The sequence below is a fragment of the Wolffia australiana genome, chromosome 1 (genome assembly GCF_029677425.1).
Source record: "Wolffia australiana isolate 7733 chromosome 1, ASM2967742v1".
Classification (NCBI taxonomy): Eukaryota; Viridiplantae; Streptophyta; class Magnoliopsida; order Alismatales; family Araceae; genus Wolffia; species Wolffia australiana.
The window spans coordinates 6,077,310-6,149,398 of record NC_135835.1 but is presented as its reverse complement, the minus strand read 5'-3'; the positions used below and the strand labels follow the sequence as shown (position 1 = coordinate 6,149,398).

Sequence of the window (72,089 nt, the reverse complement as noted above, 5' to 3'; positions counted from 1 at the left end):
AATTTCCATTATTGGTTTCAGGTTCCATGGCACGTGCAAAACTCTACATTTCTGAGTTATAAAAAGTTATATTCACAAGGAAGGCATAGATCTTGGATCATATCTGGTGGTAACACCCTATTTAGAGGTGTTATTACAAAAGTGAACCTTGAGAATTTATATCTGAGCTCTCATATGAATAAATATGAAAGAAAATGGAATGAATGGTATGAATTTAGATTCATGCAACCAAGTAATATGTGATTCCAGTTTATGCTGGAGTCCATTAGGATGCCTAGATGTCGGCACATGATTGCTATGTTTTGGCGCACAAGTCAATAATTCAACTACTCATATATAAATAAAATTTAAGATCAACATAAATTAATTTCATTCGTATTAATTAAAACATGAAACTAAAAATTTTAGAAGAATAATAACAAAAATTGAAATTTAAAAATCATTCATTGTTAAATTCCTGATTAATGGGAAATTGACTAATAACAAAAATTCCTTTACCTATTATTAACACATAGATTTATCTGAAATAAGTGTCACATATGAATATGTTCACTTAGTTGCTGAAAGCCACACCCTAATTTTTTCCAGAACAATATTTGATAACACAGATGACGGCAACGTCCAAAGCTATGGATACTCAAATCCATCATAAGTGGAACTTTGACTTAGGTTGTCGATTATGTTCTAAATCCAGACATCATAAAAGCCAAATGTACAAAGTAAATATCCATCTTCTTCTTCAATTGGATTGTTTGCCTTGATGTGAAAACCCAAAACTGTAGTCATAATGCATAGGCTGACCATGCATGGACCACAGTGGACTGGTCATCTGTTGACCATTTTTAAGTTGACTTCTACAGAACAATGAAATCCGAAATAAGCATTCACCAGAACAATATCAATGTCACAATGTCAGTGCCATAGATCTATATATATATTTTGGTCCTTCATTGAATTTTACAACATTTTTGCTATATATTTATCAGATGATAATCACTTGTGATCCTGAAGGACGTCGACATTGATCTGAATTGGGTTATTGTGGGTCAATTGATACAGGACGTATATTTCTTTGAGGAACGTCCTGATAAACGCAAGCTATACGTAGCGTCATGGAGGAGCAAAGTCAAGATGCTATGCTCCAACTACGATATCGTCGCATTCAATAAATTCAAGGCCAATAGTTTTGACATTTGACATCACGCCACAATACCGCTAAAAACGCGACTCATCCCAGCGTAAAAAGTATGGCGTTAAGTTCAAAATGAACCATGTTACAGCTAGATAGCCAGTGTTTAATCTATTCCCTTTCACACCGTGCGTGATGAGAAACCAGGCGCCAACCCACTGGGATTAGCCTTTTGCGGAATATTGGAAAAGCCCGTTACTCTCCCCATACGCCAAACAGCAAAACCGATCGTATTCGGACAATTATCCCCACTATTTCACTATTTTGGGCATTGACTTTCACAATTATCTTGCAAAACACACAGTAGTCGTGATGTAACTCGCAAACTTGGTACACTGCTGCGTCGATTTTTATGGATTGGTTGGCCGATCGTCGCTGATATCGGTAAAGGAAATCCAGATTTGGATTTTAATGCGTTGACAATAAAAAATTCCATGTTTCGTTGACACGATAAAATAGGAGGGGCCCGTTCTTAATTCTGGTTCGTTGGTATGTGCGTGGAGTTCAGTAGAAGTTTATTCAGATTGCAGACACTCCCTCCCATGAATGGAATGTCATCGGCTCTGAAATGTAGTCGGGTTGAAATTTATATTATTTAAGAATTCAGAAAGCTTCCACATGCAGCAAGCTAATGCATGGAAATCAAGTCCATGACACATCATGCAAACATGACGGCATTTGAGAAGAATATCATACGTTAAAGGAGGAGGAAAAGTAATTTCCCATTCATCGCTGGACTTCGTAATAGAAGGAGACCGAATATTTTCTTGTATTGGAATTCATGGATGGCTTTCTTCTCCAGATTGATAAATCACGTAAGATACATCGAATTTTTTCATTACGTAAGACTCGAACTTTTATGTTTCGAACGTTGACATGCATCGTGTTTTATATTGCACTAAATTCGTGATAACTGTTGGAAGGAATAATGCTCTCTGCTTCGTGATTCCCAAAGTGCACTAGAAGAGGAATAGCGTAAACCTCGTCACCTTCACTTTTCACACCCATAACTGGCAGTTAAGTTCCAAGAATCAAGATTAAACCCAACAGTGACTTTTACTCGGTCTTTGATCGTAAAATTAGAGTAAATATTTCTTAGAGAACTTCTAATGTAAGCCGATGCAGCCTTCTCATAGTTGAACATTGCACATAATTATAGTTTCCACATTTTGGAAGCTCATTAGCCCTCTCTAATAGTGCAACTTTTCTAAAAGTGAGGCCTGGATTAGTAGACGGCTAGCATCTGAAATTCCTCTTCAGCACGCGTTCATCTAAAAATTAGCTTCCATCCTGTTACTTATATCTTCGCGGATGTGTTCGAATGCAATAATTACTTCAATAAAACTATATCGGACTATGGGGGGACTGAACGGCGAAACTTGTCGCATGTAAAGAGGAGTCGAAGACTCGCAAGAACGACGACGCCGAAATAGGAACTTAAGCAAGATTAGAGTAGTAATAAATGGGTTTTATATTATACTCGTTAGACTTTAGATTGATAGGATGAAATATAAGTTTAAACATAGATAGGATTAAATATCGATAGAGTTAAACATAGATAGGAATGAACGGTCAGGATTAGTTCGATCGTAGTCGTTATAACAATAATAATGGCTACGATTATAACAACATAACTAACTCACATGGAAGGATGAGATTTAATCTAGAAGTAGCCGTTATAACAATAATAACGGCTACGATTATAGTAACAACTATATCTACCTAGCTTATAGTATAAATTCACCTACCATGTTAAAGTTTTACTCAATGAGAAAGACAACGATCTAAGCGTATCTCTCTGTCTCTTCACGTTCTCTCTTCTTCCTTCTTCTATTCTTTCTTCCTTCTTTTTCTCTCGAAGCCAGAACAAGTCTCTACATGGTATCAGAGCGTATTACTTCTAAAATTTGACTAGATGTATGAAAAGTAGGATTAAAAGGCAGTTTATGCGATTTGACTAGATTGCAAGAATCACATATATGATTTGTGTTCAATTGAGAAGCAGGTAAACCAATCTTATTTATTGTAGAAACTAGAATTCGAAAATGGGGATGCCCAAGTCTGGCATGCCAGATATCGGTTGACGCCTCTTCCCGAAGAAACACAGCTTTTGAAGTGTTGGGAGAGTCTAGATAGTAAAGACCATCTTTAACTCTCCCTTTGAGCAGTTCTTGATGTGTGTCTTTATCCTTCACAAGACAATATAAATCATGAAATTCAATACAAACATTGTTATCTCGAGTAAATTTATGTACTGAAAGTAAATTCTTAGAAATTTCTGGAACATGTAGAATATCCTTTAAGTAAAGTATTCAATTTGAGGTAGTTATTTTAGAAGAACCAATAGATAAGATTTTCAAACCTGTTCCATTACCTATGTGTAGTTGATCCTGCTGTTGATAGGGAAGTAGCTGAACCAATTTGTTCTCATTTGCAGTGACGTGGTGTGTTATCCCACTGTCGGGGTACCACCCTTGATGCTCAGAGGTGAAGGCAATATAGGCTTGTCTTTTAGGATTTTGAGTTATGAAAGTGGAACTGGAACTGTGAAACTCTGGACATTCTCTGGCTCGATGTCCGAAATGTCCACAGATCTGACATCGGGGAAGAAACTTCTGGTTCCTTCCCTTACCTCTTCCTCTGCCTTGAAAGTAGTTCTTAGTTTGATTGCAGTTGCTTGAAGAGTTGCATCCTCACTGATTGCTTTGTGCCAGCAGATTGTTGGTCATTGGAGGAAAAGCGTTATTTTCCTCTTCTTGTTCAAAACTTAAGAATCCGTCACGAGCCTTCAGATTAGTAACAATTTCATCGAATTTCAGATGTCCAAGATTCGCATGAACACTAACAACGAATTGAGTGTAGGCTGATCCTAGACCTCTTAAGAAAGTGTAAGTAGCAGATGACTCTGGGATTGGATGTCTCTGTTATCCTTATTTGCGGCCTTATACTAACAATAAAGTTGAAGATAGATCAGAGACTTGTGTTTTTGTTGGATATAGCTCAATGCACCTGGGATATAGATGTTTTTCTCTCCAAAAAGGTAAAATTTATATCTCACGCCATGTGGTATTTTACGAGAACTCGTTTCCTTTTAAAACAAAAAATCCTACAACAGGGACTTTGGGACCATCTCCACATTTCAACATCATCTCGGATGTTCCTACATCTTTTATTTAAGGATCTACACAGGATAGAGACACGGTTGTTCCCACTTCACAAGTCGCAGCTGATCATACTGATGATCTCGACTTGTCTGAATCAAACAACCAATTCTTATCTTCGGATAAGAATGATTCTGAATGTTATTCAGAAGTTATTACCAAATATCCTGAAATGATTTCAACATTTGATCACACTCCTGATTCAAATGTTAGATTGAAAATCAAGCCTCTTCAAGACATTTATCAACAAGAAAATAATTCTATTCCTATAAATGAATGACTAACTTGTTCTGTTAGATATCCAATCCCTCAATGTCTAAATGTTTCTAAAAAAATTATTACAGAGCCAAATTCATTTTCCATTGCCTCAAAAAATGAAAATTGGATACAGGCAATGGCATCTGAATATGATGCTCTCATTCAAAACAATTCATGGGATCTTGTTCCAAGAGATCCAAACTTTCATGTAATTGGTTGCAAGTGGGTTTATAAATTGAAATATAAATCCACTGGCGCCATAGATAAATATAAAGCTAGATTGGTTGCAAAAGGATATAACCAACAAGAGGGTTTCGATTTTAATGAAACTTTGTCTTGTTATTAAACATACAATTATTCGTTTAATGCTTTCTTTAGCAGTTAGTAATAAATGGGTTATTCATCAACTCGACGTGTCAAATACATTTCTTCGTGGGGACCTACATGAAAAAATATTCATGGAGCAACCACCTCGGTTCAAAAATAAAAATTTTCCTAATCATGTATGTCATCTAAAAAAATGTTTGTATGGTTTAAAACAATCGCCACGTGCTTGGTTTACAAACTATCATCTAAATTACAAAGTCTTGGTTTCTCAGGGTCCAACACGGACACCTCGTTGTTTTTTATTCTAAAACCAGAACCTATTTTTATTTTGATTTACGTTGATGATATTCTTATCATGGGACCAAATGAAAATAATATTTTAATATTGTTCAATTTTTACATTCGTATTTTGCTATTAGAGATCTTGGACCTGCTTATTATTTCTTAGGAATTGAGTTTATCAAGCATCATGATGGTTATTTTTCAACGCAATCAAACTATATTGTTTCCCTTCTGAATAAAACTAATATGGAGAATTGTAAACCTGCATCCACTCCTTATTTGTATTCTGAAACTACAGACTCAAGTGAGCCATTAGTTGATGGCACTGTGTATAGACAAGTTGTAGGAGCACTTCAATATTTAACATTAACCCAGCCTGGTATTGCGTTTGCAGTTAATCGTGCGTGTCAAAAAATGCATGATCCAAATTCTAATGATTGGAAGTTTCTTAAGCATCTATTAAGATATTTAAAGGGTACAATCATGCATGGTCTGTTCATATATAGTGATCCATGTTTTACTCTAAATGGGTTTAGTGATGCAGACTAGGCCGGCGACAAAATTGATCGCCGGTCCAAAAGTGCATTTCTTGCTTACATAGGTAAAAACCTTATTTCCTGGAGTTCTAAAAAGCAACCAACTGTTGCTAGATCAAGTACTGAGGCCGAGTATAAGGCTCTCACCAATTGTGCTTCAGAACTTCTGTAGATTCAATCTCTTCTTAGAGAGATTAATATTGCCCAGAATCATGTCCCGATCCTTTGGTGTGATAATATCGGGGCAACGTATCTTGCAGCAAACCCAATTTTTCATGCTCGTACTAAACATATAGAAATAGATTTTCATTTTGTTCGTGAGCAGGTCTCTTCCAAGAATATCTTTGTAACATTTATCAACGGAGAAGCACAGCTTGCGGACGCCCTGACAAAACCCCTTCCAAGAGGATGATTTCAACCTTTGCGGCCCAAGCTCAACGTCCGGGATCGGCCGATGCGCTTGACGGGGGGGGGGGGGGGAAAGAGGAGTCGGAGACTCGCAAGAATGACGACGCCAAAATAGGAACTTAAACAAGATTAGAGTAGTAATAAATGGGTTTTATATTATACTCATCAGACTTTAGATTGATAGGATGAAATATAAGTTTAAACATAGATAGGATTAAATATAGATAGAGTTAAACATAGATAGGAATGAACGGTCAGGATTAGTTCGATCGTAGTCGTTATAACAATAATAATGTCTACGATTATAACAACATAACTAAATCACATGGACGGATGAGATTTAATCAAGAAGTAGCCGTTATAACAATGATAACGGGTACGATTATAACAACAACTATATCTAACTACCTTATAGTATAAATTCACCTACCATGTTAAAGTTTTATTCAATGAGAAAGACAACGATCTAAGTGTATCTCTCTGTCTCTTCACGTTCTCTCTTCTTCCTTCTTCTATTCTTTCTTCCTTCTTTTTGTCTCGAAGCCAGAACGAGTCTCTACAGCATGGACGCAGAGGCAGTCGGGATACGTAATGAAGAAAATCATAGCGTCTGATTAGAGATATGTCTGGCATTTTGACGCATTTTATGGATGTTAACTTTAAAAGTATTTTGAAGTTATAAGCAAACTATGTAAATCCTAGCATTGGAATTTAAGTCCATACTTGGAGAAGTTGGCAAACTTCACATTTCCCGTAAAGGAAGATTTTTTAATGTCAAAGGATGTTATAAATATCTGAGTATTCCAGAAATAAATTAAAATTACATTAATTTAGTTTACATCCATTTGAATGATATTATGAGGAGAACATTTTAAAATGGAGAATTTGGTTTCAAAAAGAAATTTTTGGAAATGATTTGATGCGTTTTAACATATCTGAGTACTCCTATACGTCAAAAACACAGATTTCTTTCTTATTAATCTGGTTACTTCTCTTTTCTTCTCTTCTGAAATTTCTCTTACTACACTCATTATACAGCTTGATTTTTGGCGATCTTCAAGATCGCCACGGGAATTTTGCGCACACGCTTGATGTAAAGGAAATCGATACCGTCTTCTCCCGCTCCAGTCGTGGTTTCTCCTAAACAAGAAGTCCATGCGTTGATATTTCGTACAGCACAGTAACACCAGGACCAACGCGTCTCATCAAGGAATTGATGGCGGCCAGTATAGCGTCACTGTGCTACAACGACTTATTCATTGTTTAATATCTTTCCTTCAAAATGACGGCTGACTGGCTTAGCCCGAAGCACGAAACGCCAAATCGTTTTCGCCGTTCTTCTATTTGTTGTTTCCATCAAGTCTTAAGTTTTGACGTTGTGTTAAACCCAATATGCCGTTAAAAAAAAAACCCAATATGCCGTTAAATAACTCGAGATTTTGGCCCACTGCGGAGTAAACTTTATTTATGAGTAGGCGATCCGTTTGTCCACCGGAATATATCCAACAATCATTACGATGGTGGTCTCAATTTCCACACCGAGACAGACGGGGACCCTCTACATTGATTCGGTATTGCTTCGGATGGATGTGACATCGTTGACCTTAACTCAGTTTATCGTCATTTTTAAAGATTTCACAGACATTAAAAAAAACCTCGGATGGAAGTTTATTGTCTTTACGGATTTCGATATCAATACGGTGGCAAAGCGTATCTGATGATAAAACAGATCAAAGTTTTGAGTTATTTCGCGAACTTTACAGCGGTTCACAGTTAAATAAGCAATAATCAGTAAGGATAGGGACGCGATAAAGATATTCAGAAATTATGAAGTTTATAAAAGAACGAGAGTGACATTTATTTAGGACGATGGTCTTCTGTGATGGATTTTATGATTTATAACATTAAATGCATAACACTTGATTACGGATGCTTTGTCTCCTAAGCTCTTCCTTAGATATTGAAGCCCAACCTAGTATATTAAACATATATTTCACTAAAATCATGTTCTATCATCCAGGGAAGCTGTTCATTTGAAAATTAAAAAAGCAGTCAAAGATACCCCTATCGAAACAAATCCAAATTTACAGTAAAATTGAAAACTGCACGAGAACATTTCTCTGCTGATTGGTCCCCCTAAAAGACCAACATCTTAATATGTACTGTACTACCACTACATTGCTACCACTCGTATCTTTCCTTCAAGAGGCACACTTCTATCGGCGACCAGCCGCCATCTAACTGACTTCGCCCAACACACAAAATGCCAACCCATTTGCGCCCTACTCTTGCTGTTTCTTTCTCCGTTGTTTCTGCCAATTCTTAAGTTTTAGCGGTGGAATACACCGCTTCTGCTCAGAAATAACTCAAGATTTTGGCGCACCGCTTGAGTCAACTTTAGTTATTTGGACGGGTATCCATTTCTTTACTAAATATATAACCATGAAAACGATGCCATCTCATAATTTCCATAACGCCGCAGAACACGGACGCTTTGTGCATGGCGATTCCACAAACTTTGATCCAGTATTGCTTCGGATGGACGTAACATCATTGACCGCGGTTGTCGATGGGTACTACTGCGCCAAGCAGTAGTTTAGCAGTTGGCATAGCCTCCTTTTTTTATTTCCTATTCTTCTCTCCCTTATTTTTATTTCTTAAATATTGAAATCATCCAGGAAAAGAATAAACAAAATAGTAGAGAGGGAATAATTAAAATATGTTTTTCAACATATTTTCAATGAGAATTAATGGGGTGGTAAATTATGCAGAACATTATATTAAGAAGTGTTTTCTTGATCAAACAAATCATTTATTACTTAAAATGAGAACTTATACCAAAACGAAGATAATATGAGTAAAATGATCCCAATACTTGCCTTAAAGTATGTAGTATTTCATGCCTCAATTTTTGTTCATCGGTACTTCAAGAGTGAAAGATTGAGGTTTCAGATAAAATACACCTAAAGAAAAAGTTAATGTCATATTCATCTTTTAATGACACATGTCTTTGTCCTTTTTCCTAGGTTAGCATCATAGGTACCCTAGGTTTCTACTCTCACGCACACCACCTTCAACTCCGCTGCTCGTTGGCCTATATCCACCTCCATCTCTACTCCAAAAACTATGCTAAAGTTTTCATCACTCGCCTACACTACGCCCCTTGTCGACGCGTATTTGCCATCATCCGCAAGGTATCTCTTTTGTCTCCTCCACTCCACTCACGTTCATCTCTATCTACCACCACTCAATGCTCCTAAAATACCCTCTCAGGTATTTGAAATTAGAACTAATTAGTATTTTCTAATATAAAATAAATTAAGCTTCGCGAGACTATTAAAGAAAATCTAAATAAACTAGGTTAAATAGGATTAATTAATTATATTTGATTCTTAAAATAAATATAAAATCAAAAAAATTAAAAATAAAATTCAGTTATCCAATACTTTCTCCCTATGCACTTGCCCTTTCTCATTCTATGCTTGTATGGAAATTATAAATATTATTAAATAAACCAGGAGCCTAAAATGACGTATTTTAGCTAATTAATGATTCATCAACTAGCGCAGTTGCCGGGCAGCTGGTGTCGTTGAGTTATTAAACTTTATAATGATTATTCATTTTAATAGACTTTTTTAGTTTAGAGACACTTCAAAGGAGTACTTCAGATGTATGTCTACTCATTTTGTCCTTTGATTATTTTATCATCCCACTCATGCTAGGGTCCTTCGTCATATGCAGCTTCATGATCTTCCTCTCACCAGTGACCTCATCTCACAAGCTCGCCATGGTCAGCAAGATGTGTAGCTTTTTGCTACCAAGATGTATGGCCATCTTGCCTTGCATTGCTCCAAGGCAAGAAGTCCCATAGTCGCCCACCATCCAGCCGCGATAAGCCCCTTAACCCAGGCCAGGTCAGCATCACCCCCAGACCACCAACCAAGGCTTAATTGACATGGTTAAAATGAGCACTACCACTTCATCCTTCCCCCCTGCACAACACAATCACCATGCAAGAATAATTCTTATTTGTCTTCTCGTCTATGGCAGAAAAGAGCTGTTCAGCCTCATAGAGAATTCCTGAGTGTGTCCATGCACAAATGAGGCTTGTCATGGTGATGTGGTTGGAATCCCCGTTGTGGGAAGCCATCACTTTAAATAGAGAGAGAGAGAGAGAGCGCTTTCTTGCCATGTCTGTGTTATACATGGCCAATAATAACGGCTAACTCTAAAGATGACATTGTAGAGAAAGGTGTCAAGTTTTTGGATTTGGGCCTTGGTGGTGGTAGTAAAGAGGGATTTACACTAGATATCGTATTAGCATCTACTATTTTTTTTTTTACAATCAGCATGCCACACCTCTATGGGTATGGTTCTGAGAAAAAGACCCATTTGGTTGTGTAGTTGACAAAAGGAAAGAGATCAACAAAGCATTGTGATATATAGAGACAATGCACTTCAATGTTAATGAGCTGAAAACAAATCAAGGATATGAAAATATCTCATGAGTTCTAAATAAAAAACGAATAAGGACATGAATTAATGAGCCGGTCTGATATTGATTATGATTTATGTCAATTTATTTAGACTAATAAATTCATTGACGGGGACCATCTAGCACTGAAGACCGGTCTCAGATAGCTCGAGGAGCATGGGTTGATGGAGATACTCGACCTTCAAGTATTCAGCCGAGTCAACGGGCCCCTAGAGGTTGACATTATCTTCGTTCGTATTCTTTTTTAGTTTTGAAGGCCGTGTATGTGGGCCTAGTGTCTGGACCATGTGTTTGTGTCTATGTGTGGGTCTCTCCTTTTTAGAAAGGCCCATAGGACCCAACATGTGGGCCTTTCTCCTTTATTTCAAAGGGGAGAGGCTCATATTCACCCTTATGTAAGGGGGGGGGTTACCTCTCACTAGAGAGAGAGAGAGAAAAAGAAAAAATTCTGCTTTACTTTATTTTTATTAATATTTTTTACTTTTTGACTTATTATGACAATGCCACTACAAATTCGGACATTGCTTAAGAAATCCTAATCATCCGCCGCTACTGCCGCTCACGTTGCCACCTGTGCCCACCCACCGCATGTCATAAACCCAAGCGCCCATCCCCACGCGGTGCCCACACTTGCTGCGATGCTACCTCTAGGATGTGCCAAAGCCGCTTTGCACACCGCCTGCCCACATTGCCTGTAATCGCCGCCCGTACCCCCAGGCCGCACATCTGTTCCCGTTGTGCGCCCAAGCCGCCCTGCCTGCCGGCCGCCTGCGCTGGCCTGAACGTCGTCTGTGTTGCGCCATATCAAACGAGATCCACGTATTCCCAAGCCGTCACCCACATCCCCCCTGACACCGCTCACACCTCTGTCTGCGCCGTTATTCGTGCGCAGTTCTAGGCACCGTCAAAACTCGTGATTGCTGATGCTCGCTCGCCTTTATGATGTTTTTTTTATTGGCAAAAACACGTTGCCAGGTACGGCCAACCTTACGGTTGTGCCCGTAGACCGATCCATCCGTGCCCTGGATTCCATCCAAAGGGGTTTTTATATATAAGTGGAGTGTTTATAAGTGTTTATAGGCGTGGAATGAGTGTAAATATTCCAATTACACTCGGGTCCCACTTGTCCACGCCCATGTTCAGAAAAGGAAAAGACAGAAATGATACCTGGCAGGTGCTCGGATATGTGCTCACGATGACGTCTCACTGGATCCCCCCGCGATAACGATGATGGAGCAGTATTGAAGATGTCCGCACCTCCGTCAAATGGTATTGATGAAGTGCGTTGTGAGGTCTTCATTCGAGGTGGGCACAGTCCATCCCTTTGGATTGAGATGATCAATGGATTAGGTGGGAGGGTGAGCACTCCCACCTCGAGTGCTCCATGAGATCCTCCATTCCCCAGGGGCCCCCGTCCAGAATGTCTGACACGTGCGGAGGGTTGGCAAGCTGAGACGGTCGACAGGATATCATCCCCGTGCTGTTGGAGGGAGCGCCTACCAAGAAAGAAAAAGAGTAGAAGGGATTCGTGTGTGTACCGCATGGTTGGCAAGAGCATGTGCTGTCTGGTTGCCTTCTCGCAGCTGGTGTCGAACGCTAGTTGTGCAAGAGCTGCACCGCATGATGTCCTGCCATACCTATTGTAGCCACCACTGGGAGCATGTACCTACACGAATCATGTCGACTAACACCTGTGAGTCCGATTCTACAACGATATTATGAAGGTTTCGCTCCTCGTAGAGGAGTAAACCATCACGTATCGCCATAGTTTCGGCTACTGTATTAGTATGTAGTCCATAGTAAGAAGAGAAAGCGAAGAGAATGTTCCCCTTATGGTCTCGGAGGTTTCCACCTCCACCTGCTGGCCCCGGGTTCCCTTTTGCCACACCATCCACATTCAATTTGAGGATGTCGATTGGCGGTGGGTGCCAATAGACGACCTGGAGCTGAACACGATTGGGGGCAAGGGTCACCGTAATGCCCCAGGAGTGAAGGAAATCACACATGAGGGCTGAGTTGTAGGCTCGAAGGGGGATGAGATGTCGGATGCGCCGTGTCCATAGCTTGACTCGACGCATGATATCCACGGCGCGCATGGGCGAACCTGCAAAACGGGAAGAATTTTGCCTTTTCCATATCTCCCATAGTAAATAAGGTATGGTGATGTGTAGGATGGGGCTTCATTTAGAGCATGTTGGCGAGAGAAATACCTTGCCAAAACACTCAAGCGGGGGGGTCAGTGTAGTGTGAAGGAGTGAACGCCAATGGTGTGTGATTTGGCGCCAACAGTCAAGGGCTGCCTCACTATGGAAAAAAAGATGTTCCATGGTCTCAGTATGTGGGGATGTGGAACAGCAATGGCAACGAGAACTGAGAGAGTGACCTATACGGGTAACTCGATCATCGGTCGGAAAACCCCAATGTAAGAGCCTCTAGAGGAAAAAGGAGACTTGAGGAAAGATCGCCGGATGCCAGATGCGGCGACCCCAGTGCTTGATGGGGGATTTCTCACGGAAATGCTCCCAAGAAGATTTGCACGAGTAGGCGCCGTCGAGTGTGAGTGTCCAAATGGCACAATCAGGACTAGACCCAATTGGGATACTTTGGACCTCGGATAACGTGGATGAAGGGAGGCCATGCTCTTCCAATAGGTGTTGCGTGTTGCCCCTAAGCAGTTGGGCCACTGTAACTTGCACTCGGTGTAGTACAAACTGTGGCTGGCGAGTGAACGGCTCATCAGTCTGCCAGGTATAAAACCAGGCGCTAATCTCTCCTCGACTTTATGATGTTACCAGCATTGCCAACCTCATTGACATAGGAGCCATCAAATCAGCTTAGCAAGCTGCCACCATCACCTGAACTCGATGGTCTGACCCTATCGTCACACTTTGACCAATGATAACACCCCAAATTTGGTCTTTATTTCATGATATTAGCACAATTTTATGCATTTAAAGAGCTTAAAATGGGGTTGTTATCATGTATTTACACAAAAATACTGTTTTCAAATGATTACTGATTTTTTCCTAATTTTCTGTAATTTCTATGCATTTTAAGGGATTTATTTGAGCTTGAAATAATTATTTTTTAATGAAGATGACAAGTTTAATATTTAATTTTCAGATGTATAAATACAGGGATGAATCAATGAATTTTCTAGAATTTTTTAGGATGTTATCGGATTTTTCTGAGATTTATTTGAGGAAGAAATACATTTTTATTAAGAAAAAAAGATATATTTATAAGAAAAAAATGAGTATTAAGATAATTTTCAAATTTTGAAGGGCTTTTCGTAATTTTTTGCTGCAATGATACCCTCAAAACAGCTCTCGGTCGTAGTCGCAGGCGTAAAGATGTTATTTAAAGTTTTCCAGGGTTTTATTGCAAATGATTTAATATTTTTTAAAATGTTTTAGGAAAAAAACCAGAGGAGAGAGGCGCAAAGGGCATATACACAAATATTTTTGGGCGACGTCCATCTGTAACTACGCGTTTCAAAAAGGGTTTTCCCGCAAAAAGTTCAGAGGCATTTTTTGGGTGTCAACGTGGCCTCATCGTGGCCGTAGGATGAGAATCCGACGGCGCTTGTTAAGGATCACCACCCAGAGGTAAGTTCACCGCCCGCATAGCGCATACAATGCGCATGCATGGGCCGTGAGGTGGCGCATTCAAATTTGTTAAAGCGAGGATGAAACGCACACGGACGTGCGTATCAAAACGAACACAATTCACGACATTTGAATTTTTTTCTGTTTTTATTTTTTCCAGGGGGGTACGTGGCACAACGAGAAGGAACCCGCCTGGAGAAGTTGAAAAGTCATCGGCCAGTAAGAGGAGGACACATCAGCACGCAGTTTAAAAAGAAATTTAAAAATAGATGGATTTAAATCCAATGGCTAATATTAGTTTAAATTCATTTATTCATAACTTTTGATCCAGAAGTCCAATGGAGATGATTTTTTCATGGAATTGCTCGTCTTGACCCCCTCTTTATATCTGTATTTTTGGATCGTTAACCAAGGCTACATTGATAGATAAAAATTAATTACTAATTAGGGGTAAAATGGTAATTTTTACCATTTTACATAAGTATAAAAACCGAATTTCGAGAGGAGGGGGTTATTCGTGATAGTTCTCTATCACAGCTGCAAGACAGAGAGGAGCCCCACACTGGATCAGCCTGTTCGGTACCTTTCCCGTCATTGTATTTAAAGTTTTGGTGCATTTTGGATAAAGTTAGTTTAATTTCTTGATTTTTCTTCTTGACTCTGGTCTGAACCTCTAAATCTCTTGGCTTGAGCGGCATGTACAAGCCCTGATTGGGATTGAGTGTAGTAATTGAGAGATTTAACTAGGTATTCAAGTGCATTTCAAAAGAAAATTATAAAAAAAACTTTAAATTGTAGGGTATCAAAATTTCTCTTTCATTATTATCTAATAGTGTAATTAGTTCTGAACTATCAAACCTACAAAAACCAACCAACACAATCAAAATCTTCTTCTTAATCCCTCTAATTGAATTGTTTGACCCTTTCATTGGGATCAACTAATTCAACTAAGAGCTCCCTTACTTCTTCTATTCATCTCATTCCCCCCCTCCTTCCAAATTTTTCATCTAATTAGGGTGATTTGATCTTCATTGAAGATCAAATTAAATCTAATTAGGGTCAAATTATTCATGAATAACATCAATTGAATTCCTTACTAGCTTCCCTTGGACGACACTCGTACTTATCACTACACATCTTAAGTAGAGTTTTTATAAATTTTATTGTATAAGCTAAAATTGACAAGGACAAGGGTTTAAAATGCATAAACTTTATGCCTATTTTTGGCTTATCAACCAACGATGCCGTAAACCCTACTAGAACACAGGCCGAGCTCTCAATGTCACCATCATAGTCACCATGTGCATCACCATGCAAGTACGCGCAAAGTCCCTTCCTTTTTAGCGTCTCCTACCTCTTGAGCGTATTTCCACCGTCAAGGTTAGGATAGGATTAGATAGGGTTTTCATCTCAAGGGATAGGATTCGTGTCGATACACCCTTGGTTGGACCTATCGAGGGTGAGCACACTAGCAGTAGTGGATGTGCTCGCACCGCCGGCCTTCACCCGTCGTCTAGGTCATTGGGAGCCTGTGGCATTCTCAAGACCTGCTTATTGTGACTTATTGGTCGACGGCGTCATGGACATCCTGTTTTTACTTCTCCTTGACTTTTGTCTTGTTCATCCACCTCGGCATTCTCACTGCATCTATACCCAACAAGTTGATGCCGGAATAGTCTCTCAGTCCCGACCCTTCGTTCCGCATCATTCATGTGCGTATTTTCACTGAAATCATAAAAAATGCTCATTAGTAATGGTTAAAATTATTTATTATCATTTTACAATCAATTTCCCATTTTCTTGATTTTATGGTATTTCAACAAAATTTTGTGACATTTATTTCAGGAATTAATAATTTTACAGGTCATAAAATATTTATTATCTTTAAACATTTTAAGGGTTTGATCGTATTTTAAAATGTGATTCTTATTTAGATATTTTCTAATATTTTATGGATATTTTAGATTAAATTGATAAAGAAGATAATTTTTAAGCCGACCAATATGAATTATGATTTATAAAATCTTTTAAATGATTTATTTAACTTTTCTACTCCCATAATTATGTGTGACACTTCAATCCGCCACATAAAATAGAGGAGAGAAAAACCTGATGGTTTAGATGGGCCTAAATTTCAAGGATGATATCTACCAATATAGAAAGAGTTTTGGGCTAAAATTTTGAGGATGGTTTTTACCTCCTCTATCCATCTACCATTCTAGATGTAGAAATATAGCTCCCTCATCCTAGTAAGAAAGACACCGATGGATTTTGTTCCTAGTTATCATAAGTAGAGTAATTTTCCCATTCAAAATCTCATTTGGCTCTGTTGTTATACCCCGAGAGTGAAAGATTGAAGCAGTGTCATTCGGATAATGACACATGAAGAAAAGGTACTACTCTGCTCCTTGGGAAAGTGACAATGAGGTTAGTGTGGTATTCTTCTATTTTGAATCCTGTCTTCATCCTTTTTCCTAGGTTATCTTCGCTGACAGCGTAAGCCTCACAAGAAAGTATGACACCCCCAACTCTGATGCTTGTCCCCCTCCTCTCCATCGCACTAATTAAGGTAAAGTCATCACCACTTGCATGTATCTCTTTCATCTGCTCCACTCCTTTCTCGTCTCTCACCATCAATCATTACCTGACATTACACCAGCCCAAGCGAAGGTATTTATTTAGAATTAATTACCTTTTTCAACTATAAATGCTATTAAAACTATTAAAATATTTTATGAATTCTAAATAATGTAGGTTAATTAGAAAACTATTCTATAATAGTTTAGAGTTCTTTCAATTAATTTTTAATTGTTTAAGTTTATAAAATTACATTTAATTCCTAAATATATTTAAATCCAAAAAATCAATTAAAGCTAAAATTCAATTATTCAATACTTTCTTCCTATGGATATGACTCTTGCTCACCTCACGCTCGTACGGGTGATAAATCCAAAATGATAGTAATATATATGTGCAATTTCAGCTAATTTATCTACTTCTTTATCTTTATCTGGATATATTATCAACATTTATGTTAAGTTGTGAAACATCATGAACCAAAATCACCTTTTTCTAATTTGGAGTTAATTATTATCATTTGTGGGACTAACCCCACTTAACTCAATGAGTTAAGTGGAATGAATCTCACTCTCTTCTTAGTTTATGTGGAAGATGCAGGAATTAGGTGAAACTTTCATGAATAAAGGAGATAATTAAATGAAGAGGAAGCTATTTGGACCAGAGGAGCAGGCTCAGCCACAACCCTAGGCCAAGAAAGAAGGCCCAAAGCAAGACAGTGGCTCTAGTCTAAAGGCCCACTAAGGAAGCTCCACTAAGCCCACTATGAGAGGCATGTTGGGCCAAAGAAAGGAGGGCAAGGGGAAGGTCTAGTCATGATTATTTATGAATATTTCAGGGGCTTAAATGATGATTGGATGACAACCTTGGACGTGGATCCAAGCCAGAGAAGAAGATCCAGCCATTCAATCCACAAAACATCCAAGGGTGGAGACTTAAAGATACCACCTTTAATGCTAATTAAGGAAAGAAGCCTTGAACGTCCAGGGGGTATTTCAAAGGTCTCAATGCTGATTGGAGGACCATAATGGACGTGGATCATGACCCTGAAAAGAAGATCTGGCCATCCATTGTATTAAAAATCCAATGGCTCTCCTTTGCTCTCTCTCCCTATATAAACCCCTTCACCCTATTGTAAAATTCATCTTGTGATTCAATCCAAAGTAATGTTTGGTGGCCTAAGAACAATTTAGTCATAGATCCATTCACCTCAGTGAGTGCCAGGCTGAGCAGGAAGCATCCAGGGCTGAAGAAGCTGGTGGAAAGGAGAAGAAGAAGTCCCTTGGACCTTAGCGGGTGTGACAAAGAGGTTACCTTCTTATTTCTCCTTTTTCATTCTTTTCTGTTCGTCTTTTTTCTTTTGGTTAGTCTTAAATCAGCTAGCCAATATCCAGACGGTTCCAGTGCATCCAACCACGCTCTAAAATTCGTTCTAGAACTCATTCTAGAGTGATTTTAGTACAGTCCATTGTTTCTCTCTCCTCCACCAAGGCACCTTCCCCATTTGGCATTCGGACTTAGCCAAATTTTGACCAAGTCCAGAGCGCCAAACTGTTTCATTTTCTATTTTGTTTTAGCTTTCAAATACTCCTAAAAAATACCAAAAAATTATTTTCTGCCTATTAATATTATTATAATATTGTAATAATATTTTATTTTTCTTTGTTATATATTTTTATTTAATTAGTTATTTATCTTCATATGTAGTAAACCTACCTCTAAAATTATTAAAAAATACATAACTAAAGCACAAATTCCTAAGAAAAAAACCCTTGCTCCCTGTGGATCGACCCTTACTCTCCCTACGCTAGTAAGGTTATTATAAATTTTTGTTGTTTTAATTCGGATAAACCAACGACACTAATTAGTGAAGTTAGCTCATCACTAATTACCCCAAAATCTGAATTATCAACGGGAAACTAAAAATATTTTTTCATAAACCAAAAGTCTTAAAATACATTTATAAAATTAATTCCCAGTTCATCAAGTATAACCTATTAAAAGGATCCTAATGGCCAATTCACTACACCTTAAATTGGCTAAAAGGGCTTCTGGATTGCTTATCTGTTATCAATTACAAATGGAAACATAGCTCTGTACCCTTCTAAATGGATTAAATCAACATGATTCGAATTAGAATACATAATTTAATCATTTTGATTAAATTGAACGTCACAAATTCACAATAAAATTTAAATACTTTCATTTTGATGATTTGAACGTAAATGTTAGCCATTTTATATGCAATTCTTTCATGTAATGAGGTAAAACCGATGTTAGGTAGAAGATTTATTAAGAAAATAGACAAACATGCTATTAGTTAGGTTAATTAGGAATGTCATGAAAATCCAAAAACTCAATAGGATGGAAAATGAATGCAAAAAGGTACATCTAATAATCAAATTGATATTTAATGTAAATTAATTCTCGAATTTTCTTGTAAGAGAGTTATAGAAGGACAAGCAACCAGGTTGCATCTGAAAAATGTTGTTAATCAATGCTTTATCTTATATTTGTACTGATTTATTGCTCATTTGTATTGCTCGCCTTTTTACTTATAAAAGCATCACATGAAGTGATAAAGTTTTTATGCATCTCAAATTTCTATTGAACACAAATCACACGCTAGCATCATATATATTTTTCACAAGATATATGCATGTAAAGACAAAATTGTAGAGAGGATTTAAACTGAATCAGACTTCCCAGGTTTTTTGAGTCGAAAAATCAAGGAATTTTCATTAACATAGAAAGTCAATGCGTCCTGATAATTCAGTTTCACATACCCTAAACCATTAGACCTTCACATTGGGCCACGCCAATATCCCTGACCAAAATAGCATATTTCACACCTGCAGCTTTCTTCACAAACCTAGTATGTTTGACCTGGTATTCCTTCCCACTTCTAAACATTATATGCAAATATGGCAAGATCATAAATATTTTATATAATAAAAATATCTGAAATTTTATATCATGTCTTAAACGAGTCAAGTTTATGTGCAATATATTCCATGAAACTCTTAAGTGTAAAAAAACATAGTAGCCCAGGAAATTTTGGATAGTCTTGGGATTCATTTTCATACATAAGATTTTTCATACAAGATAATTTATCTAATCCTCTATCAAATCAAACCATTCTCATGGAAATGAGCTCAAATAACTTGTTTGACAATTATATGAATTTACTTTAATGAATTGGCTTTATGATTCGTCCAAATTCACAACCGAAAACTTAAATCAAAATTGCAACAACATCAATAAAACATGGAAATGAATAACCTTAGCAAGGACCACATCCGTGATTCCTTCAATCCTCAAATTAGTTATGTGGATCTGCTCATATGTGCAACCTATAGAAGTATCCACCTGGTCCATGGAAGGTCTAATCTCCTCTCTCACCTTGACGTGCTCCGTTCACCCTATGTCATTAATGTTATGACATCTCAATCGCATTGGGATTGGAGTAGAGATGTGGGGAGATGGGAGAAGAAGGGGAAGACCCCTGAGAATTATTACCAAGGTAAATTTCATTTATGACCTTTTGCTATTTATAATAAGTGGGTATTTTCATCAAAAACCCTACAAAACTTAACTATATCATCCAATAACCTTTAGTGGCCGTCCAAAATATTTAACTATAGCATCATATAGATTAAATAATGTCGGATCAATTTATCCCTATCGAAAGATTGTCTCCAACCGTGGGATGTCAAGCTACACCTTGTGCAAAGGAGTGTGTATTTACTCAATCATGAAACCTTTTCATAATTGATTGTCATGTATGTATAGCCCCTCATCCACTTGACTCTCCAAAGATGACTTAGGGTATAGCAAACTATCAAGCCCTAATCAGTCATTCTAATTAAGTATTGATGCTTACGATAATTATTAGAGAACTCTTATCTACTACTTACACTACCTTGGCCAAGAACTTTATCGCAACGACTTTCTCCTCTTATGCCAAGGATGGATGAACCCATCTTGACCACTCAATCATTTTCGTGAACTTCTTGATGCACTTGAACTAAGACTGTTTCAAACCACATGATTAGAGACTAGCATTTGTCCAACCGATATCCATCAGATGTCCGATATCGGACAACTCATATCTGATATCTGCAAAAAAAACCAGGACGGTGTCTGATATTGGATATCGGATATCAGTCGATAACTGTCTTTTAGATGTGGACGGATATCGATGACGGATATCTGTTGGCTGAGGATGAGATGGATCTCAAATACCGGATATTAGTTATCAATATCTCAATATGAAACTGATATCCGGATATCAATCTTTGTTAGTTGAATATTTTTTTCCGAAACCATTGTAATCCCATATAGAAAGATTCTAAGTTTTCTTAAATTTTAAATCCTGTCCAGCCGTTTTACATATAATGCCATGTATTATGTTGCACGCGCAAACAGATGATGTCTGTGACATTATTGGAGAAATGCCCATCGGACTCTATATTCTCCAAATATGATTAGGAAAACTATATGAAAATAAAATTGTATTCTTTAAGCCCCTATAACTAATATATTTTCATTCATAATCATGCAACGTGTAACATACTTTTTTAAGCGAACTATTTCTAAGGAATATTCAAAATATTTTCCTCCAAATTATAAATTCAACTAAAAGTTCATTTTTATTAAAGTTATATTATGTATGTGGTGAAGATATCTCCTTATCCACCAATCAATCCGTGAAAAAATGAAGAAACTTTTTGGGAAATGTTGAAAATTTTACAATTAATACCCACACTGTATTGATCTTATTCATGATTCATATAGATACATGCACACAGTGTAGTCAATATCACATTAACTGAAAATTTTAAATATCTCTATTAGTGTTTTTGTAGGATCTACGATCGGTAATTGAAAATTTTTGATGTTGAAAAAATAAATAAATTTTTAGGGAAATGTTAAAAATTCTACAGGTAATGTGCACACTAAATTGATCTTAAACATGATTTAAATACATTCAAAGACACAGGATCTACAATCCGTAATTGGAAATTTTTAATGTTGGAAAAATCTAGAAATTTTTAGGGAAATGTTGAAAATTTTTAACACAAAATTGTGTAACAAAATTGACTAGTTCTGTAATTTTTTACAATCAAATTTTGCCCTTCGCCTTATAAGTTCCCCACAGCTCCATCACCTGCATAGCAAAAGAGAACAAATAAAACATGATGCTTATATAAAATATGCATTATAGGATAGTTAATGTAAGGGATGTGTACGTTGAGCAGATGAAACTACCCCATCATGGCCATCCTCGCCATCTGAATCCAGCTCCACATCATTGTACCATCGCTTGTTGTCCGCACGCAGCCAACACTTCACAATGATGAGTGTTTTGATGCTTATCAGTAACAAACGTGATCGCTTGTATGTTACAATAGCGATGCCCACAGAGAACATGCGCTCAGCAGGAGCGTTTGTTGCACATACAGACAATAGCTCCCTTGTAATGGAAGCAAGTAAGGGGAAGCGTTTTGCCCCTTTTGCTGACCCACTAAGATAGTGGGGTGAACACCCTTCATTAGGAACGACCTCTGTTAGGTATTGGTTGAACTCGTCCAGTGCCAACCTCGTCGACACAAGTGCACGTTGGACTTTTTGCATGGTGCTCTATAGCCAAGAGTCCAAATCTCTACCTTTTGGGTGCTCAGTTTCAAAGTGCCCACCAGCTGCATGCCTCGGCAAGTTACATGGTAACAAAGATCACACATATGCAATGATTGCCTCTCTGACGCCCTCACAGAGCATTGACTCTTTGTGGAATGGGTCCATCAACGTCGCGCTAGTGATTGCATCATTCACCCACAAGCTTGCGTTGCATCGCCTTACACACTTGCACCATGTTACAACGATCTCCTTCATGCAACCGATGTATGCAGGTGAAGAAAGTGCCCTCTTCAATTTTTGGGACCACCTCCTCCATGTGGCGCATGTGACTGTCTAAGAGAAATAATACATCGCATATGGTCGGCATCACTATCTTGCAAACATGATCGGTGGCTACATCAAACTGCCCAAGGATGCGACAGAATTCTTTCAACAACTCCCACTTGTCCTTTGACATCTTCGTTGACTTCCCCTTTCTCTCGACACTTCATCAATCACATCAAGTGTCTTCACGGCAGCAGATAACATAGCATAAGTGTTGTTCCAACGGGTTAGGGATGGTCCTTTCATGCGATCGGTGTGAATTTTGGCCTTATGTGCGGTCCGGTTTGGATTTTCGAACCGTACATCGGACAGCTTCTTGATAAATCACATCGCACATTAGTCAAGCCCTTGTGCGGTGCCATTGTGCGATTCCCGTCCAATTTTTTTAAGGTATTCTACTATGCTTTGCTCTTTCCAAATTCCACAATTCCATCTACGACGAGCCAACAAGCTTGCCAGCTATGACCGCCCCCCCTTCTACGCCGCACCGCGCAGCCGCCCTCCTCATCTCCCCATCTCCTCCATCCTTCACTAAGCTCAATTTCTTGATTCCAGGTGTAGGTTCACATCTCTATTTCTATTCCATTGTGTGTCTATGCCTTTACTTCTCTGTTATTAATCGAGGAAGATATGTATATGTATCCTTTCTGTTATTGTTTTTCACTTTATTTCTGTATGTATGCCTTTTGCATAATCTGTTTCCATCTTTTTCTTCTTGTTTGCATCCCCTGATTCAATTGATTGGAAGAACATTGGCCAATGTTGAATAATTGATCTTGGTGGCCTGTCTTTTTTATGTTGATAGCCAATCTTTGATTTTTGATACTTCATTTCTTCTCTCATTCTCTCTTACTGTCGAAATCTCCCTCTCTCCTCTCATTCTCGTTCACCCTCTGATTTTAGATATCTTTTTATCTTTAATTCTCTTAATTACTCTTTGATTCTTCTTAATGTTTTACCTCTAATTCTTTCTCTCTTCCTCTCTTACTCTCTAATTCTCCCTATCTCCTCGCATTCTATCTCACCCCCTCGATCTTTTTAAGTTTTATTTTTTATTCTTCATTTCTTCTCTCTTCCTCTCTAACACTCTAATTCTCCCTCTTCCCTCTCATTCTCGCTCATCCTCTGATTTTAGATATCCTTTTATGTTTGATTCTCCCTGTCATCTCCATATTCTCTCAGTTACTCTCATTCTTCTTAAGGTTTTACCTCTAATTCTTCATCTCTTCTCTCTTCATCTCTTACTCTCTAATTCTCCCTATCTCCTCGCATTCTATCTCACCCTCTTGATTTTTTAAGTTTTATATTTGATTCTTCCTTTCTTACTTTCTTCCTCTCTTACTGTCTAATTCTCCCTCTATCCTTGCATTCTCTCTCACCCTCTAGATCTTTTTAAGATTTATTTTTTATTCTTCCTCTATTACTGTCTTCCTCTCTTACTCTCTAATTCTCCCTCTCTTCTCGCATTATCCCTCACCCTTTGGATCTTTTTAAGTTTTATTTGTGATTCTTCCACTCTTACTGTCTTCCTCTCTTACTGTTTGATTCTCCCTCTCTCCTCCCATTCTCTCTCACCCTCTGGATTTTTTTAAGATTTATTTTTGATTTTTCCTCTCTTACTGTCTTCCTCTCTTACTCTCTAATTCTCTCTCTGCCCTCGCATTATCTCTCACCCTCTGGATCTTTTTAAGATTTATTTTTGATTCGTCCTCTCTTACTGTCTTCCTCTCTTACTATCTAATTCTCCCTCTCTTCTCGCATTATCCCTCACCCTTTGGATCTTTTTAAGTTTTATTTGTGATTCTTCCACTCTTACTGTCTGATTCTCCCTCTCTCCTCCCATTCTCTCTCACCCTCTGGATTTTTTAAGATTTATTTTTTATTCTTCCTCTCTTACTGTCTTCCTCTCTTACTCTCTAATTCTCTCTCTGCCCTCGCATTATCTCTCACCCTCTGGATCTTTTTAAGATTTATTTGTGATTCTTCCTCTCTTACTGTCTTCCTCTCTTACTCTTTAATTCTCCCTCACTCCTCGAATTCTCTCTCACCCTCTGGATCTTTTTAAGATTTATTTTTTATTCTTCCTCTCTTACTGTCTTCCTCTCTTACTCTCTAATTCTCCCTCACTCATTGCATTCTCTCTCACCCTCTGGATCTTGTTAAGATTTATTTTTTATTCTTCATCTCTTACTCTCTAATTCTCCCTCTCTCCTCGCATTATCTCTCACCCTCTGATTTTAGATATCCTTTTATGTTTAATTATTATCTATGTGACCATCCTTTTAAATATTAAGATGGATGATTGTGAATTCTCATCCGCCCTACTGTACACAGTTATGTCTGAGGAGGATGACTCTTTAGACGGTGACAAAAATAGAGAACAAAAGAAGCCACGCGTGAATGGCTGTGATGCAATGAGGTACTTCACATCTCAGGGAAGACAGAAATTTAGATGCAATATATGTAGTGTAGTTGTGGACCGCAGCAAATATCTGAGCAGCACTCCTCTGTAGATACATCTAGAAAAATTCCATCGAAAGGTTTTCGCATCCGTGAAGGGCAAGGGGAACAATGTCTGAAGGGAGAGGCCAGTCACTTAATATTTTTCTACAAAAGGTAGCAAGAAGCAATATTACATTCGTTGTACAATGGAGAATACAAAGGAAGAACTAGTGTGTTTCATATGTCTTTCCGATTCACCGTGGGCGATTGTTAAGAAGTACTTCATAAGACTTCTCTGTTATATCGCTCAAGAAGAGATATCTATCCCATCTGTATGGGCTGTCAAAGCGAAAGCACAAGCCTTTTACAAAGATATGAAAAAAATCGTACAACATAAACTGGCTGACGTTGCTCATGTATGACTAACACTAGATGCATGGACTTTTGAAAACAAATTGCATACTTAGGGTAACTGTGCATTGGGTGGACAAAGAGTGGAAACTGTGCATTGGGTGGAGAAGGAGTGGAAACTGTGCGAGCGTGTGCTTGGGATATGTCAATTGAAAGGATAACACACTGGCAAAAACCTTAGCGCAACTGTCCTTCAAATATTGGCAGAGTTTAACATAAAGTCAAAGGTACGCATATGGACATAACCAATAATAGTTTTTCTGAACAGCATTCTCACATTAGTGCTGCATTTTTTTGCAGGTGTGCACAGTGACCACAGACAATGCATCAAATAACCAAAAGATGATGGGTATTTTAGAAGATGAGTTGAAGCAAGCGAACCATCATTTCAGTGCAAGTCGGCATGTGTTATGTGTGGCACACGTAATCAACCTTGTAGTCCATGCCAGACTAAGCTCGCTACGGGTTACCGAGGCACCAGCTGAGCAAGTCGTTCTGGATGACAGTTACATTACTGGTGCCAATGGCTGGGACGAAGTCCATAATGACTTCGGATCATCCACTCTAGGTGGCACAGTGCTCCGATTGAAGGAAATTGCAAGTGCAATATGTGGGTCAACACAATGCGCCAAGCGTTATGTGTCACTATGCAAGCAGTTTGGATTATCAAACCATAAGAAGATCCCCTTAGACTGCGTCACAAGGTGGAATTCAACGTATGAGATGCTTGTCGCAAGCATCAAAAAGAAGGATATTCTTGATGTAATGGCAGTAAATGTTTTGAAGAAGCCTTTGCTGATTGATGAAGAGTGGCAAATGATCAAAGATTTTACAGGGATATTGCAGCCCCTAGTGTTTGACACGTCCCTCGCTTGTCAATCCAAGTCACCAACAGCAAATGAAGCAATTGCCATCCTCAAAGAAATGTCAAAACATCTTGATAGTGTCATGAGAGGAATCTGAGAATCAACCTTGATTCAAGTTAATGCTGTTATATCATCATGGCAACAAACCTCCGACTACAACACTTGTCAAGCAATGAATAGGAAGCTGAAGAAATATTCAACCATCCTCAGTTGTAACCAGACCTTCTCTGTTGTTCTGCTCATCGATCCATCCATAAAGGGGCGGTTGATCGGCCATGACTACCGAGTTGAAGTCATCAATTATGTACAGAATTTATTTGATAAACCTGCCGTCACAACTGACCAAACTATGATCGATTCAGCTCCATCGAGATGTTTCGTCCGGCTTGGACAATGTGATGGAGGGCCATCCAAACGAACCAAACCCGGCCGCAAGCAACCTCACTACGCTACCCGAGCCGACGCCAAGGATCCGCAATTCAAATACAGATCGTGAGTTATTTTTTTTCGTTTATCATGAACCTATGTTCTTCTAATGACCCCTTTCCCTGATCTTCCCTTTGAAATTCTACCCATCGTTCCTATTCCTGCATTCTCACCAATCCTGCTCTCCACCCCGCGATCTTCCCTCACTCTTCTCCTCATAACTCTCTCTTGATCCTTCCTTCCGTATTCCTACGACAACTTCGTTCCCCGATTTTGCCCGCTGAAATTCCCCCGATCTTTCCCGTGCCAGCAATCTCACACTTCTCTCCCTCACGACCACCCCAATATCCTCTCATTCTCTCTCCCCCCCCCGACCTCCTCACCACATCTCTACAACCATTCCCTCTTCTCCTCCCTATGAACCCCTCCTCTCCCTCTCTCTACGTTGCCGCTCCCCTTCTCGCCTCAGTTCCTCATCCCCTTCCATGGTGCTATTAACACAGACCTCTACTAATGGGCGCGGATTTTCTCCCGTGGTTTCCTCGGTGCCGCAAAATTCTCTATTGGCACAGTTGGCACCGCGGCACATCCAAAATTCTCTATTGGCACAGCGAGTCGCCCCTAGAGTCACCTCCCCCTGTCCTGACTGCCGACGGATTTTCTCCCGTGTCTTCTCCGGATGGTTTTTCTGCCGTCACGCTCCTATGGCCTCTCAGATTTTCTCACGTAGCTTCCTAGGCACCGCGAGACTCACTACTGGTGATGTCGGTGCTGCGACCCTCAAATCGGCCGATGCTGCCCAGCGAATCGCTCCCCGGAGCCGCTTTCCCCTATCCTGACTGAGGTCGATCCTGGTTCTTTGGGCTCTTGTGGACTTGGTCTCCTAGCAAGCTGCTAGAGACCCCCTCGGGTTGTTCTTCTTCGCCCCGAGTACCGCCACTCCTCGGCCTGACCCTGATACCTCGAGAACGAAAGTCCTCTATGCACGCTCAGACCGGTGATCATGCTCGACCATCCCGACCAGCATGCTACCCATCTTCTACACCCGAGTATTGATTCTCACCAGCGTGGATTTGTCCCCACCGCGACCACTAGAACCCTGTTCCCCGAGGTCACTCCGCAACTCTCGTCTCCTAACTTGGATGTTACTTGTCTCTTTCCTCGCATCCATTGAACGTGAATTTCTTCCATCATCCCTACGCCCTTCCTTTTCCCCTCATCCTTTAGACGGGTTGGGTAGCTGATAGGGATCCCTTAAGTCGGGAATATTCGCCAAGAGAATTAGTCATCCATAACTATCATCTAGGTGAAGGCTTCAACCCTGCCTGCGAGGAGCCCCATCCGGAGGCCTCGAATCATTTGTCGGAGTTCGGGGCGCTTGGCCCTTACTAGCCCATCCCGACAAACCAGAGGAGCCAGTTACCACGTTCGCGACGGTCTATTTTTTTTCGTGTTTTCCTTCATCGAGTGTATTCTTCTTGTCATTATCCGTTCATTGAAATAGTTAGATGTACTGCTGTGTTGCAACACACGTCGATCGATCCCGTCCGTGGGCGTGTTGCATCACAATGACTACTTTTTTCCGCGAAGCACTTGATGAGTTGTTGTCGGACACTAATAATGCGGCAAACCCTGATACACAGCACGAGGTAGATGCCTATGTTCCTTCACCCCCCATCAGGGGGATGGAGCCATTACACTGGTGGAAGGTCATAGGTGAGCACTCATATCCTGGTTTAGCTATGATTGCAAAGGAGTTCTTCTCAGTCTCGGCGACAAGTGCACCATCATAGAGATTTTTCTCCGCTGGTCGTGTCGTCATCAACTACAAGCGTCAAGGCTGACAATGGAAAGCATCAAGCTACTCATGACACTTAAGTGTTGGTGGCGAGCGGAGGAGGATGTCAATGATGGTAGCAATGGAGATGACGAAGATAGCGAGGAGGATCCAAATGTTGATTAACATAATTATATGTTGAAACAATGTGTTGTGTTGTAGATTTTTTGACTCCATTTGATCCTCTCTCTTTTACTCTCTCCTCTCAATCTGTCAATTTTTTCTATCTTCATGTTTTCCCAAAAAGTTAAATTAAGTGTCTCTGGAAGATAAAATTCATGGGCATGAGTCAGTGGACACGAGGTACTGAATATTATCAAATGTCGCATTACAAAATTTTGGTTCTCACAACATCTGGATGCCATTGGTTTTAAACACAATTCTTTGTGAACATTTTTTGAATGACTTGGAACATCATTCCTCACAAAAATATTATGACAACTCTCACAAAATACAGGTACATCCACAGCCACGTGGAGGCAATGGAGGGTGCAAGAGCCAGAAATAGGTCTACACGACGGAGGAGTGTGCAACTTCTCCGATGACGACTGCTAAAGCAACCCCAAGACCCAACTGCTATTATCATCAGCTCAGACTCTAAACCAGATGGTGAGGACATCACGACACACACAAACGATACAGATGGAGGCAACACAGAGCAATTTTGTCCAGTTCAAGACATACTTATTGGGGTAAGTACCAAGCGCATCGTTACAGAACTTGTTCCCATCCCGTCAAAAAACTTCAACCCTGAAACACATGGAGGAGAAGTGGTGAGTACTCAATGGAATGACAGCACATTTTTGGAGCGTCACAAATTCACTCCAGCAATGATTGTTGTTGTCCAAAAAAATTCAGTCCTTTTACCTCTCAACTCCTTTGATGTTTATGAAACTAAGTTGGCAGAACATTTTTATGTTTTCAAAATGCACTTGGACTTTTCCATTTATAAATGTTTGTGTTAAGATCTACAAAATATTGAATCGTAAGGTATCTATCAGTGTTTACGTATACATTACGTATATATTTGTTCATCCATAGTTTAAGTCATAAAAACTTTGCACTCATTGACTCATTAGGTCTATATTCTACTTGTTGTTGGCATGGACTCATTAATTTTGTCAATTAAACTTCTAGTGAGTAATGCCAAGCTTAAAAATGAACAACTTTAAGCTTAAAAAATAAAGCAACGAACTTATTGTTGAAACTGATAAGAGCATATATTAATCCATGAGGATATAGTTTCTGATGCATTTAAATGTGAGTGAAAAAAATGAATAATAATTTTGGAAACATTTTCACATGCATATGAATATGAGATGATGAGCACGAATAATACTTGTGGATATATTATCAGCTGCATATAAATATGAGATGATGAGTACGAATAATACTTGTGGATATAGTGTCAGACGCATATAAATATATTTGCAGATACCACAATTGTATAAATAGTACTTTTCTGATGAGCTCTTTTGACTACATAAAATTTCAATAGTTTGTGAGTTTTCATAAAAAAGTATTAATACAGATAAATCTACAAAATTGGTATAAATGATTATGAATTAAGCTTAGAGAGCTTTATTTTAAGTTATAAACCCTACTCGGTTTTATAGAATTTTAATCTATTTTTTCATAATTTATTAGAAGAAAAAAATGAAGTTTAACAACATACTTAAATAAATATATCACCATTTTCAGATTCCCTATGGTTTTACTTAGAGAAATATAGAAGAGAGATAGGCAGAGGGGCATATCTCTAAATAAAAAGAAACGCATGCCAAGTTTTTGTTCATTTGTCCAATTTTGTGCGATGTGCGGTGCAATTTTGTCGCACAAAATCGGTCCGCACATTGGACAGATCCTTCGTGCGATCAAAAAATTCGCACGCCGGCTGAAAAAATCAGACCGGACTGCACGACCTACTCTACAACGGGTAGGACAGTCCAACACGACCATGTTAGAATCTTCAACTTTGGGGTCATGTTCACATGCCTTTGCATACTCCTATCTCTGTTGAACAAAGCTCTAAATACTATGCACCAATGTCCGCACCTTCGCAACTACATCACCCATATATAACAGACGACCTACTCCGTCTTTGTCTTCAAACGCTGAGTATATATCTTCATGCATGTTGTCCTCTTCGTTGTCATATTGTTCTGTTGTCCTGCTCACATCGCCTTCATCGGGCTTTGCTACTTGGGCTGAAAGAATATCGAAGCTTTTAATTGTCACTTGGATGATAATCTTCAGAATGTGTGCAACACATGGGAGGTGTCTTTTGGCGCTAAACGTCAAATTGATGCTCTTTATCTTCTTCGTAATTACTGACAACATCCTCTTATTCGCAGAGGGATTATCAATAGTCACAGCATAAACCTGCATAAACACAAGTCAAGTATCAAAATCACATGTTTAATTACACAGATAAGTTTGATGTCGAATGATGACCTTTGGTGGCAGGCAGAATTCTTCCAGGACCTGGAGAACAATGGACACCATGGTGTCCCCATCATGCTTGCACACGATCTCCCATAGTTTCTTCACCTCTTCCTTCATGTGTCCATGCATTTGGATCGCCCACTGCTTCATGGCCTTTGCACTGGGGCGATCAAAGTCCAATTCTGTGGCGTCATGCCACAGCTCCTTGACTGCGACATTTTGAACTATACTACATGGTGAATCCGTCAAACATATAAATCGTGCAATAACATTCTTCGTCTCATCAGGCATATGCCCTCTTATTGGTCCTCGTCAGCTTGGCTTTCCCTATTGTTGGTCGTGCATTGCCTCTGTAATACAAGACTGATCATGATTCACCACCACCACGCCCTTTAGCTCTGCAGGACGAGTAGGATGACAAGCTTAGAAATGTCTCCAAAGTACATTGGTGCTCTTTTTAGCTTGCCGCTTGATCGCTTTTCTCTTACAATATTCTTCTCACAGCATAGTAAGCATGCGTAGTATCCATCACCAATGTATTCGAAGTAGTCAATGATGACTGAAATTTTGAACGAGGTTGACTCTATACGGCACGAGATGTTCTCGCTATGGTACATTCAGAGCAGTTGGCTCCTACCCTAGAGCAGTCTTGGGGGGCCATTACCTCTAGCTAGGTTCATGGTTCTGAGAAGCATAATTTGGTATTCAACTATTGGTTCTTACATCAACACATGTTGATGCACTATGCTTAAAACTCTGAAAAAGGTATAGCAATTTGCAACTTCATACGCAGAGAATATGAGAAGCAAAGAAGATAACACAATAAGGAAAATGAACACTATAATAACTAAAATTTATAAAGGATGAGAAGAAGAGAGAGGAAGAAGGGAAGAGACCATAAAAAAAATTAGGAGTGGAAAAGAGGGAAGAAGAGTCAAAGAGGGGAAGCAAAAGATATAGGAAAGAAGATAACCAGAGACAGAAAGGCAGAAAGAGGAGAAGAAGATAAAACAAAACAGCAGCAGAGAAAAGCTTTGGAGGACCATTGAAGAAGAAAATTTAAGAAAAGATGAGATGAAGGAAGAAGAAGAAGGGAAGAGAAGTGTGAAAAAAAGAGGCGTGGAGAAGGGGGCAGAAGAGTAGAAAAGAGGAAGAAGAATTAAGTTGAGAGAACATATGAGCAGCCAAGAAGACACAAAAAGAGTAGATTTAAAAAAAAACAAGAGGAGAAGAAGAAAGAAGAAAAAAACAACAACAGCAAAGGAAAGTGTAAAAAAAAGAGGTGTGGAGAAGAGGGCAGAATAGTAGAAAAGGGGAAGATGAATTAAGTTGAGAGAAGAGGTGAGTAGCCAGGAAGACAGAAAAACAGGAGACTTGAAAAAAAAAGTAGAAGAGAAGAAGAAGATAGAAGAAAAAAATAACAACTGAGGAAAGTGAGAAAAAAAGAGGCGTGGAGAAGAGGGCAGAAGAGTAGAAAGGGGAAGAAGAATAAAGTTGAGAGAAGAGATGAGCAGCCAGGAAAACATAAAAGGAAGAGAATTGGAAAAAAGGAAGAGGAGAAGAAGATAGAAGAAAAAAAAGACAGCAGCACAGGAGTGAAAAAAAGAGGCATGAAGAAGAGGGAAGAAGAGTAGAAAAGGGCCAAAAACTTTGAGAGAAGAGAAGCAGACAGGAAGATAGAAAAATAAGAGAATTAAAAAATTGGAAGAGGAGAAGACGATAGAAGGAAAAAAACAGCAGCAAAGGGAAGTTTTCAATTAACATTAAATAAGAATATTAAGAAAATATGAGAAGAATGAAGAAGAAGAAGGGAAAAAAAGTGTGAGAGAAAAGGCGCGTGGAGAATAGGGTAGAAGAGTATAAAAGGGGAAGAAAAATTTAGTTTAGAGAAGTGATGAGCAGCCAGGAAGATGATAATAGAGAAGAGAAAATTAACAAGGGAAGATAAGAAGCAAAATTAAGAAGACGAGAAGAGGAAAAATTAACAAGAAACGAGAAGATGAAAAATTAAGAAGACAAGAGAAGATGAAAAATTAAGAAGACAAGAGAAGATGAAAAATGTAGAAGGGAAGAGAAGAAGAAAAAACAAGGGAAGAGAAGATGATGATTTATACATATTTAAAGATTCTCAAATGCATTAAAGAACATTAAATAAATTATCAACACAAAAGTGTATATATAATGGGTGAAAAGGTTCAAACTAAAAAAATAAAATTAGAAAACTAGAATGCAAAGGATAAATGCTTTGATGAATATAAATAAACTATCTCTACAAATACTTTAATTTGAAATGAAATTCTTGAAATACATGCAATCATGCTGGATATTATAACATTTTAATGAAATGAACCCATCTGAATTACAACAAATAATAAGGAGAAGAAGATCAGAATTAGTGGAACAAGAAGAAGATGAGAATTGGCGGAAGAAGAAGAAGATGAGAAATAGTGGAAGAAGAAGAAGAAATGAAATCTAGGGAGAAGAAGGGGAAGAAAGGGAAGAGTGTGAACTGTAAAGAACCGGAAGATCAAGGGGAATATGGGAGTGGGAGTGGGGAAGAACGGGAAGAAGAACTTACCACCGCCCACCGTCCGCCGATGCTGCCATCCGCCGTCTGCTGGCCTCAAAGGCGCCAAAGATTTCGAATCGAAAAACAGGTAAGTATGTTGTAGATTTTGGATATCAAAATTCGATATCAAACATCGACAACCGATGGCGCCTACCTATCCCCGAGACGGAGGTGGATGACGACATCGAGACGGGCATCGATATCGGATATTGTTACTGTAGCAACTGATTCAATGCAGATTCATGCAGATCAATTCAGTGAACTCCTTCCACTAAAAAGCACCCACTATATATCATTAGTGCCTCCACACCAATGGCTAGGAGACCCGCCATACTCACCATATGGGTAAGGATAGATAGTATTATTTTATCTAGATACTTTGATGCCCTTATAGAGTATCCATTCAATAGGAATACTTAGAACACGTGCTTAAAGACAAGTGACCTCCATATTGCAATCTCATCATAATTCACTAAGTTAGATCATGTATTCATTGTAATGCATATGTGTTATATGTATCACGCATGCATTACAATAAATATGTTCTATTATTGGACATGGAATGAGATACAAAATGTGTGATTGGCATGCCAGTCCCATATGTTTCTATGACAAATTGGAGGTATTTTTTTCATTATTTAATTCTTACATTACCAACAATATTGTGTGGACTAGAAAGAGAAAGCATGCTAGGAAGAGAGTGAAAGTAGTAGAACAGTGTAATATATTGATAAAATGAGTGTAAAAGGGCGAAATGGATGGGACTGATGAAACTGAACGGAATTTATGTTCCTAGATTGTTGATTCTAGTCAATGGAGCCAATAATATCTAGATCTCACCTTGAATTCGTATGTTGAACAAATTTATCAGGAATTATAAAAAGAGAAATCACTTGAAAACTACATCAAGCAGTTTTTGAGCCTGGATCTTGGAAAACGCCTTGTCCAACTACTATTAGAGTATATACACACTAAGAGGAAACAAAAAAAGGAATAGAAATTTATGCATAGTCCATGATTATAAAAATGACGTTCCAAACAATTTCTTACCATTACTTCCTCTTTTATCATTGGTTGAAATCTCAATGATTTGAATTTTAGGATATCACTTTACTAGGGAACCAAGGTCGGGTTACTGGATGAATCCATGTTGGCCACACACCCTTGACTGGCTACTTTCATGCCCGAAAAAAAATTCCTCCATACTGTGCCGCATGCCAAAACAAATCCAATTATATATAAAGGTTGTTTAGAACTTATAAATAAAATATCTCTTTTATATAAAGCAATTCACTAAATCATATTCAACTAAGATATGAAATTTAAAAAAAATAGGAAAACCAAATTAGTGTTTTAAAGTGATTTCTCTTTGTTTTCATCAATACTTCTGCACAAATGATATGAAAATAAATAGAAATTTGATTTATAGGGTTCCAAAAATCAATTATAATCGCATTATCAACATTTAATATTAGGATATCTCGCTTGAAACATATGATTGTTACACACCATATATGATGCTAGATCCGATGAAAAAAGTGAAATAAAGTTTTAAGGAAAAAAATTACCAAGTTGTTTACTTCACAATACAAGAAGATGATAAACTTGCAATCTAAAAATACAAAGGTTTAAGGTACGTCCAGGGTTATGTGTTCTGTGGTTATTTAATCAAGGTCACCTCCAACATCAATAACATGCAACATCTGTGTCATCGAAAGAGTTCATTAGACAGCAAGTTTTATTTGGCTATGTAAGCACCTCACACCCTTTTCAATTTTCCAGGGGTAGTCTCTGCTTTTTTGTGGACCTTGTTAAATATTTATGTGGTGCAATACTCACTTTAGTGTTCCATAAAAAACATACAGCTCAAACCTTATTTCACATGATATATGCAATTTCACAGGATATATGCAATTTCACATGACATGAGGCTGTGAGTGAGAAAATGAAGCTTAAATGAAGGGTCTAATGCAAAATGAATTGGTAGATTTTGAGATACTGCATTGTTCCATTATTTTTTCATCAGTACCATGTTATATTTTGATTTCTAACTTTCTCAATGTCAAGTTTTACCTTAATATAGTAAAACACCATACATTTCTGCACTTTCACTTTTTTCATGTTTCGGGCTTGTTAGGGATTAAGTAATCTCAATTTATCATATTCTCTTCGATTTTTTATTTTAGACATTCCAACTTTGCATCCAATCCTAATCACAAAATTATGCAAGCATAAAAAACTCACGAGAAAGTCTTGAACTTGGTGACACATACATTTTGATATTCCAAAAGTGATTTAGAGGTTTAAATTTAAGATGCTTTAATCTAAACATACAAGAACGGTTACCATGCCCCAAGCATATACTGGTTGAAGTGATTTTCAAAAAAAAAATAGTTTTTCAAAAGAGTGTCTTATTCTTCTTATCAAAAAGCTTGAAATTATTCATTAATATAAGCATAATCAGATCAGGATCAATTTTTTTCTGCAATGAAAACTGATCAAAGGTTAGCCCAGTCTAGATAAAACCCAAGATGATCCTTCTTGTATGGCGATCAGGAAACATAGGCCAATTGTCATAATCTATTTTATGGGGGGTGAACCAGTGATGAGATAGAATGATTGATAATCGTTATTGTGCATACATAATCCATCTCAACACTCTCCTTCTCCCCTGAAGCACCTTCTTCACCCAATCAAGATCCAACAGAAAAATCAATCAGATATATTTATATGATCATATTCTTGATCAAAGAATGCTCACACCTGAGATCACATTTGATCCAATCCAATATTAAAAGATAAAAATGAATTTGTCTTATGGACTAAGTGAAAATAATTGGTTACGTGAATTTCCAATAGAAGGAATATTGGAAATTCACAGCATAGTTATACAAGATTAATAATAAAAGACCAGTGGTGGCTCAAAGTATTGTCTGCAAAGAAGAATTTGTTAAATGATCTAAAATATTTATTGTTGAACAAAAATTTTCTTTTTCAAGGTGTGACACTAATCGTGCTCTCCCCTAAACACTGGTAGTTCCTTCCAAGCTATCCTTGACTCCACATGGTTGTCAAACCAGATCTAAATGACTGAAATAATTGTTTATTCATTATTATTCTGGTGTGATGTTTATAATGAAGTTGGCAAGTATGGGTCGTGACTTAATGAATTCCAATGATATCATAATACCATGATCAACAGTTTATAAAAATGTATGTTAAAAAATATCGTTTCTTATATACTCAATGTGAATGTCAAACTATGAGGAAAGAATATCACTATCTTATCCGACTTATACAAAAGTATGGTTGATATTGTCGCCATTAGTGTAAGGCAATATGGACAGATGATGGTAGATCTTTAAAAAATGAGTACACTAATACCATATGTATGAAACCTGAAATGGTATTATACCAGAAAGTGAATCAAGTTAATTCATGTCCCTGTTCTACCAGTGGTCCTTGGATCCGAGACATTAAAGACATATTATGGATGGACAAGTATATTCTGGCATATTATGAAGGACTATAACTATGCGATAAGCAATGTTCTATGATAAGCAATGTTCTATGATAGAAAATGTTCTATGATAGATTTCATTTAATACTCTATATATTTTGTAGTGTGAGGTGTATCTTGGCATCTCATGGGCCATAAACTCAACCTATTGATTTGGCTGAATCAATCCTTGATTAATTAATTACTTTATATGTCGATACATTCAATTAATAAGTTTTGCTCATAAAATTTATTGGGCCATTAAATTTAATAAATAGATCGGTACATGGGCCTTGACCATCACAGACATAAGATCTTTGGATGTTGGTAGTTATACGTAATGAAAACTCAAATAAGAATAAATAAAGGGAGTCACCCATTTTAGGTGAACATGCAAGCTACACCTGAGCCCTATCCCCCTTTATTTATTTCTTCTTATTCTACTCAATGCACTCTCGAGACTTGATGGTGAGGGGGTCTAATAAATCTTAAACACGGGTTGGAAAAAAAAAATTCATTTGATAGATCACATGGATACGTCTAGGGGTCAAACACGTCAGAGACTTGAAGAAACTCTTGCAAAGAACATTTCATTCTAGGAATTAATTCCCCAAAAGGTGATAAGATTGTCTTTAAAAGTGTAGTTACATCTGATAAGATTTGCATTGAGTCCGCTGCATTTAGTGTTCAAATGATCAATCAAGCCCAATAAGAATTATGGGAGACACGGATTGAGAGTAAGTCAAAACAAGAAAGAGGTTGATGATATAAATGAATGAGATGAAGATGCAAGATATGAGATAAAATTGATTAGGGAGATGAATTGAGAGTGAGAGAGATAGATTTAGAAATTGGGAGAGGGAGATGGCAGAAAGAGATACAGTTCAAGAGAGGGAGGGAGGGATGGAGGGAGTGAGCGGAAAAGAAATATATCAAAAATGAAAATAAGAAGACAAAGAGATAATATGAATAGTATTTGTCATCTCATCTTCATCTTGTTCTCTGAAATAGGACACTTTAATTTCCAATTTTTCATGAATAACAATATATTTTGGATGGGGATATTGGATATTGACACCCTAGTGACTATCAGATATCATGACATAAATTTTCATCATGTTGATGGTGGTGGCTATTGATGCAAAAAATCATATATCACATATTTGAATGTAGTGGACGATTGGGACAATACGTCCCTTGTTGGTTTTTTGTTTAAAACCTTGCCTATAAAATCCCCTGTAAAGTATAGATTGACAACTGCATAGAGAGAGAGAGAGATAATCATGCAGTTGGAGAATAAAGTGAACTAGAGTTACATAGGTTTTTTAATCCCTATTTGCTTCATGGCCAATACATATGTTGACTGAGAAAAGAAATTAGAGAGAGAACATAGGACGAGAGAGAAACATATGGAGATACATACTTACATAGAGATGATAAAGAGAGGAACTTTGGGCAGTGGACTTCATACATACTTAAATTAATTATTCATAAATTAAAAGTATTAACCTAAAATAAACATCCTAATTCAAAAAAAAAAAAATAAACACCATACACTAGATACTAGAAAATCCTATGTTGGATGTATCAAAATGGATGTTTTGACATCCAAAATGGATATAAATATCAAAAGGGAAATGTAACAACTGATATACAATGTCGCAAACCATCCAGGACAGGCAAACACTGAACTAGAAGCAATGAAAGCATGAGAGAGAGGAAATCAGAGGGAGAGAGATAGAACTTTAGAGAGGGATGGAACGATCACAGTAAAATCCTATGAGGATCATTTTTGGTCAGATAATGACATTCCCTCGTTACATAAATGTCTATCAGTTTCTGTCAGACAATGACAAAGGCGTCTCAATGGAAATACAAAAAAAAACTAATTCCACATACATGACAGGATCAATTTTCCAGAAAAGGGAACTGAAATAAAATTGATAGATAATATTACCCAGTTAACAAGTCCAAAAAATACCCACTCCTAGTCGATGTTTGCTTCCACTGAAAATATGTATTATATAAATGATAATACACATTGTTTAAACCAATTCAATGTATACAATGATGGTGAATGAAAAGTAAATGAATGAAACGTGTGTATATTGCCAAGTGGTATGGATTGCGCCACATAGAGAAAGAAATATAAATTTTTAGAATGAGAGTCAGCCAAACAGAAATAGATGTAGTTAAATAGAGGAGGTGTAGAGAGTCGGAGAGGGAGAGACAGGGGTGTGAAAGGGGACAGAGATGTTAGTAGAGAGAAATTAATATAGAGGGAGAGGGAGAAAGAAAAAGAGAAGAATTATATAAGTAAAGATAACATAGAAAGATACAGAGATGGGAGAGAGAGAGAGAGAGAGAGAGAAAGATGTAGAGAAAGGTGGAAAGAGAGAAATAGGATAACAGCAAGAGACACACAGATTTGAGCGAAGAGTTTGTATCCATCAATTCAAATTGATTATGTCATTTGCAATGTCCTTCAATAATGGTTCATTAATTTAAATTCATTTATTATTTCATAATGTGCAAGAACTTTGGATCATATTCAAAAAAAAATTTAATGACTTTCATATTACTTCATACCCAGCCAGGTCTTTATCCCTAGTTTTGTTCCCTCGATGATAAAGATGTCTGCTCATAACAAAGAGTAATCATTAATTATAAATTTTGTTGTCTCCGTAGGGGACATTGTCGATAACATGCATTTTAGTACCTTAATCTCCCCATACTTAACTATATATGCACGCTATCAAGCTTAAAATGACTAAATTTATTTTTATAATGATATTCTAATTTTTTAGCATTTTATGTATTTTTGGGGATTTTTCTGATAATAGATTCTGAAAAAATATAATTTTCTGAGTCACAATATAATTTTTCTGGAATTTTTTGACATTAAATTTAGAAATATATGATTTTTATAAGTCAAAATATATACTTATATGTATTTTTTGGACTTCCAATTTATTAATATGAATTTTTGAATTCGTTTTGAATCATTTTATTTTGCCCCGCTACGTGTTGCCGTTCAATTTGTCGAATTGCGACAAATAATTACTAAAGATAATGATTGACAACCGCCAGTCATTAGCTATGTTGGTGTCAGCCAGTCATTAGTTTTGCGATGCCATAATGGCATTTATGGATAACGAATTACTTTTTTTTTATTACTGTGCAGGGCGACAGGGACAAATCACAAAAAAGAGTTCCTTTTTTGCAACAATGCATTCCGTCGACCAAGGCAGTGCAATTAAAATATTAACTTTTTTCTTCTCTCTCTGTGGAATGGTGAACATATGCCGCTGCGCTTATGTGTCACATGACACATGGCACCACGTGTACACGTGGCGCACATGTGTCACCCTCCTTTTTGGTAAAAAAGGAATTCTGCTGATGTGGCACGTGATGACCCGCCCCTTTTTCAGATGCGAGATAGCTAATTTATAATGTAAAGAGGAGGAGAAGATGAAGCAATGCTGAAAAGTTCAGCTTAATCAGACATGTGAATCGTCAGATATTGATGTTTAAATTTGGAGGAATCGTAGCCCTTTATCTTTTTTCTCTCCTCATCTATGGCGTTGACGCTTCCTCTTTTTCCGTTTTCAGTTGAACAGTCAAATGCTTCTTCCCTCACACCTGAGACACCAAGAACACACTTGATAGAGTCGTCCACATACGTTGCTCTTTCCCGACATTGCCGTTAGCTTAATTAGGGCTTACTACCACCTTTTCACTATCCCACCACCTCCTTACGTCCCCATAATCCCGTCTCTCTCTCTCTCTATCATCACAACATTCATGCACTCGATCAGTATCGTATCCGACACGTTCTCTAACCCAGTCACACATTGATTCGCATAATTCTACGTTCATTTCCTCTTTTCTTTGCTAATTGTAAGTTTGAATTATAGCTATTTATAACCTTTTACTCGATATCACTACCTTGTCTAGTAAGTTTTCATCTTTATATATTCTCATATCGATAAATACTATAGTAAGAAACTTGAATCCTTAATCATCGTTCCTGTGGTGACAATCCGTACTCATCACTAGTTAAATAGTCATAGGTAAGTACTGGTATATATTTATTGAATAATGTCAATTACCGACCACGAGTTAAAACCCTAAAATTGAGGTTATCATGTATTTAAGTGAATCAATACTAAAATAGGTCCATATTATGTTTTCCAATTGTTTCATCCAGCCAAGGATGAACCCTGATTTCCATAGGTCCTTAATGTAAACATAACCTAATGAGAATTGATTATTTACTTCATTTTTTATTGCTTCAAGTAAAATGGGAAGAAGAAGTATTCGACCAGATAATATAAATTAGTACTAAATACATAGTCCAATCAAATATGGTCAGGCTGTACCAAACTAATACTTTATGTATATTTTTTTTTAATCCACCAGACTATAAGACTTGTTTTGATCCCAGCCTTTGAACAAAACCAAAACGGGAAAAATTGTACATATTTTCTAATATATTTTCACTATCTTTCAAGGAAAAATAGAAGTGCATCACTCCATTCTTCCTATCTTTTAGATATTCTGGCTTCTTCATGTAGGATACCTCCATCTTCATATCCGGGTCATCTTCATCCCAATGCTGTAATTAGTGGATTTTGAAAAAATTCATGTGACAGTGTTCTACTCTTAATTCAAATGCCTCTTTATCAAACTGCATGAAGATTATTATTTGGATAAGTGACATATTCTGCTGCTTTTCAAGCATTATTATTTCTTAACTATCCCAATAAAGAGTAAAGGTTTCTTCATTTTATAACTCATGAATATACAGACTTAGAGTCAAGTTGTGATAAAATAAATGTGCTGGAATTACATAATTTACATTCAATGAGATATTCTTAGAAATTCAATAAAGGGTAAGCTTAATATAAACATATCCATAGAATTTCATTCTAGATTTTGTTCTCTAAAGTAAAGAGTTGCTAAGGGAGCTCTCTAGATGGATATAATACATACATAGATTTGTATATCTAACAAGCCAGAATGGAATAAGACGTAGATTGCAGTCAACTTTGAAATATTCAATGTAATGTAAAAATTGCTTTGACAATTCCATTGGAATGGGGTGAGGCAACGAGTTGATTTTGAATTTTTATATTGATTTGCACTATTTCCTAATATAATGGGAAGGGAAAACATTTTCACTATTACTAATTTGATTCATACTAAATGACAGAAATCATACAAAGTAGTACCTTCGAACTAAACTAAGGCCAATGACTTTATCTTCTGAGCAAAAAAATCTGAGTGATCAGATTTGACAGGATTTTCTTTTCATGAGATGAGGGAAGAGATAGCTATCATTGACCAAGTATGTATTCACCACTACAGGTTGGTGCCTTTGTATCTGGAGGAACATGTCCAATCTGTTGATTTACCTCATGATTTTAACTGTATCATTGTCTTTAGTGACTTTACCTATGGCTTTGACCTTTTTATTTTTACTTTGATTTGGTACAAACAGCATGATCAAATTATATGGTCTATTCTAATGAACAAATCCTCAACCAAATCAAGATCTGACAAAGTTAAGGCCAGACTTAGGTTCTCCCTTAAAACCAAGGCCAAGACAGAGTCCATCATTCCCTAACCAAGTTCAGGCGAATTTCCTCTGCCAAGGAAACAGCCAGATGCTCCCCTCTTCTCAATCAATGTTTGGGTCTTATTACCTCTCTCTCCCATCAATAAACAAGCAAACATTGATATCAACCACGGATGATCATTGTCGATTAAGGTTAGAAGAACTCTTAATTGTCCCTGGGGCGCTTAAATAGTGAACGAGTATCAATTGCAATGGCTGTCCCTCGGTCCAAGGGTAGAGATTCTTTAGATTCTTCTTCGGGAAAGTGGGAACTGTAGGTGACTATCTTCGTGACGAAGGCGTCCACTCGGAGAATGGATCTGGGGAGAGAGCTACTTCTCAGTGTGGCATGCTGCCCCCCCCATAATCCCTGTCCTATGGCAGAGGCACGCAGGTTCTGCATCATCACATTATCATCATAGTCAAAGCTCGTGTCCGGGGCCTGGATAGAAATAAGGACATAATGAGCATCAGATGATGAAATAATGCCGTGGAATGTTGTTTTGGGTATACCAGAGAAAATAAAATGCAAATGAAGATAGATATGGGGAGGAGATGGCAATCTAGATGTATACTGAGATAGACATAGAGATAGAGATGGGAAATAGCGTGGTTCTCCAATTTTTTTAGTGAATTCAAGGAAATTTATGGGATAGAGATAAATATAGAAAAGGAAATAGTGACGGAGACGGAGAAAGAGAGAGATAAAGATGAAGATGGATGTAGAGTCAGATATTGGAATCAGATGGATGTAGAGATAGAGATTGAGAGATAAAGAGAGATAGAGAGTATATAGTAAAGGAGACGTGAAGAGTCAAAAGAAAGAAATAGACATAGCACACTATTGTTAATTTCTTTTAAGAAACATACCCCCAGAAAAAAGAACCAAAATATCAATTCAGGAAATTTGGTAGGTAAATGAGACATACTTCGAGGTCAATGGCCCAAGTGATTATGATGTATGGAAGACCACAACCTTCACTGAGATTAAACTTCAGAATCAGTTTGAATGACTTGTTCTTCGTCTTTCTGAATGGGATGGGATTCAAAGCACAAATAAAATTGTTAGATTGTTTCCTCTTATTTTCTTTACATCCTATTCTAATTGACCTGCTATTTTTACCTCCTCATCAAAAAAGGTTGTACGCTTAACACCGTCGGTTTCAAATCCAGCCTTTCAGGAAAAGAGACCTAAGAAGGGGGACAACATCAACGTCAGGCTAAGAAAACAAAACAAGAAATTGCAGAACGCACATGAAACTACAATACAGCAACAAAATTTTCCCCACGCGAACAAAGAAATATTCTACAAGTGATATACAAAAAAACCCAAGAAAAGCACTGAATAGGAATCAGATAGATTATAAAATAACCTCATAGAAGTGCAAAGCACAACGAAATGTTCACATTTGTATTTCTATGAAATGTTCAAAAACATGATGGATATTTAAATAAGGATAATACCTCGACAGAGTTTATAAATGGTATTGGTGCTTTGTCTCCGTGGATGCTAGAGATTCTAAGCGTCCAGGTTGTGTACATACTTCCTGAAGAAGAAATCAAAATTATAAGGTAGTTGAAAACAAATAGGCCAGTCCATTCTCAGGTTTTGTTTGAGTGACCCGCTTGTCAACGTGATACTAAGTGGACAAGACAAGCATAATGAGCTCAAAGAAAATAGAGGCCTACCAATGTGGTAGACAATTCAATCAGCTATAAGAAAATATGTTGATGAACATAGATCGAGAATATAAAAAACACTATTTGATTTTGATGAACGAAAATTAAAACTCATATCTGTTAAACGTTGAAGAGAAAAAGAGCAGCCCACAATATGTAAACTAACTTTTGGGCGATTGATAAAGGCCAAGCTGAACACGGTCAATTCGAACATATGGTGGTATCAGAAGATTAAGATTTTTCATAACGCCTGAGATTACCTGAAACAAGCAGAAACCATTAAGGAATCATAGCATAAAAATGTGTCAACAGAAACAATGAAGTTGATGAATCAATAAACACAAATCATGCGTTGTATCAAAAGATAAATATTTGTCAACACAGCAGAGATCAATTGAAGTACTTGCTTTAACTAACAGAAGAGGAAAACAGCATCTGTAATCAAGAAAGAAAGTTTAAAAAGGGTAAAATAAACATATTTCCAGAATTGGATAAATTCAAACTGATAAACATATTGCACTTCTGTTACACTCCCGCCAAGATCTTCAGTTGAGCGAGAATGCAACAAGGTTCCCGTAAGGAAATTCAAGAATACTATCGTCCAACAATCAGGTTCAAGAAGACAGATGAACGAGATAATAGTCCAAGAACAATAGGGTGATGAAAGAAAAGAAGAATTAGGAGTCTAGTCGTATGGATCTCCTCCCTCTGGGTCGGGCGTCTCCCGCTCTCCAGGCTCGCAACTTCCGAAATACGAAAATCAAGAAGCCTGTCTTTCTCCTTAGACCTTTATTTATATGCGACTCTGTTGACCAACTATGAGTTGGTTGACCGGCAGCGCTTCGTCCTCTGATATGTCCTAGGCCGGACTGTATCAACTTCCCCCTTTTATTTCCCTACCGTAGTTGAATTTCAATAGATCCCCTCGGGAACATCTATCAGACTTAGGATTCAGTTGGTTCTCATATCTAGTTTACATTAAAAGTCATGCAATTTGGTGTTAAACCCAATTTTCTAACCATAAAAAATGAGTTTGTTTCTCTGCTTTACTGTGCTCATTAATCTCCATCCGCTACTCAAGATGGTTCCACACATCCAGAATTCATCATGAAAAGTGGTGTACGAAGACTCTGATACAATCACTCTGCTATCCTAAGCCCATTTGCCTCAAGAACTGGCTCATCTTCCAGCCCTGATGCCTCAGCACGATCGCAGTCCAGTGCGCTGCACCAGCGAGGACACACGGGAAGACATCGAAGAGCTTTATTATCACCCTTGTGGACACCAGGGCTGCAGTCGCCAAGGGCGTCCCTGCTGGTGGGATGACGCAGAGGCCTGCGGTCATCACGTGGGACCCCACCACTGGATAGCTGACCTTCCTATCTTTTCAGGAGGTGGCCCGGATGGCTGGCTGAGATGTGTGGAGCAATAATTCATGGTGTTTCCCTGCAGCTGTCGCAGAATGGATCCATCTGATTTCATCCTATTTGTGCGGAATGGCCTCCTGATTCTGTTATCTTGATGACTCTAAGGGATACCAGAGCCGAGCCGATTTCAAGAGCCAGTTGCGCAGACACTTTGGACTCAAGCCCAGCAATGCCTACTGTCAATTGTTCAATCTGTGCCAAGCTGGCACAGTGGACGAGTTGGTGACCGAGTTCCTGGAGCTTGTAGGCTATCTCCTTGACCTAGCGAAAGAGATGGCCATGAACGCTCTCCGTGCCACTTTGAAGCCCAAGATTCAAGGAAATGTTTACTGCTACAACTTACAAAGCCCAAACGTCTTCATCAACAGCGCTCTCAAAATGGAAACAATTTAACAAGAAATTCATGACACTTTTGCTCTGCCCCACGAGTCCCACATCCTCAAGGATTAGAAGGCCCCGGCTCTAGCAACGGAGAATGTTGACTGAACAACCTGCGCCAACTTCCCATGCCTAAATCTGACCCAAGAGGAATTTCTTACACTCAAAGCTGCCCCCCCCTGCTATCAGTGCAACAAGAGGTTTACATCCAGGTATCAATTTCGCAAAAACCTCAATATTCACTGTCATGCCAGGTGGCGAGCCACAAGACGGAGACGTCACTGACACATCGCCTGCAGACAGTACTAAACCAGCTTGAGGACAAGATGGAAAGGATGGGTGGAGTAATGAAATGATCCCTCTCCTATCGCCAGCCACTATGGGTCTTTTGTATTTCCCTTTTCCTCTTGCATGCCCGTTTTAACCATGTAGTGCTACTCAAGGAACCACAATTCTGGTAAAAATTATGGACGCTATAAACAATAGTTAGTGCATCCATTTATTCTGAATGCATTTAAAAAGGAAGGAACAAAAAATATGTTAAGATACCACCCTAAATCTCAGTCATTGGTAGCAGATCTGAGCTGTGATGGATTCATTGCAATAGATCTCAATGTAGAATCCAAAACAGACAATGCCTGACCTGGATAGAGCCATTGGGATGGTAATGGATGAGGAGAAAAGATTGAAGATCAATCCAGATGCATTCAAAGGAAACTCAGCAGCCTACTCTACCAAGAAGGACCCAACTTCTCAAGGCGACCACATTGGAGGGCGCACTGGTGCTGGGCAGCAAGGCGTCAACACAGGTCTGTCCCAGGGAGCAAGAGCTGCCCCAAGAGATGATCTGTTCCGTGTTTACTGCAAGAAGCGGAGCAATACTAAGGAGAATTGCTTGAAGTTAGCCCAGAAGAATCAGCAGCAGTCAAAGAGGGGTATATGTAGCTGCCCCCCAGCCCCAAGAGAATGGGGAGATATCATCTGCAAAAGGAAAGTCAGTTGAAACTCTTGAAAGAGGAGACGAAGTCCAACAGCTGAAAGAAGGCATGAGACAGATCATGGAATTGCTAAGCTCCACATCCCTGGCACAATCAGGTGAGAGTTATGCACTACTTGGGGTAAAACATCTTTCTAACTCAGGTCACAACTGGATCTTAGATACAGGAGCCACTGACCATATGACCCCAAATAGTTCCCAGTTTACCACTTATCTGTCTATCAGTGAACCACGCAAAGTTCTTGCCGCAGGGGGGATGCATTCTACCAGTGGTTGGTACTGGAGATGTTCGCATTAACCACTCCTGCATTCTCAAAGGAGTTCTACATGTGCCGGGCTCAAGGCGCAATTAATATCCTTGCAAAGTTTAGTGTGTGACACTGGTTGAAGATTTGTTCTTGATAGTGATGTTTATTTTCTATGACAAGGTGTCCAGGGGGAGGACTTCATCTGCTAGAAGAGAGGAGGGACTACTCCTACTTAAAGACTATCCCACTGCTTGTCTCAAGCTGAAGACCGGATACAATTACTGCATAGGCGGATGGGGCACCCTGCATTTGAACTTATGAAATTATGTTTTCCTACAATTTTTTATGGATTTGATGTCAGTACTTTGGTATCCGAAGCCTGTCAACTGGCTAAGCATAAACAGTCATCTTTTAAAAGTTAAAATGAAAGAAGTCTTCATCCATTTGACTATATCCATAGTGATGTATGGGGACCATGTCCGGTGTCAAGTTTATCTGGGTGTCGCTGGTTTGTGGTGTTCATTGATGATTGCACTCGGTTCATGTGGTTGTATCAATTAACTTCCAAGGATGAAGTGACAATGACCATTCTACAATTTTGCCAAGTGATAAATAACCAGTTTGGGGCCCAAATCAAGCGCCTTAGATCTGACAATGCCAGGGAATATTTCAATGCCACTGTTATCATTTGTTTCACTCAGAGAGGCATCATACATGAATCCGCATGCATCAATACCCCACAGCAGAATGGTCTAGCTGAAAGAAGAATCGGATACACCTTGGCAACTGCTAGGTCATTGCTATTTCAGGAAAACATGCCCAAATACTTTTGGGGGGAAGCAGTCATGACAGCAGCACATCTTATCAATAGAATACCTTCAAAGGTAACCGGACATCTGAGCCCAGTTGATCAGATGATGTCGGCTTATCCGGGGCCGAAAATAAAACTAAGCTGACAAGCAGAGTTTTCGGATGTGTAGCCTATGTGCATGTACAGTCAGGGAAGTTGGACCCACGGGCACTTAGGTGTGTCTTAATCAGTTACTCTAGTACCGAGAAAGGATACAGGTGTTATCACTCTGAATCCAGAAAATTCTTCACCTCTGCAGATGTCACTTTTTGTGAGCAGGAGATGTACTTCAAGCCACAATTGGAGGGAGTCGCAACTCAGTAACACCTGCATCCACAGAGTCCTCATTTTCTGGTCTTCCACATGAAGATCAAACTGAAGAGAATCATTGGTCTCAGGAGGAAAGCATATCACCACCAGAGCCACTGAATGCTGAGCCAGAAAATACTGAGTTCACTCAGAGAGTGCCACCAGAAATTGTCCAGCCAATACCAAGCCCAGCCAGAGACATGCCTGAGATGGGAGTCAAAGCTGCAGGTGAGGAGTTGGTGGAAGAAGGATTATCAGGTAGGGAACCAGTGGAGGAAGCTAGCAGCAGCCAAGCAGAAGATGACCTGAGATGACCAATTGCTCTACGGAATTTTGTGAGAAGCTGTAGGCAGACTCCAAGATATCCTCTGAGCAATTATGTGTCATATGATCAACTGAGTCCCCAGTATAAAAGTTTTGTGAGTGTTCTGAGGAATACATCTATTCCAAGAACTTTGACTGATGCACTCAGAAGTAGGGAGTGGAAGAAGGCAGTGGATGAGGAGATGGAAGCACTTGAAAGAAACAAAACATGGGAACTGGTCCCTCTCCCTACAGGGAAGAAAGTGGTTGGATGCAGGTGGTTATACACTCCCAAGTTCAAGGCTGATGGAAGCTTGGAAAGGTACAAGGCCAGATTGGTAGCAAAGGGTTATACCCAGTCATAGGGTATTGATTATTTTGAGACTTTTGCCCCAGTAGCTAAGTTCAACACAGTGAGCATTGTAATTGCTTTGGCAGCAAAGCTTGATTTGATCATTCTCCAATTAGATGTGAAAAATGCATTCTTACATGGTGACTTGGAAGAGGATGTGTATACCCCCTGGATATCTGCTGTCAGATCAGCCAAATATTGTTTGCAAACTGAGGAAGGCATTGTATGGCCTCAAACAATCCCTCAGGACTTGGTTTGGACGATCTACTCTAGCTATGAGGATTTTTGGTTATCGATAGAATAACGGAGACCCATACGATATTTATCAAGCACAGCTCTTCAGGAGAGTTGACGGTACCTATAGTTTATGTTGATGATATTCTAATTACAGGGGATGACCAGGAGGAGATTCAAAAGTTGAGCAGAAAGCTCTCTGAGCAGTTTGACATCAAATCACTTGGCATACTCAAGTATTTCCTTGGGATTGAAGTGGCATATTCCAGAAAGAGTGTGTTTATCTCACAACACAAGTAATTGTTCAAAAAAAAAAATCTCACAACACAAGTATACTATAGATTTACTCCAAGAGACAGGAATGCTTGATTGCAAGCCAACAAGTTCTCCAGTTGATGTGAATGTGAATTTCAGAAAAGGGGAACATGGCTCTCTGGTAGACAAAGGCTCCTTCCAGAAACTTGTAGGGAGATTGATTTATTTAAATCATACTCACCCTGATTTATCGTATGATGTAAGTACCTTAAGCCAGTTCATGAGTGACCCTTATCATATTCATCTCCAGGCTGCATATCGTATCTCGGCGTACAAGAAGAACACAGTCTGACAAGGCATCTTATTCACCCGTGGAGGTGACTTGTCAGTTAAAATTTACTCGGATGCTGATTATGCCAGTTCAGCAGTGGATAGACGATCCACATCGTGATACTCTACGTTTATTGGTGAGAGTCTGGTCACATGGAGAAGTAAGAAACAAAAGGCGGTGGCTCGTTCGAGTGCGGAAACAGAATTCCGTGCTATGGCCCATGAGATCTGTGAAGGTTTATGGATAAAGGGGTACTAGAGGATCCCAAGTTGTTTCATGCCCAGTCAAGCATGAAGCTCTACTGTGACAATCAGTCTGCTATTGCAATCGCTCACAATCCAGTTCAACATGACCGCACCAAGCATATAGAAATTGATTGTCACTTCATCAAGGAAAAAATTGATGCAGGCCTCATCCTTCCCACATTCGTTGGGTCTTTACAGCAGACAGCTGATGTGTTCACAAAAGGAATGAAAGGACCTCAATTCCAACAGCTGGTACCCAAGCTAGGCATGATCAACATTCATACCCAGCTTGAGGAGGGGTGTTAGCCAGTGTTGCTTTTCCATCTCTTATTTTAAATATTTCCGTTTTAATGTGTAAATGGGCCACATTTATATAAGTGGACCCATGTGACTTAATATGAGTGGCCCCAGTCCATTTAAGAGCAAGAGACTTAATATGGTGGGGCCAGCCCATTTACTCTTATTGGCTGGTATTTAAACCAGCTGTAATAGGTGCATGAGTAAGAAGTTCTATTCTTGTATTTGAAAAACCTAGCCACTACAAGGGGGTTTAGGAGAAAGTGCAGGAGGAAGAACCAGAGCTGTACAAGGGGAACTAAGTTTAACACATACGTCGTACCAAAACCGATATAGAAAAGAACCAGCAGTCCACAAGCATGAAAAGTTCAAAGAGAACCTGAACGAACACAAGAGTTGAGAGACTAGCACAAGATTAAGAGAAGCCGGATCAGCCCTCTCTCTTCAGGAACCGAACAGGATGACTGGATCAGACCTCTGATGCACGATGGAGCCCACTCAACTTCTTGATGTCTCTTCAAATGAAACTGTCCCCTTAAATAGAGGAGTTTCCTGACTTTATTCGAACTACACGCTCGTGCGCAATCAGCACGCACCTGTGGAGCACGGCCTGCACCCCCTCTTGTTGTGATAAGTCCTCTGCAGAGGCTTATCAAAATATCCTTACCAAAATTCTCTAATAAATGAACAACATCCACACCTCTCCCAACAAAATAGTTTGTCATTAATCAAAATCCATTCAGTTGATCTGTTATATGGAATTCCGTTAAGCACAGTATATGACCTTATTCACAAAGATCACTGAGAAATTACTTTATTGGATAAATAAAGAAATAAAAAGAATAGAACCCATTAACAGATTGATCAAATGAAGAATAGTTACCTCATCAACTAACCCGTGAATCACTAAGGCCGCCTTTTTGTCCTTTGGGGTTGGCTGAATAAAATAAAAAAATCATGCCTTTTTTTCTGTCACCTTTCATTAAGCATAAAAACAATTTTGATAGGTTTCAAATAAGACACATTAAGCTGAATTCTCAAAATAGATTCATCCAATTTTACTCACAAGATGGATGTTTCAAATGATCCACACAGGATAACGTCTTCATATCTTTTACAGAAGAAAACGAGCATATTTTCACTTTTAGGTGAAATGATACGTTTCAGTTATGAATAAAAAATAGCTTAATAATGGCATACCTGAAGGTTTACAATAACAATTTTTCCTCCACCACGAAGGCACTTCAGAGGCAAGTTGCATGCAGGAGTTATTTGTAAACTGGGCACAGAAAATATATTAATAATGTCCAAGATTCGACTATTTTCAAATTAAAGCAATTACATCAATTCTCAGAAGTGTGCAAGTGTGGTAGTCCTCTTCAGACTTTAGTATGATCTCAGGAGGTTCTTATCAGAATCATACTACAATGCTTAGTTTAGAATTTAATGGTTAAAAATAGCAGTCCCAAAAACAAAACATTATTTTAAAACCAAAAATGTGGACGGAATAACTGTAAGTATCAGCTCCATGTCTTCACCTGGAGAGACATGCATCACATTCCAATTATGTTTCCAACGAGAAAACGACCCTTACATAACAGGGATTTGACCTGTATAATTACAGGTAACAGCCATAGTGGGCTCGCCCCAGTAAATGTCCGCTTAAGGATATACATACAAATACATGCGAGGAAGTATTTTATGAAAATAGTACGTGAAGCAATAATGAAGAAATATATAATGGCATTGTCTCACAGCAAGGATTGGTTAATATGAAGGATAATAGGCAAAAAAAGAAAACCCGAATCATTCTTTTCAGAAAATATTCTAGCAAACCAAAGGGGAAGCCAATCATAACTTTTAGATTCACCTTTTACATTTTTCAGTTGTGTTTTCAAAAGAGAAGGGGTAATATATCCGATTACTTGTGTTTCTAAAGCTAATCCTTAGATTTAGATACTGACTTGCCACGAAGAATCGACTGAATGTAATTAGAAATTTAGGGAAACTGCCACGATACCTCGTTCCCAAACAGAGTATGACATCTGCCATTTTGCAATGTTTCTCCGCAGGCTTCATCTCTTTAGGTGGCAATACATCCTGAAATTACAAGAGGTGATGATTTGGACAAGATAATTTCGTAGTAACCATCACACAAAAGAAGTTAATTGGGCAACTAATATCTTGAATGTTTTCTTCAAAAAATATATATATATCATGAATGTTTGAAAGTATCTAACACAACTAGAAATTCAGACTTGTCAAAGAGACCATAGTACATAATTTGTAGACTTAGCATGATATGTTCAAAGACAACTTTTTTGGAAAGATTGAAGAGAAACCACCATTTGACATGAACAAGGGATAAGGAATAGCCCATGAAGTTGTGATACGATGTCCAACCCCTGGTAGGGATATTTTCACCATTAACTCATTATGCATATCTTTTGAAATAAATGCACGCTCCCAGAGGAGAGCAGTAATGAACTTTGAACTGGGGGGAAGAACCTCCCGAAGAGGGTGAGCTGCTGATTGGTGCCTGTTACCATTGGCTCCTACTTCCTTTCCTCTCTGGAGAAATACTCCTAGGTCTCTATTGTTGGTGTCAGAGCCGGCATCCTGGTCATCACCGCAACCATAAGTTCATTAGCTGCACTGAAATGGATAAACTGGAACAGCAGTGATTCGAAAGCATCAGAGACATATCAGCACTAGACATAGATTAGATTGGAAAAGATTGAACAGCTAGTCTGACAGGGTGCGACTCCTCCAGATACATTTTCTCAACAAACTCCAACTATGTACACAGTCGATCTTCTCCAGGATCCTGGTATACTGGCCTCTTAGTCACTTGATACTCCTTATGAACATTGCAATGTTTTCCTTTGGATAAAGCCCTCAACGGTTTATACAGATGCAAACATCGCTGCATTTAAGGTTGATCTTTTCTGGTGGTAACGTGATTAGCTGGTCCTAAAAGAAACAACCAGTGGTCGCATGATATCATGCACTAATTTCATGAGCTCAGGGCCATTGTGAAGTAATATGGATTAACCAAATGTTTCTGAATTTGGTCACTTGCAGCACAGCAGGTCAGTTTGGTTGTTCTGTGACAAGTTAGCTATCACCATTGCCCCTGATCCAGTTCAGCACAAATGTGTGAAGCATGTGGAAATGGATCAACATTTTTGCAATCCATATGTTCCGTCCTCAAAATAGAGATCATATATTTTCATGCTTCCAAGGCCTAGGTAGCAAATATGGCATTGATATGACCTGTTCCTGGATCGTACAAGCAGAAGAAAACTGGGCAGATGTGTCAGCATAATGGGGTGGCTCAGCCCATTACAGAGGAATTGAGACGTAAGTTTCGCTGCCACTTAAGCCTCTTCCCTGGAAGGGACTAGGGAGGAATTGAGACATAAGTTTCGCTGCCACTTAAGCCTCTTCCCTGGAAGGGGCTAGAGAGGAATTGAGACGTAAGTTTCGCTGCCACTTAAGCCTCTTCCCTGGAAGGGACTAGGGAGGAATTGAGACGCAAGTTTCCCTAGTCGCCACTCTCCTCTCTCATTTGGTAGTAATACCTCTCCCTTGTGCTCACAGACTAGACACTCTTCCCCCCAAAGAGCAGCAACCAGTTCATTGGAAATCCTTTGCCATCCCTTTACAATTCCCGTTCTTCTTTCTACCTTGAGAACTTCTCTCTTGCAACCCATTTTATCAAATCCTGGACATGGAACAGTGATTGAATTGAGGCCTTTCATTATCCTCTTATTTGTGGAAGAACACAGAAGCCGACACAACCTGTGTGGAGCATATCAAGCATGGATAACTTCTGCTCATCAGCCTGATGGGGAGTGTTGTTCTTCCCATACATCTCTCCTCTTTCTATTTCTTTGTACTTATACTGCATTCCATATTTATAATATCAAGCCTTACAACCTTTCCAGTTGAGATGGTTATTTTATTCCTTATTTTCTTTTGACCTTCTCCTTCCTCTTTCCCTCTTTTTTGGCGACTCATATTACTGGGCCACTCTGTTTCTACAGTGCCCTGTAATAGGAATAATTGACTCTAGAACAAGACATGAAATGTTTTATTAGAATAGATTCCTCGACAAGCTACGAGTAAACAGCATTATGAGATGAGCGGCCACTTGCATGACATAGGACAGACCTGTATTAGTCATTAATTTCGCAGTAGAAAGATATAATCAGAAGTTGTATTTTCCTTCTTTGATTATTTTGTTCATAAGGAGGTGGCAGCTTGAAGTAAAAATTATTGGTATAGTATGATATGAACACAACAATGACCCTCCTATCATGAAAAATGCAACTTCAAATATAGTCATAGACCAGATAAACAAAACGACAGCTCAGGACTTCAATCATATTTCAAGAGCCCATATGAATACAGCTGTCTAGATGACTCAGCATCTGCTACATAAACATGAAGGAGAAAACCATTTCAAAAGTCACCAGAAGGAGTCATACTGTAAGTTCAATCAGTCTGAGAAGAAAACTAAACAACAATGCCAATTCAATGACATACATGTGATCTATAGAACTTCAAAGTGTTCGCACAGATTCGTAAAAAAATCTATAACGCAGAAGCACAAAACATTGCATGTAATAATCAAGTAAAATGTAAGAGCTCCAGCAAACACAAAAAGGCCCACCTCCCAATCTAGAACAGAGTCCAAGAGATTTGCTCCACACGTCAAATTTGAACAGCGGCGTGATGTTTCCTTCATTCCAATAGTCTCAATCTCAAAATCCCGAATATACCTTCATAAATCAATAAGAAATATCTTGACTAATGGAAATGGTCTGACAAGAAATTGGATTAAAAAAAAGTAGGCCTTGTAACAGACTTGAACCGCAACATGAAAAATAAGAATTATACTGATTTTGCACTGTCACAGTTCTTTGTTCATCTAGAAAGTCAACAACCCATAAATTTTGTAAAAATAACATCAATGTCCAGGACTTTGTGATTCATAATGGAAAACATACTCTATTCCGCAGGCTGGACAAATCTCTCTGAAGGAATTTCCATGCAATTCTGCAAGTTTACACCGAGGAATTCCTGATCGAAGGTGAAGACAATCCACATTCTGCCAAAAATAACGATGAAACACGTGGCATCATGAATGTCAAGAATGGCTTAGTATCTGATAAATTAGTGTTAGGACAGTTCACATTCCAGTCAATAATTGTCACAAGATAAAATGATGAAAATCAAATTTTGCAGCGGCATGGGTCAAAAAATCAGTCATGGTGTTAATTTTTTAAGAAATAATAAGAATTCGCACAACACTTTTAAAAGGCATGAATCCATAAAAGCAAGCAGAGATGTTATTCATGAGCGCTGCTCAATAGAAATGGTCTTTCGACATGATACAGCAGACATGTCGCAGAAGGATAAATAATACTTGCAGTGAGACATTATTTTGTCCAGATAAATGCACATCAGTGGATTTTACCCAAGGAGTTTACTCTTTGTTCCGGATTTCAATTCTAAGAAGATTTGTGATCTCAAAAACTCATAGATTGTTAAAGAACCCGGAGAATCCAGATGAATGCTTTGCAGGTCGTCTGGGAAGGACAAAGCTACTAGTATTTGCGAGAAAAATGGTCTTTAAATGAACATTTGAGAGGTAGGAGATTCTAGGTGCTTAGTTTCATTAGAGCATACTGACGTGAATACAGTTATTGCCAGTTCTTTCTATTGAACTTAAAAGCTTGTCCTTGTGGCCTTTAATTCCTATTAACTATATTTTTATAGTTTAAGAACCTGTAAAAGTGGGCCCACTATCTAATTCAAATAAAAAAGTGGGCCTACAATAGAATATGCCCATATTGTTCATTTTAAGAAGCTTATTCACCCACATGTGAAATGAGTCCTGTCAGCAAACGTCCACTTTCCCTTTCTTTATATTCTCTCTCCTCTCTAAAACCCTATACTTCTTGTTATTGTATAATTACCCTAATGGGATCTGGCGATATTGGATCCATCGTATTGGGTCTGCAAGACCCAATCAGTATAAACCCAGTATAAATACTGGGTTATCACGTTGAGCTAAGTCATTTTTTGTTACTGGTTGAATCCCTTTCTCCCTCTCTCTCTTTTCTGGCGGCTAGGGTTTGAACAGGTGGAGAAGAAGCCAAAGGGAGCAAGAAGCTCCACGACTGCTTCTCTCCAAGATCAGCCGAGAAAAATGGTCTTTAGATGAACATTTGAGAGGTAGGAGATTCTAGGTGCTTAGTTTCATTAGAGCATACTGATGTGAATACAGTTATTGCCAGTTCTTTTTATTGAACTTAGGGGCTTGTCCTTGGGGCCTTTAATTCCTACTTACTATATTTTTTTATGGTTTAAGAACCTGTAAAAGCGGGCCTTCTATCTATTTCAAAAAAAAAGTGGGCCTACTACAGAATATGCCCGTATTGTTCATTTTAAGAAGCTTACTCACCCACATTCGAAATGAGTCCCTAAAAACCTGTATCAGGCTGTCGCTTGTCCAGTGTACAGGTATTTAAGCCCATCTTCAGGGTATGTTGATGAGATCCTTCCCTCTGAACCATGTTTAGTGTTATTGTTAAACAGTGGCTGCCCGAGGCTTGACAGTGTATCGAGCCTCTCAACAATGGTGTGGGAAGCCCAGGTGATTCCCTCTCTTTGTTGATCAGCCTCGTCTGACGTAACTCCAAGAACTGTCCAACTGCAGTCACAGTGAAGAAAGCCCACAAGGCTCATGGTTGGAGCCTTCCACTGAAATACAAGATGGAGCATAGTGCTATCTCATGTACCGATCCACCATCTGATGGACAAGTCCATCTAGAGAAGTGATATGATTCCTCGCGTTAGTTTCATCATTTTAGCCCAACTGGAGCGTTTTGGTCATTTCCCCTCTCATATCTATTTCCCTTTAAATACGGCACCCTCCTTTTGGAAGGGCAGCCAACAAGAAGGAAGTTGAAGTTGCCGACTCCGGTCTCTCCTCCCGGCTTCTCTCCTCGCCTCAATGTCCATGTCCCGTCGCTCCAGTGATCCTTGTCCTCCATGATCATCTCAACTTCACCACATCTCCAAGAAGTTCATCTCCTGCGGATCCCTTTCTTCTCTGATAGGTCTCTCCTCTTTCCCCTTCCCTGATACAAACCTAAATCAAGATTCATATCAACGAAGATTTTGTGTCCTTTCACCCAGGCACCTTAAAATATTTTGCGTCCTGAAAAGTATTCCAGCACACCGTCTCTTCCAATGGCACCAGTTTGCAATATGGAAGCTCAAGGCGAGGGGCTTATGCACACACCTAGTGGATGACCCAGCGGCAGAGGACAACCTTTGGTTTGAGGCAAGGGATAATGAGCAAGCTTTTATCCATGGCTGGCTCCTTAGTGCTATGAATCCCGAAATGTAGAACTTTAATAATATGGACACAGCGAAGCAATAATGGGATCAGTTTATCTAAGAAGAGAAATGACTGGAGATTATATGCTCTCATTGATAAAGCTAAGAAAACGACAAACAGTAGTTTCTCCATCATGGAATGTGCCTGGGAATGTAAGGCGACCTGGCATTGACCATTATTGGCATGTTCACAATCTAACCAGTCAGGCGAGGATTAATACACTCAAGCAAATAATGCATATTGTCCAATAGGGCCTAAATCCAGAATTCAAAGACGTGAGGAATAAAATGCTCTAACAGGAGAGAGAACCAGATTGGCACAAAGCCACTCATATTCATGTGGTGAGAAGACTGAAGATTCATTCCTTTGGTGACAGGAGTGAGTCCTCAACCCCGGTCTTGAAGACAAGAACTACTCATCCAACACCTGTGCCGAGGAAAGTAGAGCAGAAGAACCAGGAGAAAGGTCAAAATTATAACCGAGGGAACAGAACTGATTCCAGAGAAGGGACCAAGTGAGATCCCAAAGGCAGCTCGTATTCTACCTATTGCAAACACAACAGACACCAAAAATCATGTTTCAGACTCCATGGATATCTGAATTCCAAGCAAGGAAAGATCTACGTGACTTAGTTACTAGGGCTTGATGGGGGAGTCCCAGTCTGGTGTCAGGGAGAAGCAGCTCAATATATCCAACCTCAACCAGCTGCAAACCTTGAGAAGCTTAAGGAAGAGATGGCAAAGCTAATGGCCATGCTAGGTGATACCTCTGATTTCCCGTTATTCAAAGCTAATTTCCCGTTCTAATTCTTATGCGTCTGTGGATAGATTTGGAATTCTTTCTTTTTTAGCATTCTGATTCCAAAACCAGCAGTATTCCATGACCCTTATTCAAGATTTGCCAAATGCAAAATTGATACAAGAATTACTAGTGACAGCTATCATCTTCTCCAGTGTAATGTAGAAAATGCACTTCTTCACGGTAACCTTCACGGTAATCTTCAGCAGTGTAATGTCTTTGACCGCAAGATGTTATACATAAAATCCCTCCTAACACATCTGTTTCCTGCACAAATCCATTTGCGGACTCATGGAGCCATCATACTCTCAGTCAATATTCATAAAAAATATCAGCAGGAATAATTGCACGCAGATTGCTTAGTTTGAAAACAAAACAAAAATTAAACAACATGAGAAGTCGTAGTAGTTTCTTAGCATTGAAGTTGCTTTCATATCTGACTGTATTCTTATAACTCAACTCAACTAACGTACATTATGGATCTCCTGAAAGAGACTGGAATGTAGAAAAGTCTACATACTACTGCTTCATTTCATGCAAAACTTCAACTTCCAGATAAGGCTGAATCATCAGACAGTAGAGCATATCAGTGTCTAAGTGAGTTTTTACAGGAATCTTGCATACCTTATTTGAAGGCAGCACAATTGGTTGTTCTTTACCTCAAAGGCAGTAGTGGCAGTCCTGGACACTAATAAGCATGAAAATCAAAAAATATTACCCGATCCTGACTGTTAATGATGGTCATGCAGAAGTGAAGGGGGGCCAGATTTTTGTCCAGGTTGAATCATATTATACCAGACTAGAAGACTTGACCAAGTGTTAGATCATGTGTATTAAGTTCGGTTTATCAAAATGTACTATTGGGCCCATATCTTATAAATGGGCCCAACCATTGTAAAATATGACCGTTGATTCCAACGGTCATATTCCTCAACGGCCATATCTTATAAAAAGGAGACATGTAACATCTGGTGCGTTAAGTTGTTTTTTATCAATAAAATTATCTTTCTTTTCTACTCTTCGGTGTTCCAAAATCACATGGTATCAGAGCAGTTTGGAAGCATCGGGTAGCAACGATTTCGTCAAAGATTCGGCGGCGATCTCTGCATCCGTCAGCGGCGACTTCAGCAACGATTTCGATCTATTGTTCGGCGACGTTTTTAGTGCTCGTCGACGGCGATCTTTGCATCCGTCGGAGGCGATTTCAGAATCTGTCGACGGCGATTTCAGCATCTATAGACGGTGATTTCAGCATTCGTCTGCGGCCATTTCAGCATCTATCGGCGGCGTTTTTCAGCAGTCGTTCTACACGATTTCAGCAGTCGTTTTTCAGCAGTTGACGGCGATTTCAGCATCTATAGACGGCAAGTTCCGCATTCGTCGGCGGCCATTTCAGCACCTATCGGCGGCGTTTTTTTTCAGCAATCGTTCTCCGCGACGACCTCGACCGCATCTTCTTAGGCGGCTTCCATCAGTCCTTAGACGATTTTTTGGCAAAACTTCAGCGACATTCTTCGGCATTGTTTGGCATCGCAGGGTGGCAAGTTCAGCATCTTTCATCCACGGTCTTCTGGTGACATTTCTTCTCCAGAGACCGAAGACTCTGTGAGGTGTTGCAGAAAGTCTGAGTGCACATATTTCAGATGGGAAAATCCAAGCTGGTTGAGCAGGAACCCGAGATCACCCCCTTAACTACTGTTAAGACCGGTGAGACACCTACTCAGCCAAGATTGATTTTACCTGATCTTGACATCAAGTATAATGGGATCAATGGACAAAAGTGGATAACTTTGGTCCAAAGGTCCCTTAAAGCTGTTTACTTGGGGCATCACCTGACAGAAGCCCCCCCTTCAGCAGACGCTCCCAAGCTCGACAGAGTAATTTGGGAATCTGAAGAAGCTCTTATCACCAACTGGATGATCAAGAATATGGAATCAGACCAGGCCGATGATTATCTACTTATTGACTACAACGAGACCTTTGCCCCGGTTGCCAAGCTGAACACAGTCCGGGTATTGATAGCACTTGCAGCAATGTTTGATTGGAAGCTTTATCAATACGATGTGAAGAATGCCTTCTTACATGGAGAATTGAAAGAGGAAGTATTTATGGCACCTCCTCCTGGATATCGTCTAAGTCAAAATTCAGGGGATGTATGTCATTCAAGAAATCTTTATATGGACTGAAACAATCGCCGAGAGCATGGTTTGGGAGATTCTCAACAGTTATATTATCAGTTGGATTCTTTCAAAGTGAGGGCGACCACATTTTGTTTATAAAACATGGCAAGAATGGAAAGATCACAATCCTGATTGTGTATGTGGACGACATTATCATCACTGGAGATGACCATACTGAAATTCAGAAGCTGGAACAACATCTCTCATCATCTTTTGACATCAAGGCCCTGGGTCTAATGACATATTTTCTGGGAATCGAAGTGGCTTATTCTCGGTCAGGGATTGTACTCTCTCAGCATAAGTACATTCTTGACCTATTTAGAGAAACCGGAAAATTGGATTGTCGACCAGCAGCTACACCAGTGGATACCAATGTTAAGTTAAAGGCTGCACAAGACGACAAAGACGCACCGGTGAACAAGACTTCTTTTCAGCGGCTTATTGGCAAGCTACTTTACCTTAACCACACTCGGCCGGATATAGCGTTTGCAGTTAATGTTAAACATCTAATTTCATCCTTTTCTATTTTGACACACATGTAAAAAGGTGGGCCATGAGTTATAAATGGCCCACCTATCTCTCTCCTACTTTCTCTTCCTTTTTCCTTTCTCTTTTCCTTCTTTTTCTTTCTTTTTCTATCGCTCCCCAAAGAATGACCTTTTTGCCCCTTAAAATAGCCGTTGGGGCAACGGCTATATGACCGTAGCCCCCAACGGCTATCTTGAGAAAGGACTTAGCCTATAAAGGAAAGTCTTTCCCAACCTGTTTATATGTGAGTTTTTTCCCCTTTTCTCTGTATCAAAAATCTCAATAAACTTCTTCTGCATATTTCTCATTTGTCTCAAAAAGACCTCATTTGTCCTATCTGTTCCCAAAGGCAGAATTCTCTGCATTCTTCACATGGTATCAGAGCAAGGTTGATTCATTCAACCTTCCCTGACGAAAGGAGCTCCATAGTCTGCAAGTCTGCAAGTCTGCAAGCAAGTTCTATCATCATATGGGAAAAAAGGCTGCTTCCAGGAAAGTTTCCAAGCAGGCCAAAGCTTCTGCATACAGCTCGGAAGAAGAATCCTCTGCAGACGAAGTGCTTCATATATATGATTATACTAAGAACAGACTGGTCATACCAGATCTGGATCTTAAGTATGATGGTACAAACGGATATAGTTGGATGAAATTGACCGAAGGTCACTGGTCGCCGCCTTCATGGGTGACCATCTTACTGATGATTCACCACCTACCGATAGGCTCAGATTGAAGCTTTGGCGCGCAGAAGAAGCATACATCACCAACTGGATGGTGAGAAATATGGAGGTAGAACAAAGAAATCAGTATTATCTAATGGATGTTGTTGCAGATATATGGAGGGAAATCCGTAAATCCTGTGCAGAAATGCAAAACGATTGGAGGGTGTATGACCTCCTTCTTCAAGTAAAGTTCATCCGGCAGAAGGAATTATCAGTAGCTTCATATGCGTCCCAACTCAAGGCAATATGGAGGGAAATTGATCAGCTATGGCCAGTCTCAATTCAGAATCTCGAGTACTGGCAAAGGGAGATTAAAGTAAGAACACTTACCTTCCTCATGGGCTTAAATTCTGAATATGAAAGTCTCCGATCCCAGCTAATCCATCGAGAAATTCCCTACATTGGAAGAAGCGATCTCGGAGGCAACAAGTGCCGATTGTAGAAAGAAGATCAAGCCGCCAGAAGGCCAAAAGCAACAATTATCGACTGAGCCTCTGTCTCAGTAGCACATGCCGCTAAAAAAGAAGAGTCAAGAGAAAAATCGTCTAAGCACGTGTCTAAGGAAGCAACCGGCACAGAACCCGTAGTCTGCGCCTACTGCACCAAGCCAGGACATCATATTAAGGAGTGCCGGAAGCTGGCATGGAAGGAAGACCTCAAAAAGAAAGGGTTATGGAACCCAGGAGCAAAGAATAAAGCCTATGTTGCATCCTCCAGCAGTCAAGTGGGAGAAGCACCAAAGAAAGAAGAAGGAGATATTCAAAAGCTCATAGCTGAAGAAGTCGAGAAAGTATTCAAGAAATTCAGCTCCACGTCTCTCGCCCAATCAGGTGAATATAAAAGTATTGCATTTACTACATATGAAAATCTTCAATCTCATGGATGGATAGTAGATTCTGGAGCCACAGATCACATGTCACCTGATAAATCATGCTTTGAGGAATATAAAGTAATAGATGATAATCATGTAGTCTTCACTGCCAATGGTGGGATTCTAAAAGTGGCAGGAATTGGGAAAATAAAGATTAAAGATGTATTACTACAAAGTGCTCTTCATGTACCAGGACTTAAAGCCAACTTGTTGTCACTACAACGACTAGTGGACGACACAGGTTGGAGATTTATATTTGACTCATCTAACTGTTTTTTGTGTGAAAAGGAAACCGCCAGAAGACTTTATCTGCTAGAAGGCAAGGGGACTCCTGCTAGTGGACGGACTAGAAGGACAGAGGACTCTGAAGATGGTTCTCAACACTCAGTCAAGAAACAGTATTTTCTTACTGCACAGGAGACTTGGACACCCTTCCTTTCATCTTCTGAAACAAGTGTACCCTGATTTGTTTAAAAACATTGATATCCAAAGATTGGTTTGTGAGTCTTGTCAATTTGCCAAGCATAGAAGATCTCATTTTTCAAGAACTAATAATTGGAAGAATTTTCCATTCGATATGGTTCATGGTGACGTTTGGGGTCCTTGTTCTACTACAGGAAGATCGCAGCACCGATGGTTTATAATCTTTGTGGATGATTACTCAAGATATTCCTGGATCTACCTGCTTAAACACAAATCAGAAGTCCCAACCGTGATCATCCGATTCATCGAGTTGATCAATAACCAGTTTGGGAAAAGGGTTAGAATACTTCGATCTGATAATGCAAGGGAGTATTTCAGTTCTGAAGTTAATCAATACATGAATGATCATGGAATTATCCATGAATCCTCATGTGTGAACACTCCTCAGCAAAATGGACTTGCTGAAAGAAAGATTGGGCACATTATGTCTTCAGCCAGATCTCTATTATTTCAAGGAAACTGCCCCAAGACTTATTGGAGTGATGCTGTGGCTACTGCTGTACATCTTATCAACCGAACGCCATCTAGAACCCTGTCATTACTGTCACCGATTGATCTATTAGCCTCAAGTCACCCAGAATTATCTCTTCATACAAATTTGGTTGCTAAAGTATTTGGGTGTGTAGCATATGTTTATTCCCACTTTGCAGGAAAATTGGACTCCAGAGCTTTCAAGTGCATTTTTGTGGGGTATTCATCTACTCAGACAGGTTATGTGTGTTACCATCCTCTTACTAAGAAAACATTTGTTACCGCAGACGTGAAGTTTGATGAATACAGCATGTTCTACAATGAGGGACATCGATCTGACTGTTATTTGGAAGTAAATGAAACAGGAACAGATTTAGATACGGAAAATCTGGGATTTAATCCATCTGAAAATTCCTCTCCAGCTATGGATCGAGCGGAAACGGCTGAGGACAATCCAGAGTTAGATGGAGAACAAGAGTTTACTCAGATGGAGAACGAGGAAGATACTCATGAAGACCTTTCGGCACCAGCTAATCAAGGTTGGTCTATTGCCATCAGCAAGGGTACTCGGGAATGCCGCAGTAAGAAATTATATCCCATATGCAATTATGTGTCTTATGATTGTCTGTCCTCAGGTTACAGAAAGATTGTTCAGGTACTACTGACCACTATCATTCCAAGAAATGTTCAAGAAGCTATGTCTCAAGCCGAATGGAAAACTGCTATGGATGACGAAATGTTGGCATTAAGGAAGAATGGTACATGGGATATGGGCCCACTCCCAGAAGGAAAGAAATTGGTTGGTAGCAGATGGGTATATACGATTAAATATAATTCAGATGGCTCTATTGCAAGGTATAAAGCTCGACTGGTGGCCAGAGGATATACCCAGTCTTATGGAATAGACTATCATGAGACATTCGCTCCAGTCGCCAAGCTGAATACAGTAAGATTAGTAATTGCACTTGCAGCCATGCATCAGTGGGATCTTTCGCAATTTGATGTTAAAAATGCATTCCTACATGGAGAACTGCAAGAAGAGGTATATATGGCTCCTCCCCCCGGTTATCTATTGCATGAAAACTCATCATATGTGTGTCGCTTAAAGAAATCTCTGTATGGATTAAAGCAATCCCCAAGAGCATGGTTTGAGAAATTTTCATCTACTCTCATATCAGTTGGATACTCACAAAGTGAGGGTGATCATACCCTATTCTTCAAACATGGCCAAGACTCCAAACTGGCTATTTTAATCGTCTATGTTGATGATATTATCGTTACTGGCAACGATATCAAGGAAATTGGAAATCTAAAACGTCATCTGACCAGCAACTTTGATATTAAATCTTTAGGTCAACTCACTTATTTTCTTGGTATTGAAGTAGCTTATTCCAGGATCGGCATTGTCCTATCTCAACACAAGTACGTCCTGGATCTACTCAAGGATACAAGTAAATTGGATTGTAAGCCAGTAAGCACTCCAGTGGATACAAATGTCAAACTTCAAGCCAAGCAGAGCGACAAGGACGACCCCATCGATAAGACATCATTTCAGAGATTGATTGGCAGATTACTCTATCTAAACCACACAAGACCAGATATATCCTTTGCTGTGAACTCTTTAAGTCAGTATATGTCAGATCCACGACAGTCTCATCAGACAGCAGCTGACCGTATTCTCTCCTATTTGAAAGGGACAATTGGGAAGGGTCTTCTATTTCAGGCAGGGGGAGACCCTACGGTTAAAATCTTCACCGATTCAGATTATGCAAGCTCTCTGGATGATAGTCGATCTACATCTGGATACTGCAGTTTTTTGGGAAGAAATTTAATCACCTGGCGTAGCAAGAAGCAGCGGGAAGTCTCAATATCGAGTGCTGAAGCAGAACTCAGGGCTTTAAAGAAAGGTGTTTGCGAAGGAATGTGGCTTAACGATATTCTAACTGATTTAAAACTCATTCCTCCAAAGCCAATCATCTTATATTCTGACAGTCAATCAGCTATTGCTATGGCCAAGAACCCCGTGCATCATGATCGTACGAAGCATGCAAGAATTGACAGACACTACATCAAAGAGAAGATTAATTCTGGACTCATCAGTCCAGAATACATACCATCACCGCAACAGGTGGCTGACATTCTGACCAAAGGACTACCAGGAAGACAGTTTCAAGATTTGGCGTCCAAGTTGGGCATGACTAACATCTATGCCCAACTTGAGGGGGAGTGTTAAACATCTAATTTCATCCTTTTCTATTTTGACACACATGTAAAAAGGTGGGCCATGAGTTATAAACGGCCCCCCTATCTCTCTCCTACTTTCTCTTCCTTTTCCTTTCTCTTTTCCTTCTTTTTCTTTCTTTTTCTATCGCTCCCAAAGAATGACCTTTTGCCCTTAAAATAGCCGTTGGGGCACCGGCTATATGACCGTCCCCACAAACGACTCTCTTGAGATAGGACTTAGCCTACGATGGAAAGTCTTTCCCAACCTGTTTATATGTGAGTTTTTTCCCCTTTTCTCTGTATCAAAAATCTCAATAAACTTCTTCTGCATATTTCTCATTTGTCTCAAAAAGACCTCATTTGTCCTATCTGTTCCCAAAGGCAGAATTCTCTGCATTCTTCACAGTTAACTCTCTAAGTCAGTTTATGAATGATCCTCGGGAATCACATAAAAAAGCAGCAGATCGCATCTTAGCGTACCTGAAAGGGTCAATTGGACTTGGACTACTATTTAACAGAGGAAATGAGCCAAGTGTATCACTCTACACGGATTCTGACTACGCAGGATCGTTTGAGGATAGCAGGTCTACCTCCGGGTATTGCAGTTTTATCGGAGGGAACCTCGTCACCTGGCGTAGTAAGAAACAAAAGGAGGTTTCTTTGTCGAGTGCCGAAGCTGAACTCCGAGCACTGAAGAAGGGAGTATGTGAAGGAATGTGGCTTAAAGGTATCTTGCAGGACTTAAGGGTGTTCCCTGACAAAGGGATGATGCTATACTCTGACAGCAAATCGGCAATTGCTATGGCAAAAAACCCAGTTCAACACGAAAGGACGAAACATGCACGGGTTGTGCGCCACTATATTAAGCAAAGTATTGATGAAGGATTCGTTATACCCCACTACATCCCTTCCTTGGAGCAAATTGCTGACGTTTTTACCAAAGGCATTCCTGGTCCACAGTTCCAAACCTTAGTGTCCAAGTTGGGCATGATTAACATCTATACCCAACTTGAAGGGGGGTGTTAGATCATGTGTATTAAGTTCGGTTTATCAAAATGTACTATTGGGCCCATATCTTATAAATGGGCCCAACCATTGTAAAATATGACCGTTGATTCCAACGGTCATATTCCTCAACGGCCATATCTTATAAAAAGGAGACATGTAACATCTGGTGCGTTAAGTTGTTTTTGATCAATAAAATTATCTTTCTTTTCTACTCTTCGGTGTTCCAAAATCACACCAAGACTGCCTTCAATGGCCATGAAAGCTACTTGAATTATTGGTGATTTTGTTAGACTTCACAAGTGCAGCATCTACACTTAAGATGCTGATAAATCATTTTCGGTCATAAAGGCAACCACTTTTTACAAAATTCTTTGATGACCAATATGAAAGTTGAAGAGGCTCATAGGAAGTGCCTTCATAAGGCTAGAATAGTCTTTCAAGGGAGTTTGTAACTGATCAACTGCAAATTGGAGTTTTCTTTTTCTTAAGACATTTGAATCACAAAACAGAGAAATATAGAGAACTCCAAATACCATCATCATTGTCAACTAAAAAAAGGTATTTAAATAAAATTTTAAAGAGAAGTTACACGCCACCAAATTGTCTTTAAAATTATAAGGGAAATGTGAGATTGGTAGCTTATGTCTCATGTAATTATCCTCATCAAGAAAAGAATTAAATAAGAAGCAGCTTACAGGCTGAAGTGATTCACAATGAGAATGAAACTAATTAGTATTATTAAATGGGATTCTGTGATATGATCCGTCAGCGTGTTTATGTTCAGAAGAAGACACTGCAGCGGACCGATACAGAAGCTCAGGCCCATCCCGTCTCGAGTCCCATTTAAGCCCTCTCTCCTGAGAGAAGGGTAGGAAGTTTCCTTGCCTTTTCTCCTCTACTTCACTCCTGTCGTGACTCTCCCTCTCCGTGCTTGCAGGTCGATGTCGTCATCCCTGCCGAGCAATGACTGTTCGTCAGCAATCCTTTGCTATCACCCCATCATTCCTTTTCTTCCCTTTCTCGCCCGAAACTTTTCTCTCTCCCTCCCAACTCGCCCCCTCTCGTCTTTCTGTGATCACTATCTATGCTTGGTGATCAATTGAGAGTATCAATTCCATTTTGAAGGTTTAATTACAACATGAATTGATTCAATCTCAACCCCGGATCTTATCATTGGTATCAGAATTCAGCAGAGTTAGGGGTCAATATCTCATTCTGGCACTAATTGTAGAACCTCTGTAGCTGCCCAGCGCTCCTATCCTCTCCAGTCACAATTCACAACAGAAACGATAACATCAGATAGTACACTGAGATTTTAAATAGTTTTTATTTCAGAAATCATTAACTCCATGAGTGTATTCCGTCAAAATCTGGTATACTACATTAAGGAAGTGTGAATCTAAAGGTGCACATTTAAAATAGCTTATAATTTCATCATGTGTTGTTTTCTTTGAAAATAGGAATTAATCTCTTTAAATGCAACATCAATACAATTTGATGTTGCATTTAAAGATTCTATTTGATAGAACCCCTCTTTCCTGGTTCAAAACCATTGAATTCCAACAACCAGATATTTCGAAAATGTAGAGGGCTGTTTAGCCCCTAGCTGCCCTTGATACCTCTTGATCAGGATCTTAACAAAATGCAAGATTGAAACTATTTGAAACAAATATGGGCCGATAATATAAGATGAATTGTGAATTTAAACCGTTAATTGAGAATTAATGCTCCATAAAATGCTCGAAAATTTTGAAATCACAACATAACTCTGCTGTGGCACTGTTACTACCTGGCTAATAAGAAATTTCAAAACACCGGCCTTCTCCAATTCAACCAAAGCCATGTGAGTAACACTAGGCATTGCACGGTCAAATGGAAGAGATGCCTTCGGTAAATCCTTGCCTTCTTGCTTCAATAAAATATTCCCAAAGTTACTTGCTGATAGAGGTAAATTGGAGCCACAAAAAAGGCAAGTCTGAGATTTCATATCGCAGATGAGAACATAACAAAATGGACAGAAGACAATGAGGTAAACATTAATTCATGCACTGTTAGCAATACAAGAGCATGTGAGGGTATCTTCTAGCATACAAACAGCAAGGTCCCTAGACCTGCCATTTCACAAACTTCCAATGGGTGCTGAATTATCGGCAATCTGGGATAACGTATCTGACATCATCCATCCCGCCAGTCAAAAAAAGGACAAAGTATGCACACTTGTAGATCATGAAAAAATATGTTTTTCTTATTTTTACTTACATCTCTTTCCCTTCCTAACCTCCTTTAGGAAGGGAAAGGACTTAAAACAGAAACAATCTAGAAGCTACAACTCTGTGCCCTTATATGTTACAGAAAAGCTTGGAATGGCACTCAGGTTTTTCATTTTTTGAAAAATAAGTTTATAAGAGAATTAAATTGCGTTAGAAAAACCTCGTAAGATATCGGAATGCATTTACATACATATAATATTTACCTGAAGAGTCCAAATCCCCTTTGGACCTCTAAAATCTGGTATACCGCAAGATGTTGATATCCCGGCCCCTGTGAATACAACAAGGTGTTTGCTCTGCAACAAAAACAAACATGTCTCTTGCGTACAGTGATAAGAAAAGAAATTTAGGAACTGTTAGGTAAGCAAGATTCCCTTCCTAACCTCCTTTATCAGACCTGCGAGCTCTTCTATCTGCGTTTAGCCAAAGAAAGAGAAAAAATGAGCAAAAAATTACACAAAACGTGGTATGCACCTTGCCTCGAGATACCCAGAAAAGGAACACAAAAAGATATACCCTGAGGATAGGCAGAGATCAAATTTCTTAGAGTGTACTTACTACTAAAACAGAAAACATAAGAAAGGTTTCAATTCTAGCGTCACGAACATAAAGATAAGAAAGTATAATAAGAAAGCCCAGACTTGGTGGGAACTTGTCTCTGCCACACTACAGCACCAAGCTGATCATGGCGCTATAACAAATTCCCAACTCTGGGAAGTAATCGAACGTTAAATATCCTCCAATCAGGTCTGTTCATAGTTAAATTTCCTCCGTCCTGACCATCAACGTCGCCCCCAGACTAGAGAGAAACTTAAACAGTCCTCAAGAATAGCATAATTACGCAGCGTAATTAGCGGATGAAACGCTCAATCGACAGAAAAACGAACTCAATCCCAAGTAGAAAGAAACAAAGCAAGAAGGATTTTCACGAGCTTAACTCGCGGATTCTCGAATGTCTCCGAACCTTGAGCTGAAAATCGGCAGGCGAATCGAAAATCTCGGACATGCCGACGGTTCCGACATCCTCCTTGTAGGAAAGCTTCTCCGCATAGCCCAGAGACATTCCCCCTCAATCGATCCCCTTCTAGCAGAGCTAGAGCGAGAAGAAAACAGAGACAACGCGTCCGCGGTCCGAATGGCTCGGCGGCGGTGCAGCCGCGGTGCGGCGGTGGTCAGAGCGGCTCGGCGGCGGTGGTCCGAGTGGCTCGGCGGCGGTGCAGCGGCGGTGCGGCCTAATAACGGTTAGCGAGCCACGAGCGGTTCGTCTCGCTCTCTTTAAAAGCTTTATAGAATGTCTCATATGGTCTCTTTTATATTAAATTAATGCAAAATTTTAATTTCTTTTGGTTTTGATCCAATATTAAAAATCAAACAGTCGAAATTTATCTTCCATTCTTCCCTGACATTTAACCATATGAGATCTGATTTATCTTCAATCCGATCGACTTTCAATTTCAATTTGTTTTGGTTTTCATTGAATATTCAAATAAAACAGTCGAAATTTATCTTCTATTCTACACAGACATTTAACCATATGACATCTGATTTATCTTCAATCCGAATATTGGATCGACTTTCAATTTCAATTTGTTTTGGTTTTCACTGAATATTCAAATAAAACAGTCGAAATTTATCTTCTATTCTACACAGACCTTTAACCATATGACATCTGATTTATCTTCAATCCGAATATTGGATCGACTTTCAATTTCAATTTGTTTTGGTTTTCACTGAATATTCAAATAAAACAGTCGAAATTTATCTTCTATTCTACACAGACCTTTAACCATATGACATCTGATTTATCTTCAATCCGAATATTGGATCGACTTTCAATTTCAATTTGTTTTGGTTTTCACTGAATATTCAAATAAAACAGTCGAAATTTATCTTCTATTCTACACAGACCTTTAACCATATGACATCTGATTTATCTTCAATCCGAATATTGGATCGACTTTCAATTTTGTTGCAGTCTACAAAATTGTATTTAAATTGTATTTAACTCATATCTAGTGGTCCAATAAAAAACTCTGGATTTTATTTTATTTCTTTTGTAGAAATCACTTGTTTCACATGAAAAATGAAACTAGGTGAACTTTGAAACTTGAATATGGTTCTTCTAATATTGTTCTTCTGCTTTTTGCTTCCTTTTTCATCCACTTAAGTCTGAAAGAGCTAAACTCAATGATTGTGATAAATTTCAAATGGTTTGGCCTTGAGAAAGATCAAACATGAACGGAGTATGTAGTTAACCATTAAATAATGTAAAATTTAAAACTTACTGGAATGACA

At 39.0% G+C, this 72,089-nt stretch overlaps 1 protein-coding gene across 7 annotated transcripts; it reads right to left on the bottom strand.

The window, feature by feature from the left end:
- Positions 1-43,020: 43,020 nt before the first annotated feature.
- Positions 43,021-71,065, bottom strand: SRT1 (sirtuin 1). Of its 7 annotated transcripts, none has more exons than XM_078575681.1 (15): positions 70,759-71,065; positions 70,178-70,207; positions 69,998-70,090; positions 69,314-69,433; positions 55,842-55,942; positions 55,505-55,613; positions 53,335-53,445; positions 52,847-52,926; positions 52,027-52,105; positions 51,710-51,763; positions 44,767-44,860; positions 44,385-44,467; positions 44,044-44,111; positions 43,850-43,949; positions 43,021-43,362 (listed from the first exon to the last, which is right to left on the bottom strand). In XM_078575681.1, the coding sequence occupies exons 1-15, from the start codon at positions 70,855-70,857 to the stop codon at positions 43,087-43,089; spliced, it is 1,497 nt and encodes a 498-aa protein (XP_078431807.1). In that variant the 5' UTR covers positions 70,858-71,065; the 3' UTR covers positions 43,021-43,086. The 7 variants fall into 7 exon arrangements, with proteins under 7 accessions (XP_078431807.1, XP_078431814.1, XP_078431822.1 ...); XM_078575688.1 differs by having other exon boundaries at positions 43,021-43,317; XM_078575696.1 differs by having other exon boundaries at positions 43,850-43,901.
- Between the last annotated feature and the right edge of the window lie 1,024 nt (positions 71,066-72,089).

What these genes read in the sequence shown, in the direction of transcription:
- SRT1 (XM_078575681.1), bottom strand. Translation starts at nt 70,857, where the DNA reads ATGTCTCTGGGCTATGCGGAGAAGCTTTCCTACAAGGAGGATGTCGGA. An exon ending in CAGCTCACCCTCTTCGGGAG is followed by an intron (nt 52,927 to 53,334) that starts GTTCTTCCCCCC and finishes TTGTAATTTCAG; the next exon opens with GATGTATTGCCACCTAAAGA. An exon ending in ATACTCTGTTTGGGAACGAG is followed by an intron (nt 52,106 to 52,846) that starts GTATCGTGGCAG and finishes TTCTGTGCCCAG; the next exon opens with TTTACAAATAACTCCTGCAT.